The sequence below is a fragment of the Bacillus rossius genome, chromosome 8 (assembly GCF_032445375.1).
Source record: "Bacillus rossius redtenbacheri isolate Brsri chromosome 8, Brsri_v3, whole genome shotgun sequence".
NCBI classification, from domain to species: domain Eukaryota; kingdom Metazoa; phylum Arthropoda; class Insecta; order Phasmatodea; family Bacillidae; genus Bacillus; species Bacillus rossius.
Genome location: NC_086336.1, coordinates 63,314,134 through 63,386,222, shown reverse-complemented (window position 1 = coordinate 63,386,222; position 72,089 = coordinate 63,314,134). Strand labels below are relative to the sequence as shown.

Sequence of the window (72,089 nt, the reverse complement as noted above, 5' to 3'; positions counted from 1 at the left end):
GTGCTTTGTGTTGTATGTGCTTTGTGTTGTACATGTTTTGTGTTGTACATGTTTTGAGTAGTACATTTTTTGAGTTGTATGAGATTTGTGTTGTATGTGTTATGTGTTATGTGTTATGTGTTATGTGTTTTATGTGTAATGTGTTTTATGTGTAATGTGTTGTATGTGTTTTATGTCGTATGTGTTTTTATGTTGTATGTGTTTTATGTTGTATGTGTTTATGTTGTATGTGTTTTATTTTGTATGTGTTTTATGTTGTATGTGTTTTGTGTGTTGGTGTATTTAATGTTGTGTAATGCATTTTGTGTTGTCTTTTGCGTAGTGTGGTGGGGAGTATTTAGTGAATTTGGTGTGTGGTGCTCTGAATGTTTTGTGGTATGATGTGGTCTGTGGTGTTTGGACTGATGCTTGGTATGCTGTGTGGTTTTTGCTGTGGTGTTGAATATGGTGTGTAATGTGGTGGAGTTTTGGTTTGTGTGTTTTGTGTTATGTGTGTGTGTTTTGTGTTATGTGTGTGTGTTTTGTGTGTTTTTTGTTTAATTGTTCTATGTTTTACTGTGTATTATGTATTATGTGTTGGTGTTTTTAGTGTTGTGTAATGCGTTTTATGTTTATGCTGTTTTGTTATTTTTTTGTTGTTTTTGTGTTTGTGTTTGTTTTATGTGTTTGTGTTTTATGTGTAATTTGTTTTATGTGTTTTGTTTTGTGTTGTATGTGTTTGTGATTTATGTCTTTTGTGTTGTATGTGTTTTGTGTTGTATTTTTATGTGTGTGTTTTTAAATGTGTATTGTGTGTGTGTTTTTTATATTTTGTTCAATGTGTTTTGTGTTGTCTGTTGTGTCGTGTGGTGTGTGTAGTGAATTTGGTGTGTGGTGTGTTGAGTGTTTAAGGTGTGATGTTGTGTGTAGTGTGTGGATTGATGTGTTAAGTGTGTGGTGTTTGTGTTTTGTTTGATGTGGTGTGTGTGTTTTGGTTTGTGTGTTTTGCGTTACATGTGTGTGTTTTGTGTTTGTTTTCTGGTGTGTGTTTTTCATTTTATGTGTTTTATGTGCTGTGTGTTTTTATGTGCTGTGTGTTTTATGTTTTTTATGTGTTATGTGTTTATGTGTTGTGTGTTTAAGTGTTTTTTGTTTAACTGTTCTGTGATTTGTGTTGTATGTGCTTTATGTTTTAGTGTTGTGTAATGCGTTTTGTGTTTTGTGTATTTGGTTTGTTATGTGTTTAGTTTTATGTGTTTGTGATTTATGTGTTTGTTTTATGTTTATATGTTTTATGTGTTAAAATTTTTTATGTGATTTGTGTTGTATATGTTTTGTGTTGTATGTGTATTGTGTTGTAATTGTTTTGTCTTGTAATTGTGTTGTGTTGTATGTGTTTTATGTTGTATGTGTTTTGTGTGTTGGTGGTTTTAGTGTTGTGTAATGTGTTTTGTTTTTTCTGTTGTGTAGTGTGGTGGGGTATATGTAGTGAATTTGGTGTGTGGTGTGGTGTGGTGAGTGTTTTGTGTTGGGATGTGGTTTGTGGACTGATGCTTGGTACGGTGTGTGGTGTTTGCTGTGCTGTTGGATGTGGTGTGTGATGTGGCGTGTGTTTGGTGTTATGTGTTTTGTGTTTCGTGTTGTGTGTTTAGTGGTGTGTGTTTTACATTTTAGTGTTTTGTGTGTTGTGTGTTATATGTGTTGTGTGTTATTTGTGTTGTGTGTTTTAGGTGTTGTTGTGATGTGCGTTTTGTTTGTGTTGTGGTGAATGGAATGTGGTGTGATGTGTGTTGTGTGGTGTGAATTTGTAGTGTGCGGAGTGTGGTGTGATATTGTGTTGTGAGGTGTGTATTTTTTGGTGTGTATTTTGTTTTCGTGTATATTGTTTTTGCATTTTATATGTTTTGTGTTGTGTGTTTTATGTTTTTGGTGTTTTTTGTGTTTCGTGATTTGTTTTATGTATGAGTTTTCTGTTGTGGTTTTGAGTTTTGTGTTGCGTAATTTTTTTGTTGTTTTGTGTGTGTTTTCTGTTCTGTTGTGTGGTTTGTGGTGTGTGTTTTTGTGATGTGTTTTGCATTTTGTGTTTTATGTGTTGTGTGTTTCGATTTGTGTTTTTATGTATTGTGTGTATTATGTATTGTGTGTATTATGTATTGTGTGTATTATGTGTTGTGTGTCTTATGTGTTGTGTGTATTATGTGTTGTGTGTATTATGAGTTGTGTGTATTATGTGCTGTATGTAGTATGTGTTTTATGTTTTTTTTGTTTTATGTTTTATGGGTTTTATGTTTAATGTGTTTTATGTTTAATGTGATTTATGTTTAATGTGTTTGTTTTATATGTGTTTGTTTTATATGTGTTTGTTTTATATGTGTTTGTTTTATATGTGTTTGTTTTATATGTGTTTGTTTTATATGTGTTTGTATTATATGTGTTTGTATTATATGTGTTTGTATTATATGTGTTTATGTGTTTTGTTATTTATGTGTGTTGTATGTGTTTTGTGTTGTGTGGTGTGTTTAGTGTTGTGTTTTTGTGGTGTGTTTTTTTCTGAAGTGTTTTGTATTTTGGATATGTGTTATGTGTTTTAAGTGTTGTTAGTTTTATGTGTTGTGTATTTTATGTGTTTTGTTTTTTATGTGTTGTGTATATAAGTGTTTTTTTTGTTTATTTGTTCTGTGATTTGTGTTGTATGTGCGTTATGTTTTAGTGTTTTTAGTGTTGTGTAATGCGTTTTGTTTTGTGTGTTTTGTTTTTTATGTGTTTATGTTTTGTGTGTTTGTGATTTATGTGTTTGCATTTTATGTTTTATATGTTTTTATGTGTAAAATGTTTAATGTGATTTGTGTTGTATATGTTTTGTGTTGGTGCTTTTAGTGTTATGTTGATTTGCATTTTGTGTTGTCTGTTGTGTAGTTTGTTGGGGTGTTTGTAGTGAATTTGGTGTGTGGTGTGGTGAGTGTTTTGTGGTATGTGGACTGATGTGTGATGTGGTGTGTGGTTTTTGATGTGTTGTGTGTTTTAAGTGTTTTGTGTTTTTTGTGGTTTATGTTTTGGTGTTTTAGTGTTGTGAAATGTGTTTTGTGTTGTCTGTTGTGTAGTGTGGTGGGGTGTATGTAGTGAGTTTTGGTGTGTTGTGTGGTGAATGTTATGTGGTGTGTAGTGTGTGGACTTATGTGTTTTGTGGTGTGTGGTGTGAGGAGTGATGTGTGATGTGGTGTTAGATGTGATGTGTGTATTGTGGTGTGTGTTTTGTGTTTCGTGTTGTGTGTTTTGCATTTTATGTGTTTTGTGTTGTGTGTTGTGTGATTTATAGGTTTGTGTTTAATGTGTTGTGTGATTTATGTGTTTTGTAATTTATGTTTTGTGTGATTTATGTGTTGTGTGTTTTATGTGTTGTGTGTTTGGTGTTTTTTGTGTCAAGTGTTTTGTGTGTGTTGTGTGTTTTGTTTTGTGTTTTTGGTGTTTTGTGGTTTATGTTTTTGTTATGCGTTTTGTGTTTTGTGTGTGTCGTTTTGTGTGTTTGTGTGTATGTTTTGCGGTGAATGGAATGTGGTGTTTGTTGTGTGGAGTGTGATTTGGTGTGTGTTGTGTGGAGTGTGTTGTGTGTAGTGGTGTGTTGATTGGGGTGTGTTGAGTGGGGTGTGTTGAGTTGATTGTGTTGTGTGGAATGTGGTGTTATGTGGTGTGTGTTTTGTGGTGAATGGAATGTGGTGTTTGTTAAGTTGTGGATGGTGTGTTTTGTGTGTGTTTATTGTGTTTTGTGTAGTGTGTTTTTGTGTAGTTTGTATTGTGTTTTGTTTTTTAGGTGTTTTTTTGTTGTAGTGTGTTTTTTGTTGTGAGTTTAATTGTTTGTTGTGTTATTTGTGATATTTGTTTTGTTTCATATTGTTTTTGTTTTGTGTTTTTGTTTAATGCATTTTGTGTGTTGTGGTTTTGTGTTTTGTGTGTTATGTGTGTTTTGTGTTTTTTGTATTTTGTGATGTGTGTTTTGTGTTAAGTGTGTCATGTGTGTTTTTTATGTTGTGTGGTTTGTGTTGTGTGTTGTGTAGTATATGTTGTGAGTAGTGAGTTGTGATGTGTCCTGTGGTGTGCTTTTGGTGTTTTTTGTGTGTGTTCGGTGTTTGTTTATGTTTTATGTTATGTGTTTTTGTGTTGTGTGTGTTATGTTTTTTGTATGTGATGTGTGTTTTGTTGGTTTTTGTTATGCTTTGTGTCATGTGTTTTTTATATGGTTTCTGTTGTGTGTTGTGTAGTATGTGTTGTATGGTGTGGTGTGTGTAGTGAATTTTGGTGTGTGATGTGGTGTGTTTTGTGGTTTGTGCTTGTGTGTTTTGTGTTATATGTTTTTTGTTTTGAGTTGTGTGTGTTATATATTTTGCATTGAAATTTGTTTCTTGTTTAGAGTTGTTGTGTTATGTGTGTTTTTTGTGTTGTGTTGATTGTGTTTTGTGTTTAAGGTGTTGTGTGTTTTGCTGTTTGTTTTGTGGTGTCTGTTTTGTGGTGTCTGTTTTGTGTTGTGTTTTGTGGTGTCTGTTTTGTTATGATTGTGTTTTGTGTTGTGGTGTGTGTGTGTTTTGCATGTTGTGGTGTGTGTATTTTATGTATTGTTTTGTCTGTGTTTGTTTTATATTTTTTGTTTTTTTGTGTATTGTGATATGTGTTTTATGTATTTTGAGTTATGGGTTTTGTGTTTTCTGTGTGTTTTAGGTTATTTGTGTTGTACGTTTTAGTTGTTTGTTTGGTTGTGTGTTGTGTGTTTTAGTTGTTGTTTGTGATGTGTGTTTTGTGTTGTGTTTGGTGTGTGTGTTTGACGCTCCTTTGATGTTCGAAGGCGTTCGTAACAACTGCCAAAACTCATCCCATAATTAATGGGATGTGGAATACCCGTTAAGTTAAGTCTACCTACTGATCTAATACAAAATGTATTTGTGACTGGTATATCCATACGAACATAAAAAAATATTTACTAAGGACTACTGAACTTATTTCAAAGTGCTTAAATTTTTTTACTGGATTTTTTTATTATAACTACGTAACTATCATTTTTGTGCAAATGCATAGAATGGTTTTGATGTAATTACGTTTAACCGTTTAAAATTTATTATATTAATGCCATTAATAAGTTCAACAGTTTACAAAAGAAAAGCTCGAGACTCCATGTGAAAATTCATAGAATAACATTTCCTAGCTTCCTATGAACAGAACCGACCTTACAGTGAATGGCATAAGAATTTAAAATAGTTTTAATTTATTGAAAGCTGCGTTGCGTTATTGCTAGAGACCGGAAGATATAGCGGTTTCCTCTCGCGATAGGCTGAAATTCAAATACATATATGTACTACTTATGCTTAGAGACCTGAAAAATTCGCGGGTTCAATGCCCTGTAGGATGAACTCCACAGTTCTACGTACACTCGGTCAAATGCCACCCACTCATTGGCTGCTGTCGTGTGAGACGTCCCAGCGTAGCAGCCTGTGATTCGATAAAGCTTTGGTTGGGCGTTTCTCATTGGCCCAGAGTCATCCAGGTGAATTGTGAGCCAATAGCAGAGGCCGCACTGAGGTAAAACTATTTGTATATTAGCCTATCGCGAAATGAATTCGCGATTTTTTCCGGTCTCTACTTATGCTGCTTCTGCTGTTGGCTCACAGTTAATCTGGAGGTCACTGATCCAATTACAAACACTAAACAAAAGAAGCAACCAATCACAAGCTACCCTGTTGACGTCTCACAAGTCGGCAGCCAATGAACGGTGGTATTTGCCACCGTGTCTACAGAGGTCTTAAAGAGTCTTTCCCAGAGGACACTGGACCGACGAATCTTTCCGGTCCCCAGCTATTGCACCTTGCGTAGTTCATAAACAGGTACTCTAAAATGAGGTTGTTCAATAGTTTGCATCTTACGTTCTTGCGTAGTTTATAAGCCAGGTCTAAGGCCCGTCGTATATGTGACACGTAAACGGAGATGGACCCTTGCGGATTAACTCGGCAGTGCTGAGCTCTCCCGTTTACGTCTAGAAGCCGATTACTTGGCTGCAGCTCTTCCGTTTACGTTGCTACGTGCGACCAACAGAAGCCTACTACTTGGCTGCGGTGGTAGCCCTGTTTGTTCGTTTTCTAAATGGGTTTTTAAAAAAATTGTTTTCCAGTACAAGGACGCCCAAAGCGAAGGGGGGAGAGAACTCCCGCGCGCCCGTGCAGCAGAGGAGAGACTGCGGCGTGGTTCGGCCGGCTGCCGCCAGGATGCGCGCGTGTCGCTCCGCGGAGCGTGACAGACGGGCGGGCCCAACTGACGTGACGTGACGTGACGTGCGTGGACTAGCGATGAGGAGCGTGCTGCGCAGTAGAGACCTATGTGGCTCCATCCAGGGGCGTAGCCAGGGGGTGTGGGGTTTAGGGGTTCAACCCCCCCCCCCTTAGCACCAAATCTTTAATTAATTTCTTGTTCACCACTCAAACAAATTTCATATTAAAATTAATAAAAAATTTACCATTACAATATTTAAATTTAAGAACCGAAAACTGCTAAAATAGCACTATTTTACACCTTAAAATCCAAATTCTCCCGGGGGAGGACCCCCGGACCCCCCCGCTTTAATACGGAGGGGGGATGCTTCTTAACACCCCCCATACACAAATCCTGGCTACGCCACTGGCTCCATCCATCGAAATAGTCAATCGAAATTGTCACTCGCCAAAAACAAACATTGAAAAACACACACGTCACAGATGGACACAATTTTCACAGTCCTGAAATCAGGGATTGATATCTGAACGCCTATTAGACTGAAACAAGGTATATACCCCGCTACCAGCGGTTTTTGCCAAGATCCCTAGCTGGTAATAGTTGTTTGCTCACCCTTGGTGGATGGTTTTTTTTTTCAAAATTTTGTTTATTTCTTCCTTTGCGTAGTATGAAAAGTGAAAATATTATAAAAGCTTTGGAAAGTAAGGTGTGGAGCATGTTTGGTAGCCCGGGACAGATTGTGTCGGACAATGCCACTTATTTTACTAGTAAAATTTTTTAAGTCATATGCCTCCATTGGGGTATCAAACATATCACTACCAGTCCTTATTACCCGAATCCTAATTTAGTGGAAAGAATGAACAAAAATATCAAGATCGGTCTTACTATTTTTCTACAACGCAATCATCGTTTTAAGTGGGATAGTATCATCCATATTTTAAATTTGGCTTTCAATATGACTGTGTAATTTACGCCGTCAGAAATATTTTTGGGGAGAAACGTACCGCATCCTTTACTTAACTGCTGGGGTTTGCATCTGAAATGTTTGAGTACTCAAAGTCCTCGTCTGCAGGAAAAAATGTGGGGTGAAGCAGCTGATAATTTGCAAAAAAGCTAAAAATAAAATAAGTATATATTATAACAAAGGACGGGTGAATGATGAATTTAAGATAGGAGATGAAGTTTTATTTAAGCAATTTGTACTAAGTAATAAAGCTATGTACAAAACTGCGAAGTTAGAATATGATTATGATGGACCTTTCAAGATCATAAAGTTTTTGGGACCTGTAACCGCTCTGTTGCATGACGTCGAAAGGCCTAATAAGATTTAAAAAAGGGGCCCATTTAAGCCACATAAAGAAATTTGTAAGGCGGGACCTAAATTCCTGATTTATTTTTGAGTACGTCTTGTTGGATCGAAGTGTCCAAGTTAATTTATCGATCCTAACTGTTGGACTACACCATTTCAATTTTTGCTAATATCATGTTTTTGGACTGATGTACTAAAATTTGGATTTTTTTTGTCTTAGCTTTTAAGATTTACCTGCTAATATGCAGTTATTTGTAGTGCTATCTAGTCATATCTTCTATGTGCTTTGTGATGTTAAGGTTTTCTAATCTTTTATATTTTTCTTAATCTTAACGTTTCCTATTTGCATATTTTTTTCCAGGTATCTTTTGAGCTAAGCAAAACATATTTTTAGTTACTAAATTTGTAAACGTAATGTTTGTCTCACTTATCAATTTGGCGTTTATCTTTAGCTAATTTATCTACCAAAGTTTTTTTTTTGGGGTTGTTGTGGCCACCAGGCCACAATTATTATTTATATTTTATTTTGGCTATTCTGATTTTTCTCAATTATTTCAATTTTAAATTACCGTTTTAATCTTTAAAACTAAGTCGCAGTATTTTTAATTGTTTAATTTTTATGAATAATTCTTTTATTTATTATTCATTGTTTTGGTTTGATTCAGTTTCTTTAATACTGTACATCGATATTGGTTCTATGGCCGGCTACTGGGCGCGGTATCGTCGCTTCCCGGTCTGACGTCACCAGCCCCATAGTGCGGGAGTGGGGAGTGAGCTGTGAGCCTCGGGGAGCGATGGACTGCGAGTCGCCGCCGACGCACGTGCGGTGGAATTACGCCGCGGGCAGAGGTGTATAATGCTTCGACACAGCGCCAGGCAGTCCGTGCCTGGGTTGGCATGGATGGGGCCGTACCTCCAGCTGGTACGGAAGGAAGTGCCTCGCAAGAGAATACTTCGATAAGGTAAAGAGGCGACACGCAGTATTGTTCGGATTTGGCGCAAAAACTAAATTTTGGAAGCACTATTACAGTTCACGTGCGTGTGTTAATTAACTGTGTCTGTGCTATCTACAATTACGTTAAGGCTGTTCAAGGGTAAAAAAAAAAGTCTGAAATTTAATATTTACATTGTCCTGTCTGGAAACCATTGATTAAATAGTACATCTGAAATAACACAAAGTAATTAAAAAAATATTTATTACTTTTTTTTAATATTTAATCGTTTTGATATTATTTTTCCAAAACGGCAATACCGTCTATGTTTTAAAGGTGAATTTTTTTTATAATTGAAAAAATCGTCGACTTGTGCCGAACGAAGAAATCAGTTACTCTCGGCCAACCAGTGACAATGCTATTTTTTTTTTCTGTTCTGTAGCTAGTAGCTGCAGAGGCGTGTTATGAAGACCTTGGACTTCACCTAACCCTATGGACATTTCAGGTTCCTTTCCTGATGTTTATCCTTTGTTTTCCTGACTTGTATAGTTCATTCCTTTTCTCTTGGAGGCCAAGCTCCCATTTTAATTTAGCTGTGTTTGTTTCATTTTATTGACATATTTATGATCATCCTTGTTGTTGTTGTTGGAGAATAACATGCCTCTGGACTCATCCTTGGTTAGTTATGCTGTTTATGGAACTGATAAAGATTAAATGTAGGATGGATCTTTTTGTGTTAATCAGTCACTTTATAAAATGTAAACATTGTTTGCTAATTATTCAATAGGGTCACTTCACAGTTTTACTTGATGGAATAATTAACTTTTTTTGTTATCAACCTTGTATTAACATAATGTTTTGATATGACGTTAAAAATACACCCCCCCCCCCCCCTAATTAACTTGCTTAAATAGGCTTGACAGTGTCGTGTATGTTCTTTGGTGAGATTTTGATACTGGTGTTGAAATGTTTGTTCAGTTTCACTGGGGAGACATCCCCGATGACATGCTGCGAGGAAGGCAGGCTGAGGGCAGAACTGCTCTGAAGGCTGGATCCTGGGTGTGAGCTGCAGATCACACTTCAAGGACTCTTCTCTCCAGCTTCAACTAGGGCTGATCTGTCCACGGTTCATGCCTCTCCTAGTCGTATGTCGTACGAGTATTTTTACAATGTGCCAGCCACCATCGATTCTTACAGGAAAGAATTGTTTCCTGGGCTATTTACTAAAATTGTATCCGGTATTGGTTCAACTTTTTCAGTTTAGACTTTGAATTTAATTGTTGTGGTAAAACCTAACCTTCGTGCGCTGTCTTGTTCGAGTAGGCATTTAACTTATAAATTTTTGCCCCTTGGTTTTGTTCATTGTTAGGAATTTTTATGGCTTGTGGGGCACAAGCCCTTGCAGACCGGGGTAATGTCACGGTCTGAAAATTTCATTACTTTTTTTTCTTAAATTTTATTTTACTTTTGTTTCTCGTCAGGTTTACGTGTTGGTGTACGTGCACGTTTCCAGGCTCGGCCGGTTGATTTCGACACGCGGGTATTGGAATATAGGTTGCTGCGACATTAGTTTACAGGCACCGCGGGCTTTTGCGAGGCTGCGTGGTTAGCTAATTCTCGCGGGTTGCTGGCCAGGGCCCGCTGAGAGGTTGCAACACGCCGTTCCAGAAAAACCCGCTGCGCTACGCTTGTCTCTTGTTTGTCGTTCTGTGTGTTCTGCAACGCGAGGCCTTTGTGTACGCGTTTCGAGGACTCTGTCCTGATTAGTGTTGCCATCTGGCGTTCGACTTTGGAAACGTAGACAGAAATAATCGGACAGCGCAGGAGGGGGAGGGAGAGCTCGCTCGCGCCTGCGCGGAGGGAACTGTCGTCTTCGTTTGTTTTTTTTTTGTTCTCCTTGCGGGAGAGAGGAACAGCCTACTTCACTTGTTTTTCATTTTTCCTTGTGGGAGAGGGGGGACAGCGAGTTCCACCTGGCTAAGTTTCCCCGGCGTTCGTGTTTTTTTTTTCCGGAGTGGCCCAGTTTTGTAGTTAAAACCTCCTTCCAGGGAGGGGCCGAGGCTTTTTGCCTGGGGACCTCTCTGGAAGCAGGGTCCGCGTCGGTTTGAAACAACTTTGCTTCGCCTCAAGTCAGAGGGTAAGTGGTTGGCCATGGCTCGTTCGCAACGATCATTTCTTGGACGATCTTCGTCTTAATCTTTTAAGTAATAATGTAGTATTGTTCCACCTCTATTATTTATTATTTGGTTTTTTTTGGAAAAAAATCGACGTCTGGTTATAAGCATGTATGTAGTGGTAACTGGGAAGTGTACTGTTCCTCAGCGGAGCTGCGACGACGGCCATGTTGTTGTAGCGATAATTGTTTGCCGGCTGACTTCACTTTAATGTGTATTTAATGTATTTATTTATTCGTTAATCCCATCCCATTGTTAAATGATTTATTATTAATTTGTTGTTCAAATATTTGTTTGATTATTATTTTTTTTATTATCCTAGTGAATAAAATCTGTGCTTGAATGAACTAATCATGTTTCTTTTCAGTACATAAATTATACCCTACACTTCCTGTATAGGGAGAAGACTTGATCTCGAGTACCATGCTTACCAACAGCTACCACCCCCCAAATGTTATAGGTTATTTATTGTTATGTGTATAGGTGTACGCGGGACGTCTGACGGAGTCACGTCACAATATGATGTACAAATTTATGTAAGCGATTTTCAAAATTACGCAACGTTTGTCTACAAAAATATTTTGCTTGAATTTAACCTATGTTTATATTAAAATTTATGATACTTCATTTGAAATAAAAATTTCAAAATAGGTGAGGTATTGTTATTGATAAAGGTATAGTGGCAAAACATATATTTTTTTGTTGACAAGAGTATGCAATTCCGGCATGCGTACATACCACGAAATCCAGTATTAATATAAAATATGAAACTTTATCGAACATTGTTGTTACAGATAAATTGAGAATTAAAAATAGATCGTTGTAAATTACCATGGAAATTTATTTTTACTGAACGTCATTATTTGGAAATATAATGTGTATGCGCACGTTTTGGACTGCCATTTACTTTTATTTATACATATATTCTTTATATATTATACTTTACATTTTTCTGTGGTGATTTCAAAATTTTATACATTGCATATCACTACAATGTGCTAAACTCGGCTGTTACTTTTTTTTTGCTTCTCTGAGTTCTTTTTCTGTAAGCGACACTGCTGCAGTGTTGTGTGAACGAGATACATTGTTGCAAAATTCCATTCCTGTTACAAGAATTTTTCAAATTACTTTTAAACATTAAAGATTCAATTACTATATTTGCAGTACAGATTATAAACTACTTGGAAGAAACTCTACTTATTTGTATGCATTTTGGTTACAACGGTTTTTTACATTCCTTTTTTTTACATTAAAGCCGTAACGATTATTATACATTTTTTGGTACAACGTTTTAGACTGATTTTGTTTTCTTATATTATTTTGAAAGCTTTGTGCCTGTAAGCCAACACTTTTACTGCTGGTGTGAACATTTTATATTGTTATTTTATATACTATGTGTTTGTATATTTTTAATCTGTATAGTTGGTGAAGTTTTGTTCTTATAGTGTGCATGGTCGTATGTGTACTATGTTCATAATTTTTTTCACCAATTACTCTATTAATTCGTCTATTAGTAGGAAGTAACTAACTATCTGTATTTTGTTTTGGTACCTTCTGGTAGTGTTTATGCATGAAAGTGATTTTATGACAAATAAATTCTACTTCAAATACAAGTTCTAAAACAATTAACATCTTGTATATGTTCGTAAGTTTGTCAGCAGTGAAAATGTATAGTAAACAATGGTCGATCCGGATTAGATAATTTATTTTTAATCAAACCCATTATATTTTCCTTTGACTTAATTGTAATCATAGAAACGTATATCATGAAGTTCCAAGTCATAGTCAAACAATAAATGATACGTTTAACATATTTAACAATTTCCACGATTCGGCGAAACATACCGCGAGTAGTGAAAATAAACATAATTACGCTTTTTTTTCGCAGGCATAAAAATATATTTTAAGGAATTACTGTATAATTCATTAATATTACTATAATATTAAATTATATTTTCCGAGCAAAAGCAGTTTCTCAATTTATTTAATGTTCACAAATTTACTATATATGTACCTATATGTAAATATGCATGTATATATACTACACACATAATAGATCTATCTATAACATATTGATAAACGGTTTTCCATTTGAATTCAAACTAAAATCAACATATACATAACATTAATTGTCTTATTTGTTTTGTTATAAAATATGTAATATTTTCTCTCTTGTTTGTGCCTACTATAGCCCGTCCCACTCTTAGATTGCAGTACACGGCTTATGGCGCGCGCTGTTGCCAAATCTCTAACACATTACGAATTTCAGGAGATGCTTGTCTTTGTAATTTGGATCGAACAAGAAGCATTTTAAGAAATCATATCGTAATTTATAATATTTTATACTATTACACATATAAATTTGTAATAATGCCACTTTTATGTAAATTTCAAATAAAAACTACCTACTGTAGACGAAATTTTCTTATAGTTTTCTTTTCTGTTCTAAAAATCCCATATATATATATAATTATATATATATATCACATTTTCATGGGCCCGATAAATGCCGTATGTTTGGACAAGTCATGTCCAAAATGATAAATAAAATACGGTAATGGAAATTCTCGGTCGAGTAAGTTATGGGAAAAATCCGAACAATTGGTTCGAAATGGGGAAGTTTTTTTGAAAAACAGAAAAATCGCAACAACTCCCATAATATGAATAATATCGAATCCGTTTTAACGTATGATAACTCGGATTACCTAATGCCGAAAAATGTTTTCTAAATAAATTTTTGATACGACCAGCCATAACTGCATAGGTTCGAAAAAAATTTTCACCGGACAAAAAAACGTAACTGCCTTAGTAGACACCTTATCAAATCTGTTTAAATTGTTTGTAATAATATCATTATTATTTTCCAAAACTTTGTCTAAAACAATGTTTGATAAGATGCTTGGTGAGAAGGATAGAAAAATAATTCAAAATTTTGTACCATGAACGCTATTAAATTCCTTCGTATTTATTTCATACATTTTAAATATTATGTTCAAGAATCGATTATAATATTTTTTGTTGACTAAGGAAGCCATGTATTTGAAATTGCTTGTAGGACAGAACCCCACTTATCTAAACACACGACCCTGTTTCCTCTTACGACGGCGGCAGCGCGCGCTCTTGTACTGATAAGACACATCTTTAACAGCTATTTCCACGGAAACTGTAGAAGCAATTGAGATGGAGCTGCTTTTAAAAACTAATTCAGTTCATTGTGAACATTTTTCTCGCTTTCGTCCTCCATCTATCTTTAATAGAAAATTTTCTTTCCGCGGGTCAACTTTTTGATGTGTCAGTTTGTGAGAAAATGCATTTCAATATATAAAAAAAATTATTTAAGTGAAACCTGAACAGTTTTTGTCTTAACATTTGTTCGGTGGCGTCCTAAGGCATTAATTTACTAATAAAAAAAATCTGAATGAAATACACATGTAGGTTTTCTTTTTTTGATGTGAAACATATCGGAATACTTCAAAACAGTTCGCAGCGAATAAGTTATGTTTTTTAATTTTTTCGGACACTTAAAATATTGTTAATTATTCAAAATAAGCATTGCCTGATGCGTATTTTCATTCTATACAATATGAAAAAAAGCTTGGTCCAAAAATTAAAATTTTAAATTTCGTTTGATATTTGGCAACAACGCACGAAGAAACAAGGACAGTGCTAACGGCAATCGGCGTGTGTTAGAGAGAGAGAGAATGCGCCCATTTACTTCCATACTGCAATCTAAGAGTGGGATGCTCTATATGCCAGGATAAGATTTCTTGTGTCATGCTGTTCCTTTTTATTGTTTTTTGTTTCGTAGAACAATAAACCAGGAAACAAATAATACTCAATCCGTGTTTTTTAAGCCCTCTTTTGAGCTATGAATTTCGAGGTTTTTGTACGCTGCACTGAAAAAATGTTTGTAGGTAAAGTATAGGTATCTATGTCAAAATTTCGCCAAGAAAGGGTTTTTTTTTTTTCGTACTGAACTGAAAATCTTGTGAAATATATACAAAAAGAACGTTTTCATAATCAATTGAATCAACGAAACATTTACTTTTCCGTAGACTTGTAGTAAATACAACGCAAAGGTATTTATTGTCGACGCACGTGTTATTAAACTAGCAGTACATAGTGCCATAGCATTGGTTGTTGAAATGGACCCAGTAGCTGATAACCTGTTGCAAGCAGAAGGGTTTTTTCGGAAGTGTTACGGGATATTTCCAGGATACGTCAAACACTGCAGCGCTGGTTTGCTGCCGATGTCACACCTGAATAGATACCTTGTTTGTTATTCATAATACACACAGCATATTCATATTTCGTTGGAGTTATGTGTCGAACGTTTTGTAGAGATAATCAAACCTCAATAGTTATTTTGATTCTGATAAAAATATTTTTGGATTAAAAAAAATCACGTGTAAACTAGCAGGACACGATCAGCATTAAAAATTCACGTTCCCATTGTAAGTATAAAATCAATTGCTAGCTAGAAAGGATCAAAACTCAAGCCAGTAGACACTCCCTCAGATATCCCAAGGAGAAAGCGGGCACCTAGTTCCGTGGTCTGTGTTCTCCAGGGCCATTCATGAAACCAGCAAAAGTTATTTCTAAGCCAAAAAGTAAAACGATGTAATTATAAATGAATAACTTATTTGACTGCTCACCCCACAACGGCGCCACCAGCTTGACGAGGCGATTACAATGCCATCTCGTGTCGGGCAGTCCTACTAGTTTTAAAACTGCATAAGAATTCTACTATGGCTTGGAGACTTCTATAAGAATTATTTATATTCAATGGCAGTACGTAGTATTTTACCATGTCTGCAATTAAAGTGTTACACAGTGACTATGTTATCAGTTAAATGTCACAATTTTAATATCAGTTTCGAAACGTTAATGTATGTAGGCAATAATTGAAATTATTATTTTTCAACCAAAATAATACTCAACAATATACATACGAGCAATGGAGATCATGGGCCTCTCTGGCATACCTATAACATTTGGTGGGGACATCAAATAAATGTATTTAAATACTAGTCTTGGAGCTGCTGTCACTAAGTTCCAGGAACATGAATTATGAATTTTCTGGGACTCTTCTGTGAGCTCATACAAACACATGCTGGGCATGATCACTCTCCAATTTAGTGACAAAATGCAAGTTTTATTTAGCGAAATATAAAAAATTCCACTAGTTTATTTAACAACACTACGGATGTTGACTATTAATATAGTGTGTCTTTTTCCCAATACTATGCTTTGTATGTAGTTTTTTATTTGACACGTAATCAACTACTATATTACATAACTGTAATTACAGGTATTTCATAAATATGAAAAAAATACAACTTTAGGATGAACTTGTAAATATTGGGGGGGGGGGGGTTTCCCCCGACCTACCCCCCCCCCTCCACCCGCCAGCGACGCCCGTGATGGAGATAGTGTACAATTTGACTGTATACTCTGTGGATCTGTCTTAGTGATATTTTAATGGTCTCAGTTGCCAGCTGTCAGGTTTTTATTTTTACAAAAAAATTACTTATAACAATAATTACATGATGACGTTTATTTTATTCCAAATTATTTGTACCAGCATGATATACAAAATAAAATATATAGGTGTTAAGATAATTTTATGGAAATACTCCGGTTAACATTTTAATAGTTATTGCCATAAAATGTACTCGATGTATGATAATATCGTTAGCGGGAGTGGAAGTGTTAAAAAAAAAAAATATAAAAGTTATTAATACACAAAATGTTTTTCTCTACTCAGTGTCATAAACTTTCACCCACTGTAAATAGTTGTTTTATTTTTGTTGGTTGTATAATTGTATAAACGGTTTTGTACTTTTCCCAGAAAAAACAACCATTTAGTCTATATTTATCTTACCAGTTATCCCAAAATAAGCAGGAAACAACTCAGTAGCTCAATTTGCAAGTATGATCACCGTTTTCCACGTGCAGCACACCTATCACTGAGGGGAAATGTTGAGTTGTCTGGTGCATTTATTTTTTATTTAAAATATATTTTCTTACTTAAAAAAATTGTCCATATGCCACTCTATCAGTGTTGTAGTGACAAATACAAAGAACTTTAATATTTTCAAACCGTCGTTGACGTGAGGGATAACTGAAGAAGACTGGTTCAGACTCACAGCGTTCTCCGCGTCTCTCAATCACCAAACATCTGAAGTGGTATTTGTCCGGAAACCCGGATTGCCGTGGAGAGATGTTGGCGTGCTATGTGTAACCAAGTGACTGACACATCAATGATACCTATAATTACTTTATTACATTAAATATATAATGTACTTTCGTGTCAGTTTGTGCGCCGGCCTCTAAAAATAGTTATTGCATAAATCGGGTAACGTTAATAAAACATGATTTAAAAAAAAGTCATTAAAATATTAGCATCACCCTGCTCACCTAGGCTACATGCGACGGCATCTACAGGGGTCTAGTGGGCTGTGAACTACTTGACAGAATAATTTCAGTCTTGCTGGAGATAAGTTTCGAAACAACGCAGCTTCGGCCATCTCGCCGCATTTTAAATGAGTCTTCTTTTGTTTTCAGAACATGAGGCAAATGACAGTAAAACTCTTTTGGTTTTATAAAGATCTTACAACGGATACTGAATCGATTTATAGCCATTGTAGCTTGCAGGTTTCGTAATGTGTTTCATGTGAATAGTGCAATCAAGTTTACTGGTGGGGAAAATCAAGGAAGTATTAATAAAGTAATTTGATGCAAAAATAGTCACATCGTTAGCCGTGTGATTTAAGTCTTGAATAATGTTTATTCTTAAATATAATGAAACAGTTCAATCTTCCAATCCCCCTTGGACAAGGATAGTATTTTTTTAAAATTATTGCAGCAGGTTTTGTCTTGGCATATAAAATACAATAATGCATATTGGAAAATGTTACGGCTCTCATTCTGCAATATAAATGTATATTGATTTACTGTATTATTGGATGTAGACAATAAGTAAATAAAAAATTTATGCCTCTATAAATTACATAAGCTTATGTATTGCACAGGCCGAGCGCATGTGGATGAAGCAACATTATAGAAAATGTAGGTAGTATATGCGAAATGGTAGCTGTATTGTCTGCGGAGCAGGAACACGTGTGACGCCGCGCCCTGCTGGCCTGTGAGCCGGGCAGCGAGGACCGTCCGAGCCCGAGCTGTCACATCCTCCCCCTTCCCCTAGTCCAAGCCAGCGCGACTACCTGCTCCGGCCTTCAAGCAGTTAGGTTTCTCTCCGCTAGGAGTGACACTGTCCATTTTCTTACGCGCGTCGCCTTTCCATTGTTCGGGAGCGGAGCGATACACTCTCCCCCTTTGAAGGCTGTCTCGCCACTGAATGCCCAGCGGCGCGACCCTGAGTCTTATACAGCGCTGTCAGGGTGCTCGGCCATCAGTTTTCATGCTATTGTGAGTGATGTATCAGTTTGAAGTCATTCTGAAGTAGGGACGATTTTTGGACCTCTTGAACAGCCTCTACCAATAGGCTCGCAGACAGGGGCGCAACAACAGGGGGGGGGGGGGGCAAGGGTATTTTGCCCCCCTCTGAAACCTTGAAGTGGGGGCAAACGGGGGCAAAGAAAGTGCTGTGTAATCAATTTTTAGATAATAAAACTGCTTAAATAGCACCATTTTCCGCGTTGAAATACAAATTTTCCCGGACCCCCCCCCCCCCCCCCGCTTCAATAGGGGGGATCGATGATTCTTCATAAAAAGGTATATTCCTCCCCCCCCCCCCTTTTTTGGATATTTAGTTGTTGCGCCCCTGCTCACAGACCCTGGGGAGGCCAGAAGGGCCCCCGCTTACGCTTGCAAAATCGAGACCGTGAAACGGTGGTTGTTGAACGTAAAACATAAAACATTTTCTGGCCATTTTAAAGTTTTCTGGCGATTGCATACGCATATAGGCCAAAATATGGTGTATATACAATGTACAAGAACTGTAGGTCTTACTGTAGGTAATTATAGGTCAATTTCCAGAATATAATTGGGAAGAGGGTTTGTGTATTTATCGTGCGTTTAGTATATATAAATACTCCTGTTTACAGAGTCTTGCAAGCCGTATCCTGTTAAGGGATACTTCGTGACGGCTGTTCACGGCTACCTAAAATGCCAAGTTTACGTTTGTGTCATCTGTACATCTTGTTCAAATAAAAAGTGGATTACACCAAACTGTTTACGTTTGTACGCAAGTAAACCTAACCCATTTCTCCTTTGGCATCTCTTGACGAGCTGCTACAGGAGAGATAACAACCTCATCAATAGATGACTTGTGTCTGTTAAAACTCATGCGCAAAACGCCCCCCCTCCCTTTTCGCGTTGCGAATCCTATAGATTTTCGCTCTTGGTGGTTATAAACAGACATCCAGAAAAAAAATGGTGGATCCCGGAAATGTATTTAAAATAAAACTCTTTAAATCAAAGTTTTCAAGCCAAACATGAGCTTAAATATTTAACGATGATTTCGCTAATTTACTAATGTATCGAAAGTACAAAAATTAATAACAATAAAGATGAGTTTAGCATTATTGAAAACAAAATTATTACTGTTTATATTAGTTATTTATTTTATTGTCTTTAGAGGCTAGGTTAAGGCGTGCCACTTTTTACTACACTTAACCTCATACATATTTACAAGATAAGCTTAGTAAAAACTATAGCCTAGAAAAATAAAAGTTCTTACAAATACAATAAATTAAAAACTAAATTAACAAATGACCATCAAATATAAATAAACAAAAGTTATAAGAACGTAAGATAAACATGATTTACCTAAAGATAAGGTATTAAAGTTTTTTAAAAATTTATTTAATGCTCTATGTAGTTTTACGGTTTTAAAATTTTTTATCACAGAAATATTTAAGTGAAAACTAATCAAAGCGTGGACAATTTTAAAAATTCAAATACTTTTTCTAATAATAATTCAACACACATTCACGCATATCTAGACTTGTATTGCTGATCATTGGAGTTTAGCAAATACATATCTCAGTTATGTAATGTAATCAATAGGATTCTACAATTTGATGACGAAAATTAACTTTACAGGTGCGTCGGTAAAGTGCAAGAGCAGGTTATTTGACAATAACGTGTTTATGTTCACATAGGTAAGTAGTTTCGTTAATGGGCAACTGCGTTGGCTGTATTATTTTTCCTGTTCTCTGCATAGGAATAGAAGTTCGCCGGCAGGTTAACTGGGTCACGCGCCTGAAAGCGCGGCTACTCGCAGTGCGGACGAGTGAGGCGGGGAAGCCCGCTCACAGGGGCATTAGATGGTATCATCCCAGGCCGCGCGACGATAAAAGCAGATGATGTATTCGCGAGTCGCACACCTCGCAGGCACCTCGCGCACACCACAGCAATCACGGCTACTCGCTGGTGACCTCCGGGGGACAATACCAGCCGTAAATGCCACAGGTTTGATCGTCGCAGGGGGTTGGGATGATACGATCTAGTGCCCCTTGCTAGCGGGCTTCCCGCTTCACTCTTCTGCACTGCGAGTAGCCGTACTTCCAGGCGCATGACTCGCCAGAGATCGGCTGGTGTTGCTGCTGCTGCTTGTCGGAACGTCTTTGAAAATGTTGTCGAGGCCGCTTCGTGGGCGACTGCAAACGGCACGTTCTGAAGCTGACGACGAGGAACTCCAGACCGCCGTTTGATTCCCAGGCGGCGCACCTCTATGCAGAGGGGTCAAAGAAAAGTGTCCGGAACTGAACGGGAATTACGTGGGATAGCGGAGTGTATTAGTAGGGGCAGGCATTTTTCGCGAAAAGATCTGAACGCTTGATAGACTGCAACAAGGTACACCCAAATCCGTGGTTTATTCCTTGTGATTGGCGACCGTATGCGAGAGACGTCGTTGCCTTATTTGACCGAGCCGTTCAGGACGCGTTTGCTTTCGCACTGATTCACTGTGATTGGTGTTGTTACTATCTGGGAGAAACTCACCCGATCACTAAACACAGACGATGCTGCAGTTTTTTTTAACTTTCAGCTTGTCTCAAAATCTTTTCGTGAAATCTGCATGACCCTGTGGATTAGTAATAAACTAAAAAACCTTTTTGTCACGAGTTTATTTTTTTTATATGACCAAAACCTTGTTTTAAAAAAAAAAATACCTTTCATTTCCCTTGTATGCTCACGACCTCTCTTCCATGGAAACGCTATTGCGAATCAGTAGGTTGGAAAACATGCGGTCACTGCTGCTACTGGCACTGTTGCTGTTCAGTTCAGTCGTGCCCCCGGCTCAGCTCGTCGGTGCTGAGCATCACTTGCCCGAGGGAGGAGTGGGGGGCAGTGTTGCTCTCGACGTCCCCGGCCGGAGCACTCGACTGCTCGAGCAGTGTGTGTGTGTGTGTGTGAGCAGTCTCGCGGGCGGCTAAGAGCCGCGCGGGTGACGCGGTAATGTAATTACTCCGACCAAGAGCTCGCCAAGTGCCTCCTCCCCCCCCCCCCCCCCCGCGGGGCCGGACCCTCCGGCGCAGCCCTGGTCGTTAGGGCCACTCCCGGCGAGACACCTGCCACCCTTCGATCCGCCTCGAGGGACACTGGCCCGGGTGTCGGACCAACTAGATTTTTTGAAGTGAAAACTTCTATGGGAAGGTTTTGGATAGAGTAAATTCATGTAAGTCGTCATCGACATGGTCACGTGACGTCAGCTGTGAATGTGTGTGTATATATCTATACACACACAGTGGTGTGCGCAAGGGCGTCGCCAGCCGATTGCCTAGGGGGGGGGGGGGGCAAGCTGTGGGAAAAGTATGTATTTTTTGCATTTGGCTACACTTTTTTGAATCTCTAGGTCTCTAGGGGGGGAAACTGCCCCCACCCCCACCCCTTGGCGACACCATTGGTGTGCGCGCAGTCAGTACACACAACACAGGTCGACAAGTAAAGCCCACGACATATACCAATAATACATATTTTATTAATACGCGTCTTCAGTCCCTGTACATCAGTGCTGTGCATATGTGAATCGAATGTGTGTATGCAGTAAAATGTATAAAATATATTAATATTCTCATATATATATATATAGTTTGAATAACGAAGAAAACGGAGTCTTTGTAGCAATATATCCTAAAAATTAAGAACAACACTGTTTTTTTTAATACCTACAATTACTATACAATGCGTATTTGTAGGAGTTATTTTACTAACGTGATAAAACAAATTTGTGTGATGATATTTTTTTCGTGAAAATTGCGAAAAAGTGTCTGATTTTTATCAAAAATTAATTTGGATATCAAAAAATAACAATTGTTTGTTTACAGTTTTAAGTTTTCACTTCTGTCGGCAGTCCTCATGACTGCTTTGAATTTGTTTGTGTCTTTCTGAGATTATACACAGGGCTATGTTAAAACCTTTTTAAGTGTCTTCTGTGTTTCGTGGTTGGCTGGGTTTTATTTCAGGTGCACGTCTGCTGGTAGCACACCCAGGTTTCTCTTGCGGACGACCGCTAATTACAAGGGCATTCCTTATTGCAGACCAATGAGAGCTCAGATAATTTCCCGAAAAAATGCGTGCCCGCAGCCATGCAGGATGAGTCAGAATCCTGATGACAATCTCAGTCTGCAGGTTCATCGAGGAAAAAAAAAATTATAACATATTTTTCGACTTACGGTCTATAAAGTGCCTTCCAGTGCTAGTATATGCCGCGGAATGTGTATTGCTAGTAGGCCTAACAGGTAGTGTATATAATACGGAACAGTAAGCGTCTGAATAATGTTCAGTTGAACAAAGTTCGACCACCATCGCTAAACCTGTCGCTGTCGTAAAATGATTTCATCGAAATAACGGATCCATGCATTTTTCTGACGCGTCAGAAAAATGTACAACCAAAAATTATCTAGACGGTTAGAAATTAATGGTCATCTTAAAGTTTTTTTTTCTAATTATTCGCATCTGCTATTACCATTAAGTTTTTTAAAGAGCCTGAAATTCTTATATGTAAATTGTTACTGCTTTTGATTATGACCTAATACATGTTTGAAGGAAAGACTACTCTATAAGTTTGCGTATTAATTGGGTTATAAAATGAAGTGCAGTATTATTGAAATATAGATGTTGCTCTATGGGTAAAAAAGGGCGGGGGCTGCACATCCGGCTGTTGCGTGGCTCGAATGAGCCAGGTCGTCTTCACGGGGAGAGACTCCACTTATTGGCCAGCTCCAAGGGCATGTTGGAACACTCGTCCAATTACCAGGCTGTGTTTACTGATAGACACGGGCGCCGACCTCAATCAGCGCTGGTCGATACCTGCCGTAGGGGGGGGGGGGGTCGTGACGTGTCACCAGGCCACCAGGAGGCAGCACCTGCGGGGAGGGTCAGCGATGTGGAACACAACACCAGCCCCGAGAGTGATAACCTCCCTTACATCCCTGTCACGCTGTCAACACCTCTCGATATGTTGTGTCAAAGTGGGATTTGGACAACTTGACGATAATTTTGCGCGATAACGTCCTAAGAAAACATTGATGAAAAATTGCATACTTATAATTTTCAAATGTTATTAACAGTTTTTGCAAAATTAATTTAAATAATTTGTTTAAATATAATCACGAACAATTAGTTAAAAAGCCCGCTTTAACCTGTTTGATATTATAGAAGATTTTCTCGCACGGTGGTTGGCCGGTTCTTGCACGCTCGGCTCAGGCGGAACGTGACATTGAGTCATGCTTTTTTCGTGCGTGCAGCCGGCGTTCATCGATTTATAAGACGTTATACGTCAAAAGACAATTTAACATAACATAAAAATTTAACACAAAAAGTTTAGCAGGGTCGTACTTATTTGTCTACATAATGTCCAAATCGATCGAGGCATTCGTCATATCGTAAAACCAGCTTCTCGATGCCTTCTTCGAAGAAATTATCCGCCAATAAGGAAAGATACAGGACCAGCACCTGAACTCTCTCTCTCTTCCTCACGACACCGCTGTGAGGCGGGTGGACTAATATTACGGCGCACTGGCTCCCGCGTCGAGAATTACCATCAAAGATTCGAATAGTGCGGCACAATGCGCCGCGCGATTAGTCCACCCGCCTCACAGCGGCGTGGTGAGGGAGAGGGAGGTACAGGCGCTGGCCCTGTATCTCTATTCACTGGCGGCTGAATTCTTCAAAGAAGGTATCGGGAAGCGTGTTTTACGACATGACAAATTCCGCGATCGTTTTGGAGATTATGTAGGAAAATAAGTAGGACCCTGTTGAACCTTTAGTGGCAACATTTTTTTGTTATGTCAATTCGTCTTTTTTTATAGCCCATCGTATATGACATTTCCAGACCAAGCTGCGTGTTGAAACTTTGTAACATTGTCTGTGTGTGCTTCGTGGTTGGATGGGTTTATTTCAGGCAAATTTTTACTGTCAGTACACCAATCATTTCCACCCTGAATGTCCCGACTAAATAGGGCAATGGATTCTCTTGCAGACGTCCGCTAAGCTAGCGCAGGCATAACTTTTTGCAATATAATGGGGGATCAGGAATAAATACATGCCCCTGCTGATACATCCTCTACTTGGTCGAAGGGAAGTGGAATCATACGAGGGAATAACGAATTTTTATTTTATTTAGCATATCCATATTTGTTTGGCTTTTAAATTGTTTTATTTGCTCTGACCAGACTTGTGTCGTCGGGAGTCGCTTTCTCTCGGCCAATGGCCGTTCATCTCCCGTAACAGGTCGCACCTGACTCGGTCTGGCTCCCGCTCCGTTATTTACTGCCGGCTCTACGCGTGGGTGGGGGGGGGGGATATGAATAAGCTGCGACGCAATAAACAAACAGTTCTCCGCTACCGCGAACTGTCCGCCCCATTCCTTTTCAACGATGAACTTCCAGGGAGAGTTAAAAAAAAAAAATACTTTGGCAAGCAGAAAGGAAAAAAAAACATATTTTTTCCCGATGTAAAGTTTCTGACAACACGGAGAGAACACTAATGTAAAAATAAAAACTAATATCATAAATCGAGAAGGGTTGAAATTAATTTGGGTTGAGTCGGTAAGTCCGGGCCAACTGCAGAGTCTGAGATATTTATTTTAACCATTACAAGAAATATTTATGAATTATGGTTGCTAGCAACTTTTAGGTAATGACTTTTCAAATGGATTAGTATAAAAAATGTCTTCTTCTTTTGTGTCCTCGCACAGACATACATATCTGCATTGTGACTGTGTTGTTCGATAACATTTTTCAAACTTTTCTAAGCAGTTGGAAAGACAACTAATGTAAAACAATATTAATAATCACATCACAATTAACTACGAGTTATTTCACAGAAAACGCTTGACCCTCGCAGCACGACATATTTTCAATTGCCATACTTATATTTATTATTTTCTATGTTGTCGGTATTTTGGTAACTAACAGTTTTATTGCAATGTTTTATAATATAATCGTTATTATATTGCAACTGAATAAACTTTGCAGGTTAGCAAGGGTATTATAGTGAATTTAAATTCATGTAATTTTTTTGTTGCTGTGTATCCCTAAACGAGGTATCATCAAGTTTCCCAAGTCAGTAAAATGTTTGGTTTTGTCCTCGAGTGACCACTATACCAAACATTTTCCTGAGTTGGGAAACTTGATGATACCTCGTTTAGGGATACACAGCAACAAAAAAGTACATGAAATGAAATTCACTATTATATACATATAGGTATATATATAATGGAACAGAAATATTCATGTCAAATTACATACATAGTTTGTATATTTACCTAAAAACAACTTTATCACTAAAAAAATATTATTCGCAGAAATACTTACCCGGGCATGTATGCTTTGTGTTATTCTAGTACCTACCTCCAATAGTTTATTTTTAAACCTTTCCCTGAGTAGCTTCTTAGTATTAACTGCGGCACATAAATAAGAATGATACAAACAAAATAAAGTCAAAATATTGAATATTTGATTATCATTGGTCATGGTTTTGATTTTTTTTAATGCTTGAATGAAAGCTAATTTAAATTATAAAATTACGCGCACGAATTTTCGTAAGAAATGCTTAGTATTATCTCGAGAGAAAAAAGTATTTCATATATGCAAAAAAATAACCATAGTCATGCGTTGTTCAAGAGAGTATTTGAAAAATGTTTCTTGCAAACTGGTTCATAAAAGAATCTTTATAAAAAGTGTAGGATTGTTCTCTTCCGCGCGTGACTCATGCGCTGCGACGCGCTCTTGTGAACCGAGGCGCTGGGAGCGCAGTAACGAGGGAGATATGAAGCGGTTAGGCGACGCGGGGATATGTTCCGGAATTCAATTAACATTCCGGACGCCGCGAGGAGTCTAGCCCTCTTGGGGGGGGGGGGGGGGATAGTGGAGGGGGGGGGGAAGGGCTGAGAGACGGGACCGCACTGTTGTTTAATCTCCGGGGCACATCGTCGCCGCGCGAGGCTAGCTGGAGGACTAGACTGCCATGTGCTAGGCGGGACTCGAACCCGCTACCCCCCGGGGGGCTAAACACCAGACGCGCCGGCCACTAAATCACCTGGACCATACGTAATCTATAACAATTATTTTTTGACGTGACAATGACTAATAAATCGATGAACGCCAGGCTGCACGAACGAAAAAGTGTCCCGTAACGCACTTTGTCCCGTTACGCTGTGTCCCGTTACGCTCATTGTACGCTTGCGCCGCATCTATCTCTCTTCCACTCGAATGGAACAACCATCGATTTGACTATTTCGAGGCACATTAAACTTGAAACACTCCCATTCGTTTCCTACTTTTCCTATCATCGTCCTATCCTTAACATAATAACACAGATTGGAAGAAGTTAAATAGCAAACATGTATAAAAGTTATAGTTAAAATAATCTCTTCGTTGAAGTAATAAACATATTTGAATTAATGAGTGCAAATAAAAGTAAATTTATAAATTAAATTGTATATTTCATTTCACTCCTTTGTATCCATACAAAATAGTGATAATTCAATAAAAATGATTCAATTTTATTCATAAAAATATGCAATCATTTCATCAATGTTGTGTTATGACGTCACGTTAAACTATCGTCCGTAAACCAACTTTACAGACACCCAATTTTTTTTTATCATTTAACTAATATCTTTCGAAGTGAAACATTTTTGCTTAGGGAGCTACAAATTTTCCAGCGTTACGAAAATTCCGGTCACATAGGGGGAATAGTTAGGTACGTGGTGGGGGAACCGATGGATGAGAAAACGGCCGGGGAAAGAGGTAGAAATGGACCAGGCATGCATGCACACTTGCATGTTTGCACACTTGCATACTTGAACACTTAGTATACGTGCGCACTCGCATACTTTACATTCACACACTTAAATACTTGCATACTTGTGCAATAGCATAATTTAGCGCTCGCATTACTTGCAATTTTTTTTGCTATGCGACGTTACCCAAAAGAATTATGTTTTCTGTACCTAATGATTAGGGTCAGGCATTTTTTCGTGGAAATATCTGAACACCTATTAGACTGCAACAAGGTATACCCGCACCTGTGGTTTCTTCCTTGTGACTGGCGGCCGTCTGCGAGAGAAGCCGTTACCTTATTTGGCCGAGCCATTCAAGACGCGTTTGCTTCCGCACTGAATTACTGTGAATTGGCGTTGTTACAATCGATATGTATCTGGGAGAAACTCACACCAGTCACGAAAAACAGACGATGCTACAGTGTTTTTAACTTACAGCTAGTCTCGAAATCTTTTCGCGAAATCTGCATGGCCATATTAATGATATACTAAGCAAGAAGTTTCACTTTTGTTGTGAGGAATACACGCACACGCTTTTTTGTATGGAATCATAAGAGGGAAAAACGAATTTTTTGCATCTCCATATTTGTTTTGCCTTTAAATTATTCAATTTGGGTTGACCAGACTTAAAATTACAATCAGCGCTCGACGAGTTAACATAGCAGGCTTTGCTACTTGAAACATTTTATTTTATCACATTTTGCCAATCTATGCCACCTAGGATTTAAAGGTTTTTTTTTTCAGTTTACTTTGCTTGGTGCGCGAAGAAATATTAAACTGTCGAACACAATTTCCTGCACAGAAAATCATTTTATTCATGCTTAAGGTTTACATTTTCAAAATATATAATTACTTGCATTCTTTAAATGATTACAAAAATATAATTGACAAAAATACATCGAATATTTTCATACACATGTTCATATAGTTTGTTGTTAAATCTTAGGAATATAGTTACATTATAGTCAGAAGCTTCTTATTATTGACTGTCTCCAAGAAGCTGTGTTTAGATGATATTGTGCATATAATCTCAAGGCTATGTTTCACAGTCGAGTGATTTCACGTCGGCCGGAAATACACAAAGTGAAATGAATTTCGTTATGAATGATGAACTGAAATGTTGCCTGAAGCTACGAGATGAAATGATCTTGCTCTCTTATAATTATCAGAAAAATTATAATCGTTAGCAGGGACCGGGAAGATTGGCGTTTTTAATGACCTCTGGGATAGACACGACAGTTCTGTGTGTACTCGGACAAACACCACCTGTTCATTGGCTGCCGAATGGTGAGACGTCTCAACTTGGGAGTCTGTGATTCGGTCATTCTTCAGTTGAGGGGTTCTGATTGGCCAGGAGTATTCCCTATAAACCGTGTGCCAATAGCGAAAGCAGCTCAGAGGTAAAAACATTTGAATTTTATCCCATGATTAAAATAATCTGTGAATTTTCCCGATCCCTTATCATTAGTGAGGACTAGTGTTACAAGCGGAGGCAATGATTTCTCGCGAAAAGAATCACTCTGCATGACCACAGAACTTCATTGCTTCTCCTTGAAGGTTGTATACACATTCCTTATTAACACAGTCAGCCATGATTAAGGACACCTGTATTTCGCGAATACATCTCGTGTCAGGCTATTTCACACATAACTGTAGCTTTTTTTCTTAGAGGTTTGGCGAATTGCGGGCGTGCAGCAGTACGGTAACTACGTCCTCATTGGCCCCGTCAAGTGCGGGAAAACAGCCTTCACCGACCACAGCCAATAATTACAAGAAAAATCTACAGTGTTTTGTAAATACCTTGACATGAAATGTATTCGCGAAATACAGGTTTCCCTAGCCATGATCAAACACTTTGACTGTCACTAGACAGTAATGTTCATCGGGTGTCGACAGCTCAACCAAGTATGAAACTGCAGTTTTTGATGTGTAACATCTCATCTTTCGGTATACGGCATTTGGTAGAAGTAATTACGTGAATGCGACGGAAGACGCGTGGAACGGAAATGTGTGACTACGGTGCTGCCATCTGTGGCGGATAGCAACACTTTACAGTATTAACTAATTATTGAATTTTTAACTACAGGAACAGTATTTTGAATATATTCCTTGTCGAAAATCAGGTCCAAAGCAGAAGTTCAGTTTTTTTTTTTTTCAAGTATTTTTTTCGCTTTTATCGGAGCCGTTTAATTGTATAGTTTAAAATCTCACTATGCAAATAGAATGATTCGATAGTCAACGTAGCTGCTCCAGCAGCGAATTCTAGCGGCGGGTGCGGAAACTACGTGTGATTCGCGCCAAGAAATGTAGTTTTTGAAACACAATTTTCGTATATTTATTACGCTCGGAATTATTTTAAAGACCTCTACGTTAATTTTCGTGTCCGAGTTTCGTATTATAAGTGTATTTGCAAATTGAGAACACATTAATTTGCTCGTTACCGAGGTTAGATGTTACACATCTCTGGCCCGTACTGCAAGACTAGCTTTTTTTTTTGGTAACATTTCAAGTGTAACAGCACATATTTTTATGTTAACAGCAATATATTTTATTTGAGGTCTTTGGTAATGTGTAACCAAACAAATGCGGAGGAAGTAGTTTCTTTTCTTCGCTTTGGAACTACTGATCTTCACTTGATAGCGTATCTTTAACTTCTCCTTGAACTCAGTTGAAGAACTGTTGATGGCGAGTTATTTCAACACAGTCATCACTCGAGACAGAAAGTGGCGAACTGGCTTACGACATGCCTGTAGAACTGTCAAGATTCAGCTTGAACAAAGCATGCCATGCGTGACTACGTGCAGACAGTAGTCCAGTACACACGCACTTTGATTACTGTTGTTAAAGTAAAGATTTACTTTGACGAACTTCGTTTTTCAGTGAACTACTTACAAAAAAATTATTATAGTTTTAAAAACAAAACAAAAAACACTCTGATTAACACTCTTTAACTAGCTAAAGAACAATGTAAACAGATCTTGGAAGACAAATTTAAACCTACTTCTGATTGACGTATCGATTTGAAATTTACAACTATATGTAATCCGGACGACCCTTGTCACCTAGAGTAATGTATGCGACTCGTTTAAACAAACCAAATGAGCCAAAAATCGAAGGGTTTACTAGTAGCCATTGAAGAGTTCCAATATCCACCTCCCGTCTCCATCATTTGATCAGTTCAGTGATGCCAATTAACTGTATTTTCATCCGGCTTGAACGTAATTGCAAAAGTTTAATATCAACACGACAATTATAAGTATGTTAAAATCGGCTTCCAAGATTTGTGCACGTAGTTCTGCTTGTTAGTTTCAAGTGAATCTAATAAAAGCGTGTTAGTGAGAATAAAAATGGTCACTTAGGCCCTTGATGCGCGGCATTCGAATCTCTGGGACGTACCGCGCGTGGCTCGGCGTACGCGGAATCAGAGCAGACGCGACGCGACGCGACGCGACAAGACAGCTCGACGCCGTACGATCGATAAATTAGTGACAATTTTTTTAGTATCGGTATTACGTCTACATAATATATGGAACTGGAATAAAATAATATTTTTCTACGTTATTTCTCCAAAATTTGAATACATATATATATATATATATATATATATATATATATATATATATATGTGTGTGTGTGTGTGTATATATATATATATATATATATATATATATATATATATGTATTCAAATTTTGGAGAAATAACGTAGAAAAATATTATTTTATTCCAGTGTGTGTGTGTGTATATATATATATATATATATATATATAACCCCACATAGACTCTACACCCTTACAACATAAATACTCCATAACATGCAACGGTATTGATACTGATTATCAGTCTTAAAGGCATCTGTAAGAAACAAATAATATTTTTTCCTAAATATTTGCAAGTAAAAACCAATTGGCTGACTTGCTTTATGTGATTTCATTTCAATAACAGACATACAAAGGAATACATGTTACACATACCTACTTACACGTAAATTTCGTAACAAGCAAATCAAGAGTAAAAGTTACAGCATTTCGATAACATGATACATCGCTATCACATCGAGCCGATATATTTTACTCGCAAACGATTTATCGAAATACCATCGCCTATAAATATCGCTGCGCGATTGCATAACCTCAACGATGTGTCAGCGGCACCCGCCATGGCATGTGTTTTTGACAGTTCTATCGGCCAATAAGTCGTTGGAGTTCAGCCGGCCGTGCTCCGTCGCCGCTAGTGATTGGTCGTGTCCAGTCGGGGCTGACCAATAACCAGTCGCACCATTAGAGTCCAAGCGATCACGCAAATATTGTAGTTCTACTGCAGTACCGACAGTCATGTCTGTTCACGACGATTATCTCTGCAAGCAGGCACGCCCGGAATTATTTTTACGGACTTAACGCAGGTTAATTAAATCAGACGTAAATATTAAAGAATCGTTTACAAAATTTCCGATCATATATAATACGTGTATCAAAAATTCTATTTATTCCAATGTTACAACCACTTCCAGCGTGAAATAACCCATATTTTAAATGTTTGGAACATTTATTATTTTATTTTCATGCTTTAATAAGGCTATTTTATTTCGTCGTAATTACATTCCAAATAAATAGAGGCTTATTTAAGTAAAAAACATATTATATTTCAGACTACTTTGATTTGGAATAACTTTTAAATACCGGCATGCGTATTTCGGTCTTTCTTAAAAAAACAACAACAGTTGATGTAGCGACCGTACGTGCTGCTACCTTACGGCAACCGCATCAATCATTTGCTCGACACGGAAAAAATTGACTGTAGCGACTTCATATCGTCCCAAGCCCGCCAATAGAAATGCAAACAACGGTTGTCCGACACTGCTGCTGCCTGTAGTCGCAGAATTGAAAAAACGTACGAACTTTGGTTCACGCGAGCGAAGCTCGTCTAGTTCCAGTACGTGTTAGCGCAACGTTTGTGAATGATCATCCCACGATCGCAATTTTTGGCTGAGATGATTGGATCGCGGATCGGAGAGCAGAATGGTGCAACTGGCCGTTAAGTTGGTCCGACGGATGGTTTTGAGGTCCGCGTGCTGCAGGGTCCACACTGAGGGGACCAGACACCTGGGTGGCTGGCTTCCTTGCAGCCCCTGGAGACAAGACTCGCGTCACTGCTTGCAGAGTTGAGGGTGCACACGTGGTGAGGAAGTGTCCCGAGTGTTTAGCTCCACCGGAGGTTGGCACACTTGCACACTTCACGTCTCGCCGGCACACGGCTTGGCTCGTCCCAACGAGAGGAGAGACCCCGCGGTCTTGTCCGGTGGTGTGTCCGGCGGACATCCTAGGAGCGCGGCGTCCTGTCCGACGACGTGGACGGCAGCGCCACCAGGCTGATGCCGGTGCCCGTGCCGGAGCCCTGGGAGGAGTCCGGCCCGGCTCCGGGTCAGTCCGGGTCGTACCTGGAGCAGACACACCGCGCCGTGTTTCGACCCTCCCTGCTGGCTCGCCGGGTTCCCCTTCCCCGAGGCCCTCTCCGGCTTACCCGCACTTCCCCGGTCTGCCACCGGCTCTCCTGGGATCCTCCTTGTTTCCTAAGGATCTACTAGTATCATCCAGGATCCCCCAGTATCCTCCATGCTCTCAGACTTCCTTAGTCTGCCACAGGATCTCCTAGGATTATCCTTGCTCCCTAAGGCTCTCCCAAGATACTCCAGATTCTCCCAGGCTCACTCTGGCTTCCTCAAACTTACCCATCCCTTCCGCAGGCTCTCCGATGTCCCACCAGGATCTACCAAGCTCCCGAAAGTACTTCCAGGCTTTAATAAACTCTTCCAAGCTTACCTGCGTTTCCTCAGACTCTAGAAAGCTCTCCCAAGCCCCCTCAATACTTGCAAGTACTCACAAGCTCCTCTAATCACTTACCAAGCTCTACTAGGCTCCTCTAAGGCTCTACCAGGCAAAGATAAATACTGCCACTTGCATCCCCAGTACCAGAAATCATCGAACTGGAGGCCATTAACACATTGTGGAGGTTACAGGCCACTTGTCATGTAGTCATTCTTACAGGACGTCATTTAAAACACTGCCTGATATTATTTTTACGTTATCCTATTTTATTGTATTTTATTTTACAATTTCTTTTGTAGATTATTGATATCTTTTTGACGTGATAACGTCTTATAAATCGATGAACGCCGGCTGCAAGCACGAAAAAGGCATGACTCGTCACGATCCGCCTGAGCCGAGCGTGCAAGAACCGGCCAACCACCGTGCGAGAAAATCTTCTATAATATCTAACAGGTTAAGGCGGGCCTTTTTGACTAATTGTTCGTGATTATATGTAAACAAATTGTTTAAATTAAATTAGCAAAAAACTGTAAATAATATTTGAAAATTAAAAAGTATGTAATTTTTCATCAATGTTTCATTATGACGTTATCACGTAAAATTATCGTTCGTGAACCGACTTTACAGACAACCAGGGGCGCAACAAATAAATTTTAAAAAGGGGGGGGGGGGGCAATATCCCTTTTTATAAAGAATCATCGATCCCCCCTATTGAAGCGGGGGTCCCGGGGGGTCCTCCCCCGGGAAAATTTGTATTTCAAGGTGGAAAATGGTGCTATTTAAGCAGTTTTATTATCTAAAAATTGATTACATTGCTAGTGGAAATAACATATCCGACTTGTACAGCAAATTCTTTGAACCCGTTTGCCCCCACTTCAAGGTTTCAGAGAGGGGGGGGGGGGGGGTCAAATACCCTTGCCCCCCCCCCCCTTGTTGTTGCGCCCCTGCAGACAACCTCCCTTTTTGTACTTCGAAATGGGGTTGCCTGAGTACTGGCTTTGAATATATATACTGTATAGAAGTCGCCAGCCCAGGTTAAAATTTCTAATACGGTTTGAGGTAGTTGGTTAATTCACCGCCGCAATCGCCACCATCTCTAGGGCATCGACTTGTGGTGGTCCCTAGCGGACAAGTGTCGAACTCTTCAAACACCCCTTCTCCACCCTCCCACAAACATGCGTTGTCCTCCACCCACCCTCTACCACACCTCTCATCACTACAGTTTTGTGACGCACAAACTCCCGTTGAACGACCACGAGCTGCAGTGAATGATGGATGGGTGTAGGGGGGGGGGGGTTCGGGGAATGACAGCGGGCGACAGTGCTGCGCTCTAACGTGCAAATAACAACCTAAGACGATACAGGACGTTACGGCAGCGCACTGCAGCAGTGAAGTACCCAAGCTGCTCATCGTACGCTTCTGAAAAACGTAGAGTAAATCCTATCAACTCGCGACTTCTATACAGTATATATATTCAAAGGTACTGTTGTTCGGTGGTATGTACCGGCAGTCGATCCACAGCAGCGCCAGCACGGCCGCCGCGGTGACCCCGGTGATACCCAGCTCCACGCCCGCCAGCACCGTCAGCGTGCTGCTCGCCTCGCCCGCCGACAAGATGGCGGCCGCCAGCACGGCCAGCGCCGCGTGCAGCGCGCATGCGCAGCACCACAGCGCCGCGCGCGCACAGCGCATGCGCGGAGACGCCGCCGCCGGCTGGTAGCCGCTGAAGCCGCGCGACGTGTGGATGCTCACGGCTGAAGACACGTGCCGTTTGCGCGCAAGGGAAGAGAACACGGAACAACGTACAAGTTTTGCATGTAGCTATTAAACGGTCTTGTTTTAATAGGCGGGAAGTTAAGGCTTGCCGCCTTGCCGGGGACGCACCACAACGCCGAAATACCACAACGCCGAACGTACAATAACGCCGAAAACCATAACGCCGAATGCCAAATTGACCACAACGCCGACAGCTATAAAACTGCTGTGTACCACAACGCCGAAATACATTAACGCCTAAAAATGTCATTGCAGGACTGCCACAAAGGTTAGGTTAGGTAAGGTTAGGTAAGGCTAGCCTAGGTTAGATTAGGTACACAAATTCATTCAGTTGTTTTTCATTTTGCTCCTGTGCGCCCCCCCCCCCCCCCCCCCCCCACCCGCAGCAACATTTTTCGGCGTTACTGTTTTTCGGCGTTGTGGTACACAGCAGTTTTCTAGCTGTCGGCGTTGCGGTCAATTTGGCATTCGGGCGTTATGGTATTCGGCGTTATTGTACGTTCGGCGTTTTGGTAACGACCCCCTTGCCTTACACTTAACCACATACTTCTTTACTAAGTAGGCACATGCAAGATAACCTAGTTAAAAGCTATAGCTAAGAAAAACGAAAAGTACTCATAAATAGAATAGAATGACAACTAAATTAACAATATCACTAGGTTGTAAAATAACAACAACAAAAAATTATCACACAATGTAATTTCCGAAAGGAATTTCTTGAAACAAGCCGTGAAGTTTGACACGAAGCGTGCTCCCACCCGTACAAAGAGCGATTCTTTTCAGTACTCGCCAGATATGTGTAACTTCTAATCCCGGTACAGAGCAAACTCATGTGTTCTCGTGTTACAAAAAACCACTTTATAATAAGAGTCTCGGACACGAAATGAACGTAGAATAGGTACTTTTAAATAATGCCGAGCGTGATAAATAGGGGACTGTATGAAAATTGTTGTTTTAAGCTAAATTTCTTGACGCGAATCACACGTAGTTTCCGTACGCGCCACTAGAATTCGTTGCTGGAGCATATAGGTCGACTACTGAATCATTCAAGTTTCAGAACGAATGGTTAAACTACGTATATTTATAGGGACTGGAAAAATTCGCGGGTTCAATGACCTGTGGGATGAACTCCATAGTTCTACGTACACTCGGTCAAATGTCACCCACTCATTGGCTGCTGTCTTGTGAAACGTTCCATCGAAGCAGCCTGTGATTCGATAAAGCTTTGGTTGGGTGTTTTTCATTAGTCCAGAGTCATCCAGGTGAGTTGTGTGCCAATAGCAGAGGCAGCACTACGGTATAACGGTTTGTATTTTAGCCTATCGCGAAATGAACTCGCGAATTTTTCCGATCTCTATATATTTAGAAACGGCTCCGATAAAATCGAAAGGCTTGAAAAAGAAATATTGAACCCCCGGATTTGGACTTGATATTCGACAAGGAATTTTATTAAAATACTGCCCATTTTGTTAAAACTCATTAAACAGTTGATAATGGAAAGTTCCCTTTTGGCTTTGTGAAATTTGGTTCGCGCCAGATGGCAGCACTTTGGTCACACATTTCTGTCCCATGTGACTTCCGTTCCATTCACGAAATTCCTCTTACCAAATGCCGAGCACCGAGACCTTAAATGTTACACATAAAAAAAGTTTTTAAATTATCTTAAAATTATTCTGTTGTACCCCTCAAAACATCTAAGAGAGTAAGTTTTACCAAAAAATTTATTTTTGGGTGGACCATGGAACTTTTTTTTGTGTTGCTGTAAGCCCTTCTCTATGGCATTATCAGTGGCGATCTGTTTAACGTACAATAACCATTCCACATATGAAAAGATGGCTGGAAAATAATTTGCCTTTCTGAGATAACCATATGGTGACCTTATCGCAGCTAACGGCATCGTATGCGGTAGGCGATATGGGAGGAAAGTTAATAAACACCGTGTGACAATGATGAATGTGTGCCATATTTCATCACGCGTGGAGGAAAGCGTGATCGATATAGAGAAGTTCAGCTTCTGTAAGCTTAAGTGTTCTAAGTCAAACCATTCATCCAACAGCGGGTTTCAGTAATTTATTTCTAAATTGTGTTGGCACAGCTTCGTATTTTTCTTCTCTCGTCACAGATCAATGCATTATTTTTGATGGTACAATCAGAGCTGTGACTCACTTGAAAAGAAAGAAAAAAGGCGGGACTGTGTTGGGACACACGGCCGTTGGTTCAACGTGAAACGTCTATGACAACGAGTAGCTGTTATTGTGATGGATTTTGAAATGAAAACGAGACATTGACTGCGCACTAAAACATTTAAGACAAAAAAGACACTGAACGTAAACAAAATTCCGCTTTATTTTCAGCGGGGGAATTTTAGTCTGGAGGAATGTAATGTTGCGAGCTTTCGCCTTCTTGAAACCTCTGTCGGAGCAGAGTCGAACAGAAACGCTGATAGAGACAGACCGAGCAAGAGGATTGGTCTCGAACAACGTCTGGAAGCGTTCGTCCTCTGCACGCCGGTGGTCCTGCAAGGCTCGGCTCGGACTGGTGTCGGAGACGTGTGCAGATGTGCGGGCTCCGTGTTGCCTCGACACGTCCCCTGGTGCAGGCTCTGCTAGTGGAGGTGCAGCTCTGCGCCGCTCCAGAGACAGTCTCTCTCTCTCTCTCTCTCTCTCTCTCTCGGCGTCTGTGCGTGGCCCGCGGCCTCCAGTGTCCTCTGGCACGGGCTGAGGCTCGCGTACTGTGGTTCAACTCCTTTTCACAAGCCTACTTTACAATTTTTACATGTAAATATTGTCCAAATCACAATATTTTTTTGGCATATATCGATCTATCTAAATAAACTCTACACACAAACACACGAATCACAGCTCCATCACGTCCGAGTCGTGAGCTGCGCTGAGTAGAAAGGAGCGAGAGCGCCGGTTCTGACCAATCCGCGCGTTGTTCCCCCTTCCCCCGCCAACATCGAGGTCGTATCAGCGAGCTGACCATGTACGTTAAATAATGACCGCACTTGCATCCCTAAGACCAATGACTAAGTACGTTAAATAATGACCCCGCACCTACGTCTCTAAGACTAATAGTTAGGGAATTATTAAGACAAGACGTTGAGGTACAAAATTTATGTTCTGATACCCACATGTTTCAGCGTGATTTTAAAAAAAAAAACGTTTCACGTCAAAATAGAACCGTGGTACGCCAGACCCGAAGCCTTCCTAGCCTCCGGTGCCCGCGTATAACCTCAACTGGCACGAACTTAATCTGCCACTACCTGCTTAACGCATTCTAGCATTGGCTCGCGTCTTCAGTTCTCGCCCTCTACTGTTCCCTAAGCTATCCAAGCCCATCACCTGTCTCCTTGTGGTCGCCTCAGACTTCGCCCCCACCACCACGTTCTACCGTACTTCAGCTCGTTGCTCTATCTAACCGCCATTTTTAGTGTTTCAAAACATTCGATAAATTTATTTTTAAAAGTATAGCCAGCCACGTTTATTTCACACCCCTAAAAAAAATCGGTACACCATACAAAGGTCTTAAACAACTAGTTTTTTTTCTTGTGTCTTTTTTTAACGGAGAATATTGTATTGTTTTCAGAAACACCCTCTTAACCAGAGAGAGTTGACTATTGCCATCTTAGATTCAGTCATCGCAGGTTATCCCTCTGCCCAAATAAAAAAAATATATAAATTCTAACTTTTCTCTCGTCAATTCAACGTTTATTGCCTTCTCTGTTTTCCTTTCACGACATTCTATTGCCTTAAGTCTGTCCGTAAGGACCTCGTAACGGTTTTACAGCTGAGCGCCATTTGACGTCGACTGTGATTGCGCGAAAGGGCGCCCGAGACAACGATGGTAATCGACCAACGACCGCACTAAACTACTGATTGAAGTCGAGCTGGAATGTTTACGCGCCAGCTCGGTGGCCCTAACGTCCAAGTGCCGGCGCCGGGGCAGGAAACTTCAACTCGTTACGGAACGCCGTAGCGCCACGCAATTGTATGCCAGGTTTGAAAGGCCAAATTTGAGCCAGACATTCGAGGTAGCAGTGCCTGAGAGTAATGAACATGCTTTTTAAAAACGGCTTAATTATTGTTGATTTATGCACAGGTAATTAAACGTTATTATTGAAATCAAGAACACCCTTTCTTTCTGAGTATATTATTGTGTTAAACGCCGTGGCTGTGTCATGGACACGGCCGTGTGTTGTACGTGAATACGTGTACGTAACAGGTAATATTTTCTATACAAAATATAAAATACGCTATTTTTGTTTTTAATTTTAACACCATATATATTCACTGCAACAATTTGCACTAATGTTTTATATACGCAATCGAAAGATTTTGACGAGAGCCGACGATTGAAACTCAAACGAACGTCGTAGCTTCTCCGAGTCAAAAGTTTTACTAAATGGAAATCTCGAAACGCAGCAAAATGACCTCAAAATGGCGGCTATTCCCCCTCCACCACGAGCAATGCGTCAGTCCTCACTTAGCGTAACTAATCCTTTGATCCTTTAGCTATCCATTGGTTTAATTAAATTTATGGATGGAGATAATAGATATGTAGCTGTAACACCAAACTGTATCCCCCCGATTTTGTTATCGTTCGGGTTTTTTGAATTGCCTCCCCACTACGGAAGCAAATTTAAAGACGTATTCACGTCAAAAAAATTTATGAATCTAAATCGGACTTGAAGAATTTTACCCTTTGAATGAACAATCGAGAATGTAATCTGGGTTCGGTATATTTTAGGGATCGGCCCAACACTGAACGAACCCCCTGGATCGTCACAGACCTGAGAGCAGGCCTGCACTCGAGGGCGTAGCGCCGCGGTGTCGGTACGCGAACGAGTCGGCGAGATCCGCGCTTGATGGCGGCTAAAGTCGCCTTCATTTGTTTGCTCCTCTCCCCTCGCAAGCCCCCGGGAGTCGCGCAGGGGTCTGCAAACCCCCACTCCTCCCTGGGGGGAGGGGGGAACACTTCTAGCCCCCCCCCCACCCCGGCATGAGTGAAAAAGGAGGGGGGGCACATTTCTCTCCGCAGCCAGCCGCGCCGGAGGGAAAGAGAATTTACGGCGGATTTTCCGAGTTACTGCGCCCATGAAATACTGCAAACTGGAGGGGGTCTTTTTTTTTTTGTTCGTAGCGCGGAATTCTCCCCTCCGACGCAGGAAATCAAACTCACGAGATTGTCAAAGAAGGGATCGCTGTGCGTGAAATGTGTGGCCGCGTTACTTACCAGCTCAGCGGACGACGACGCCACCGATTCGCTCGGTGAACATTAACCCTTGGTGTTCAGCTCGTTACCACTGGAAACTCTTTTATTCGTGTGATTTCACATTGCTGCCAACGAATGTAGTACTTTTGCTACGAGTGGGAAAACAAGTTCGTAAAAGATAACTCTATTAATTACATACTTTTTTTAAATTTATAAGCTACTTTTTACACTAATAATAAAATTACAACCTTTGAAATGTTTGCCCCCAAATTAATCTCTTTTGGTCCACAGTTTACTGTCCCTACTGCTCTTATCTTACCTCGCACCTCTGTCCCAACCCACTGCCTCGCACCACTCACAGGACAGTACCGATGCATCAGTCTCTACACACGAAACACATCGCTCATCATCCGCTTTCGCTCACCAAGAGTTTACTTGCCCTCTTCACTTCACTGCCTCAGAGGCTAACATCACCGATTTTATACCCCCAGCCATCCTTCTGGAATGTTCTGGCACCCCTTCGAAGTGTCGCGTCATCAGGTTCGACCTGACACCCGAAGCTTCCAGAACAATGGCGTTCTAGTTACGCCACTTTACGCAGGCCGGGCTCTGGGAGGCACTGGGGAATGGGTGGGGGGACGGGGTAGCGAGGCACAGCTGCTAACTGTACATATTACGCGTGTGGCAGTAATGGACCGCGCCCCACCCGCCTAGCCGCTGTTTGGTCTCGCCTCTAGTATACCTGTAACTCTATGTAGAAACCAATATTTTAGAAAATAATACCTCATAAACATTACAAGTATATTATCTTAAACTCTGCCGCAATAATTTTGTCAGTAAAAATATTTCCAAGTCACAACATTCAGCTGAAAAAGTAAATACTGGGTATTTCTTTCAATTTTTTTTTAATTTTTTTAATTAATGCTTTACCAACCGTATTTATAATATCACTCCAGTTGTTTAGCCATTTTATTTATATAAATTATTTTCATGCAAATTTAAAGTTAATTTTTTATCACGCCAAGTATGAATAACTTCTACCACGCGTAGATAAGTATAAGCATCCATTTTGTTTAACGTGTTTACCAGAATAGTAAAAGAAATATTAATACTTTGAATCAATACAGAACTTCTGTAAGGATTCATATCACACTGGTCAATGGACCTGGGAAATTATGCACACTGCCGATAGATGGTAGGCCTACTTAATGTTAAATACGATTCTGACAATTATTTTGTAATTTTCTTTTCTTTGCAACAGCCAAACCTATCATGTAACTAACTATAAGTTAGCTCCCTGGACTTAGTATGTGTATATATGTGGTTACCAAGTGATGTTATTTGCCCCGGAATATGTACATAGTTACAGTACCCCTTGCGTATATGTACCAAACAAATGTAAATTATTGTGTTATATACTACCATAAAGAAAACTGTTTCTTGTGCCATTAAAAAATTATTGCCTACAGATCTTACAAACTATGGTTTGGCTAAAAAGTTAATTTTGAATAACAGGTATAACTGATTCAGTTATTGAGTGATAACATGTAACTGAAACCATAAAAACACCTGAGAGGAAATGCAAGTTGCTGAAGTCGTCAAGATGGCGGACCCACGTGTAGCAAGATAAACCCGTATATAGTCACTTTCGTATACATTAGGGCGTATAACAAACGTATTGATGTGTCAAATGAAACTACCCCATATATATATACATATATATATATATATATATATATATATATATATATATATAGAGAGAGAGAGAGAGAGAGAACTAAAAAAATGTCATAGTAAAAAGAATTCTCAATATTTAAAATACGTAAGGAAATTGGCATTACAATGATAATAACACATATTCTCCTTTCAGTACGTCAAAGGGTTCGGTATGACAGCGGCAGAGCGCGCGCTAGTTGGCCTCAAGGGACGTGGTTCGATTCTGGTCAATTGAAAAGATTTTTTAATTTTTTTCAATATATTAATATAACGTAATAATAACATTTGAATATGTTCAACAGGATTAATGTTCGTATGTAGAAATTATTTCCAGACTAATTATCAGTCGTTAAAGCAAGTACAAATAATACAAACACATACGTAGTTTGATAGTACTTTGTGTTTAAAAATGTTTCATGTTAATATTTTAATGATTTTATATAAGTTTAACTTCTAACGAATGCGGAAACGTTATAGTGTTAACTTCTCGGTGAATTTTAACACGATGTGCAGTATTTTAATCGAATTCCCAGTCGAAAAACAGGTCCAAAGCCGGGGTTTAGGTTGTTTTTTTCGTCTTTTTTCGATTTAATCGGAGCCTTTCTGATAGTTCGAAATTTCCGTATGTTTCGTGCTGACATCTGTGCGTGATGGTGGCGAACAACGTTTACGATTCTAGCGTCGCATCCAGAAATTTAATTATTCTAAAAGGGAATAATTTTTTTTATTTATCAGGTTCAGGATTGTTTTAAAGGATTCTACGTAAATATAAGTTTATTTTTGCAAACATGAACGACACGAGAACACACGAATTTGCTCGTTAGCGAGGGTTGGATGTTAACACGTCAACGGCGATTACTGAAAAACTCGCTCACGTTTTTCTTCGTATTTACAGCCAGGGCGCGCGCACAGCCGGTAGGAGAGAGAGAGAGAGAGAGAGAGAGAGAGAGAGAGAGAGAGAGAGAGAGAGAGAAAGAGAGAGACAGTCCCACATTAGGTGGAGCCAGTCACACATCGGCGGTCTATTTCGGAGGAGAATGCTGGGAAACAGAGCCGCGCCGAGTAAACGCTCCGCCGAGACCTCTCCTCTGAACGAAGCTGCATAGCCGCGATGTTGCCGAGTGTAAATATTTGAACAGCGGGAGACCGGAGTGAGCTGCAAGCGAACCTGCTGTCGCCGTTCCGAACTGCAAGCGAGCCTGCGCTGTCGCCGTTCCGAACTGCAAGCGAGCCGTCGATGGGCGCTCTGGCCCTGACGGGCGAAACTGACGCACGTGCCATTGAACGCCGCCTCTTGCAAGAAGTGACAGGCAAGAAACCCTGCCACCTGGCTTGGCCACAAGCGACGTGAAAGCCTGACACTTGATTTGCAAACTGCTCAAGATATCAGAGCGGTGTCTCGTTACGGAAATCATTTAAGAATACGCTGAAGGCTTCTGAGTAGTTTTTTTTTTTGTACTTAATTTTTGAAACAGTATTTTTAGAAGAGTGATAATGGCTAAAATACTTATTTTCAGAATGATGTTTAGGCATAACACACCAGGTAGAGAATCTTGAAAGTACTCGAAAGACTTGTATCACACCTTTATCTTAATTTCTCCGCTATATATATATTTAGGGTCACCGCTCAGATCTCACAGTTGTCCTGTGTACGACGAGAAGACTGCGCGCCGGTCCAGAGGCGACACCACGCTATAAGCACCAGCCAGCTTCGCAATTATCATCTCGAACATGTAACTCTCTTATCCAGAGGATAACCCCCCACCCCCCACCAATAGGCGCCCGCCCGTCAGACAGCCAGGAAAGCCTCGCCGGCGGCGTAGCCGGCCCCAGACAGTCGGCTGTGCACTGAGAGAAAGGTTTGTTTGCCTCAACAAAATATTTGTATATTTGTTTATATGTGGCGAATTAAATATATTTTTTGTTAATTCAAACAAATATTTTGTTGTAGGGGAGATTCTGTTGACCCAACGAAATGATTTTTTTTCAACTCGTGTGTATATTTGGTTAGGTGTAACAAATAATTATTTTTGTCACTTACCGAGTTTGGTTAAACTAACAAAATATATTTTGTTCCACCAAGTAAATATTTGTTTGGCCATGTATAAACAAATTTTTTGTTCGATTCAAACAAACCATATTTCTCTGTGATGGAGGAGGAGGTACAGTGACCGCAGGACCCCGCACACGGACGAGAGAACCTCACCGGCGGCGAGCACGGTGGCGCAGCCGGCCGGCACGCCCAGCCCCAGGTTGACGTCGCCGCGCTCCTCGATGGCCGCCACGGTGCCCATGACGGCGCCCGAGATGCCGCACACCACCTGCAGCACGCGCAGCCGCAGCACCAGCGCGAAGGGGTACACGCGCCCCAGCAGCGCTGCGTCGCCGCAGTCCTCGGGCAGCGTGCAGGTCGTCGCGTGGTCGCTGGCCAGCGGCGTCTCCGAGTCGCGGTGGTGGTTCATCCTGCACACCCTGCAACAGCGACGTCTGGTGGCGGTTCATCCTGCACACCCTGCAACAGCGGCGTCTGGTGGTTCATCCTGCACACCCTGCAACAGCGACGTCTGGTGGCGGTTCATCCTGCACACCCTGCAACAGCGGCGTCTGGTGGTTCATCCTGCACACCCTGCAACAGCGGCGTCTGGTGGTTCATCCTGCACACCCTGCAACAGCGGCGTCTGGTGGCGGTTCATCCTGCACACCCTGCAACAGCGGCGTCTGGTGGTTCATCCTGCACACCCTGCAACAGCGGCGTCTGGTGGTTCATCCTGCACACCCTGCAACAGCGACGTCTGGTGGCGGTTCATCCTGCACACCCTGCAACAGCGGCGTCTGGTGGTTCATCCTGCACACCCTGCAACAGCGACGTCTGGTGGCGGTTCATCTTGCACACCCTGCAACAGCGGCGTCTGGTGGTTCATCCTGCACACCCTGCAACAGCGGCGTCTGGTGGTTCATCCTGCACACCCTGCAACAGCGACGTCTGGTGGCGGTTCATCCTGCACACCCTGCAACAGCGGCGTCTGGTGGTTCATCCTGCACACCCTGCAACAGCGACGTCTGGTGGCGGTTCATCCTGCACACCCTGCAACAGCGGCGTCTGGTGGTTCATCCTGCACACCCTGCAACAGCGACGTCTGGTGGCGGTTCATCCTGCACACCCTGCAACAGCGGCGTCTGGTGGTTCATCCTGCACACCCTGCAACAGCGGCGTCTGGTGGCGGTTCATCCTGCACACCCTGCAACAGCGGCGTCTGGTGGTTCATCCTGCACACCCTGCAACAGCGACGTCTGGTGGCGGTTCATCCTGCACACCCTGCAACAGCGGCGTCTGGTGGCGGTTCATCCTGCACACCCTGCAACAGCGACGTCAGGTGGTTCATCCTGCACACCCTGCAACAGCGACGTCAGGTGGTTCATCCTGCACACCCTGCAACAGCGACGTCAGGTGGTTCATCCTGCACACCCTGCAACAGCGGCGTCTGGTGGTTCATCCTGCACACCCTGCAACAGCGGCGTCTGGTGGTTCATCCTGCACACCCTGCAACAACCTCCAGCCGTGTCTGTCTCTAGCTGGCCTCCACGCGCGAGGGACAGAGAAGTAGTCGCTACCAGGAGGACCTGTGTCGCCCGCCCCCAAACAGAACACAACACACGCCTCACATTCCAACTGACCCAGGTTGAAATCTGGGTTTCCGTTAGTTGCTGAAATCACTCCAGAGAAATGCTTGAACTGGTCCTTATACTTTCCCAGTATCCATATTCCATTTATCCGTGTGTTGTCTTCCCGACGTCGACAAGATGTTAATACAAAACAAAACAAAATGAAAACAAAATAAGTGAGTGAAGTCTGAGTGTTCAGGAGGATTGTGCAAGAAGACTCTAACAGAGACACTGCTGAAGAAGTATCGTTTGGTAGGATTAAAGTCTTACTGAAGAAGCAGTATCTTGAATGTGTTATCCTCAACAACAACAAAAGTGCATAAGAAATGAAGGAGGCGTAGAACCTCTAAAGGTACTTCTAAAGGAAACTTAAAGGCGAAGAATGTTGAAAGGAACATGTGATGAAACAATAAAACCGTAGAGGAGCCACCCAGGGGTTTATGTCGGCTGGGGCTAGCACCGTGAAGTGCGGACAGAGTAAATGCATTTCGCAACTGGGAAGATCTCAAATGAACAGAAGGGAACAGAGGCTCTTAAGGGCGACTTCTGTCGGGACTGAGTCCTCACGTCGGATGTCAAATTGAGGCGGTGAGGTGATGTCGGAATAAAAATTAGACCTCTCTGAGCCTCCCGCCAGAATGTAACCCGAACTGTAGGGCGAGGAGAAAAAATCCCAACAGGAATTTGGATGCTGAACGTTTCTTTTCTTCCCTATAACAGACGAAGCGAAGCGTGCATATCAGTAATGCCGCACACCGCCATAAAAGCATAAAAAATAAAACGCCGAACTTTGTAAAAAAATATCATGTCAATAAAAGTTCCCGTTACAGACCACTGCCTCTAGTCATGAGGAAGATCGGGTTGGATCCCAACTTTGTGTTTGCCACCATCGGGTCGTAAACATGGACAGTTCTTTTCTTTGAGACTTCCTCCGATTCTGCCCCCCTTCCCCTTCGCCATGCACCATAACTTCCTGGATCGGTCCTGTTCGGAAACACACACTCGCTGGCGTGTTTGTCTGGACCGGTCGTCTTCGCCGCCAGCCATTTGAGGCCCGTCTACAACTGCCTTGTACTGAATTGTAGCCGAAGGGACACCTTATTGCCGATTGGACCACGTGACCCTCTGACGTCATGGGTGGTTTGTGCATTGGTCCGAATTACACTGGTCAACGTGAATTCCAGTTTAACTCTGAAATACAATAATTGCTTCATTATCGTAAAATCAATTAAGCGTGAATAACATCCATTTTCTACATTTGATGAGCGAACCTCTGGCTCCGCCACTGGATATACGCCATTATTACAAAACTTATAATGTAATGAATTTTTTTATGTATCTGTAAGTATTGTATTTTTAAAGAAAAATTTGTAAAGATAATTTTAGAAATATATATATATATTTTTTTTGGTATTTCATCAAGAGCATAATCTGAATATATTAAATTTTTAGTTCCAAGGAGACGTGTCTGAAAAACGCAATCAAGGTTTGAACCGTTTTGTCAATTCATTTTTTATGTAATTTAATATTAAATGACATAGGCTCTGTCGGAGCATAGGACATAATTTATTAATAGTAACCGATTGCTACAAATAATTTCTGCTGTAGGATAATGATTGGTGTTGTCATTGAATTATTATTATTATTTTTCTTTCAGAATGACCTGTAATGACCTTTGTCACGAGACCGCATGGTGTGACGTAGTTTCACTTTTTTTTAATCCATCGCCATATTGCCACGCCCAAAACAATGCGTAAATGGCACTAGACCACTTTTGATGGGGTTAGTTTCATTAAAAAAAAATAAAAATTAAAAAAATCATTTAAAACTGTTTTCACAATGAAAAACACTACTCATCAGCCAGTGTTTTGGGTGTTTAAGCAAACATGGCTCAGGTCATTATCTGAAGGAAATAAACTTCAGCTGGTTACAATGTAATCTTTGGTAATAATGTTTTTAATGGACAATATTCTATGGTCTTAGAGAAATTAGCATATAGTACAATTTAAAAAATAAACCCTATGATTAATATTTTGAATGTTAAGAAGGAAGAGCCTATGATGTACATTCTGTATTTCACATGCCCGAACAAGCCCGAATATCTACCTTCGGCCAACTTCGTCAGTTTTTTTTGTTTATTACTTTACAACATTGAGGATGGTTGGTTATGTTAGGTTAGTATAGCTACATTAAAAATACTATCAAATCATTTTAATGCCGCCGTTGGCCGAAGGTAGATATTCGGGCTTGTTCGGGTCTGTGCAATACAGAATGTACATCGTAGGCTCTTCCTTGTTAACAAGCCAGGTAGCATCTGTCTGGTGAACAGCGGGCTGCAGTGTTACTATGGTTACGACGCGCGCTAGAGGTCGCACGATGACGTAGCTGGAAGCCCTGCGTCGCCGCTAGGGCCGTCTCGGCGCCGTGCAACCGCGCCAACCACTCTCGGCACCATGTTCCTCGTTCGTCTAGTTTTCTGCGAATATTACGAAAAAAAATTACGAGAAAAGAAACAACCTAATTTTAACTAGAAATTCAATTAGTGATGGTCACCTTTCGATTTCAACTGGGTTTTCATGATTGTGTATTATAAAAAAAAAACTTTCAAAGATTTTTTTATTGCCTTCTGTGATGACGCGATTTCATACAGAATTTTTTATCTTTAGCAATTTAAAAAAACAACTGACCCAAGTATAATTCGTCAGAGAGGGGAAAAAAATAGATATCCTAAGACAAATTAGCAAAACTAACAGCTTGGCTTTAAAAATGTTGCTTGAAAGAATTTGATTTTCAAAATTTTCCGTGGCGGAGCTCCCAAACGTCTTTTTCTCTTGGGGGAGGGGGGTTCCCACGCCGCGCAGAAAGGCGCCTTCTTGTGAAGCCTGTATCACACGTCGGAAGGTTTCTTACAGGCTCCTCTAGAAGCTTCCAGCAAAACTGCCAGGCAAGCCTCCATGGCAGAAGATATGGGTGTTTCTACGGAAGAAACTATCACACGTAGAATCGTGAGTTGTGCATACCTAACTTGAGCGAATAGTTTTGTTGTGATTGTAAATACTCTTTGTATTGTATAAACATGGATGCATGTTTTTATCATAATGATGTAACTGCTTCTTCAACAGACCATATGTTCACCAAGTTTCAAATCAATTATCAACTTCGATCCATCGCAAAAAAAAAAAAATATTTTCCATTTTTAACACTAGGGGCATACTACCACTTCATTCTGATCGGATAAAAAAAATTTCACCTTCCACGAAAACTTCCACACGACCGATTACAAAAGCCAATGGCGGCTTCAGGATGACTTTTCGGGAGGGGCTATCGCACAAAGAAAGGTTGTAGTTGCAAAAAAAAATGAAAGTGGTCAGATATTGGCCTTGGAATATTATTTAAAAATTACTGGTTTCAAATACAGAACCTTAGTAGCTCCATGCAACTTTTGATGATATAAAAGTTTAACATATGAAATTAAATATTTAAGTAAACATAAATATACACTAATCAATAGAATTGGTCTCGAGAGGGGTATATCGTCCCCACCTCCCCCCTTCTGAGCCGCGCTTGACAAAATCATCCCTCTGCTAATATTTTCCCGCGGAACTGTCCACGCCAGCTGCCGCGGGAGTCCTTCCAAGGGGCCTTCCATCGTGTGGCAGGGGCTCGAGACGGCCCAGGGCGGAGTCCGGGGCTATTCCCCGAGTGCCGACCCCGTCTGCACGACCTCCCGGCCCCATTCCGGGGGCGCCCCAATCTCCCTCAATTCCTCGCGCGCCCTCTTCTCCGGGATTATCTCACGCGCGGGTGGGTCCCAGGTCTGCCAACCCATCGGCGCCGGTGCTTTTCGTTTCTATTCTGTTGTTCGTGCAGCCTTCTTTTGATAATATTCACGTTAAATATGAAAATGAATTTTAAACTTTTATCATCTCGTAACTTAATGTGCTGGTCAATACCTGCTTTAATTCACGATTTCCCATTAGGAAAACTTGCAAAGTGTTTATTGACATATATAATTACGCAATTCCAAATGTATTATAATAATTTCTTAGACATACGCCATTGCCGTTATGAATTGTTTGTCACAGGAAAAATTCAAAAATGAAAAAAAAAATGAAATAAAAATAAACCCACAAAAAACAAGCCTAGATAAGCTGATGTCAAACAGATAAACCCAACGATGAACCGAAACAGGTATTACGGACGACACAACGACGAAAGCACAGACGAACACATTCAAACTTAATTAAAATTTAGGCTTGTTTACTGTGGGTGTATTTATTTATTTTTTTCTCACTTTTCATTTATGTTTTTTTTTTCCACGACAAACAGTGCAAAACTGCAATGGCGTATGTACTATAAATTGTATTGAATCAAAATTCCACATTGCAAGAATCATTTAAAGAAAGTACGCAATTTCAACCGGAATTTGATTGTAAGCATTTATAAAACTGACCGGAGGATAATTTTTCAGGAAATAATATCAAAATTTCTTGAGATAAATCAGCAAAGCCATCGTCGAAATTCGAATGTTCAAATTTTCTGGGGAAGGGTCTCCCATAAAAGTCGTTAGCCCAGGGCACTCAGTCACTGCAAAGTATAGGACCGCTCTCCCTGGAGGCACACTGTTAGAAATGACAGTCAATTTGGGGACTTGTCAATAAAGAATCAACTTGAAGCAAACGTAGTGACAATCTAATATGACTGGATCTTTGTAGAAACTTCGCCTTTGAGTTTAGTATTTCGTTGTAAACAGAGTAAACGCATCGTGGAAGGGAAAAGAAGAAGGTTTTTGACTGTATATTCAACAAGATTTTGAATGTTTTGTTAGTACAATAAGAATATATTTGTTGATTCGTGTTAAAAATGAGCTAACTCAGTTCCGTATAATTTCGGAGATAAAACGTAATTTTACTAAGATCCTTGGATAATTTGTAACCAGCATTCTTCGTAAATTTAATATGAAAATTTTTTTGGCAGCGCACCCTAGAGCTGTGCTCGTTGAGGCGTTTCGCTCGCGGCTCATGTTCAGTTATGAGTCAGGCCTGGCCTCATGCAGACTCCACGCGCGATCCTGTTGCTGCTGCGATACTTCGGCAAGTGTTATCACTACCGCACGAATAGACACGCCAGCATCTCGCAGCGGCAGAGTCATCGAAGTCAGAATGATGCGATGTCTGTCTTGACACTTCCATTCCATCGGACCGCTGAAGTGGACAATTTATACCTCGATGATACATGGAGTTTTTTTTAATGTGCAGGTTAACATGTACTTACATTCTAGTGTACATCATACTTTATTTCTATGAAATAAATGTAATGTAAATTTTATTAAATATTATAAAATATTTTTTTCCATTAACATTATAATTATGGCGTAAAATTATTACCACACAAAAAATATTTTTAAAAATTTGCTTATAGTTAAAAATTAAATTATTTATATCTAAGGAATCCACAAAGTGTGACTGAAAGTTTTAAAATATGATTCCATAGATAAAGACGATTTTTTCCCACAGTTTATTACGGTTGGTTTTAATAGTTCTTAGACGAAGTTTTAATACTTCAAAAAAATCACGCACCATATACAATCAAGCAGCCCATAGAGTAAGTAAAGGAACTAATGGATACATGCGAAAGTAATATTGCTTACACGAACTAAGTGTGACAATGCCAAACAAACTATCGAATTTTTTCTTTAGATAAATTATGCTTATTGTTCACCATTCTTGATGTAATTTTAGTTGTTGTAATTCTTGTTGGTTTGCTGACTTTGGAAAGTGCCAATCTTCTTGTTTGTTATGTTTGTTGCATTTGTTTGCCCCATATCCTTGTTATTTTGTTTCAAATATATACGTTTTTTTTAATTCTAATAGGTAAGTATTATGTTTAGAGATTTTCTTAGGTTTTATTCATGTCGAATTTCCTTTATACGTTCGTTTTGTTGATTTGTGTTTCGTTGGAGAAATTTGTCATACATCTTCATTACGGATAAATGAAATTTTTGTCTTCAATAGTTGATCCCAACGGCGCTGTAGTATCATAATTCAGATATAAATGGACTTATTGTACTGTTCAATATAAGTAAAAAATAAATAAGAATGACAGGACAACGCAAGACTACAAAAACCAACAGAAAAAAAACAAAAAGATACTGACATCGGAAGCACCATACATCCTAGTGGTCAAACAAAAAGGCAAGAAATAAATATTAAAGAAAAACAAAAAACTAATTTTAAATACAGTAAACATGTATTTTTTTTACGAAGAAAGATGAATAACGGCCCAAACATTACGATAAAAAAAATATAAAAACAAAGTAAACAATGCACAATAACCGTAACACAAGGCAAAATAAAACACAAGGATACAACGGAAATAAAAAAACGAAGTAAAACAACACATCGGAATATACCACGCTGAGGCTTATGAAATTATTTTCACTCTTCGACGCACAGCGTTTGATTAGTTATTTCTCTAGCATTGGCGGTTTTTCAGCAAGGATGTACATACATACCAGTGTTTCAAGTGTAACCAGCCATGACTTGAATCTTGAAAAAAAAAAATCTTTCGGTCTTCACGTACGAACGAAACCACAGTTTGTTTTTAAATACAACTTATGTTTAAAAACTGTTTTCTAAAACAAAGCGACGACTGCTGTGTTCACCGCCGGTGACACAGGGTGACGTCACCGTGTCCACTGAGTGCCGACGGGTCGTTACCACAACGCCGAAATACCATAACGTCGAATGTCAAAATTGACCACAACGCCGACAGCTAGAAAACTTCTGTGTACCACAACGCCGAAATAACAACTGAATGAATTTGTGTGTGTTTTTTAAATGTACCTTAACGCCGAAATACCACAATCAGACCTAACCTTACCTAACCTAACCTAACCTAGCGTAATATAACCTAACTTAACCTAGCCTAACCTAGTCTAACCTAACCTAGTCTAACTTAACCTAGTCTAACCTAGTCCAACCTAACCTTTGTGGCAGTCCTGCAATGACATTTTTCGGCGTTGTGGTACACAGCACTTTTCTAGCTGTCGGCGTTGTGGTCAATTTGGCATTTCGGCGTTGTGGTGCGTCCCCAGTGCCGACGACTTGGAGGAGGGGGGAGGCAGTTGGTACCACATGTGGATGGGGAGGAGGAGGGGATGTGGATGGGGTTGGAGGAGGGGTTGTGGGAGGGGAGGGGGCAAAGGCGCGCTGGGGGAAAAAAGAACGAGGGGCCATCGACGTAGCGGAAGCGCGACAAATGACGGTGCATTCCCGCGGGGGTTGTCTGTTGGCGGAGCGGAGTTCGGGGAGGGGGAAGAGAGAGAGAGAGAGAGGAAGGATTCTGCGGCTCCTGTGCTCGTGGAGATGAGAGCTTCCTCGGAACTAGCCGATCTCTCATCGTTCCCTTTCTTCTTCTTTTTTTTTTTAATTGGTAGATGGCGAATACGTGTATGTATTTTATATCGCATAAAAAATATACAAGGAACATGAGGTCTAGACACTAATGTACGGTATGTTCATAAAAGAATGACCCAGTTTCAATGTTATGTTATAAAAGTTGAATTTAAACTATATACAACGTTATTTCAAAGAGATCTACGTTAAATTTGGTGTCCGAGGCCCAAATTTCGGATCATACGTGTATTTGTAACATGAGAACACACGAATTTGCTCATTACCGAGGTTAGAAGTTACACATTACTTGCGAGTACTCAAATACTCGCTCACATTTGTTTATAATTTTTTTTTTTCATTTATATATTGTTTAGTGGTAATTCTTCTAAAATTTAAATATTTGATGTTTTATAATATCTACTATTTTTAATTAAATTATTATTTCTCCTTCTTCGTATTCCACTCAATGAATTCGTTGGTTAATCTACATAAAAATACGACACTAATTTATCACTTTAAGAAGTTTAATATTTATTCGTATGTGGAACCCTCACAATAGTTTTAAAGCCAGGTATTTTTTTTTAGTAAATTATTCCATTCGAGTCTCTTTATCCACCCTGCACAAAAAACTTAACAATTTAACTTTGCCATCTAATAATGCAAAAAAAAAAAAAAATTATGCCACTCAAAAGGTTTACAAGTTTAACCGTGTTAAACGTAAAAATAAAGTTATGGCCTGGAACGGGTTAGTAAATTTATTGTGTGTTCTATTCAGCATTAAAAACAAAAGTTTTTGTAACGGTTGACACACTTTCAGTCCCTTGAATAGTGCAGATAACATATTTAAAATAACGTGAGCTGTTCACAGGAAGGAAACGCCCTGCAATAAAGTATACGTTTGCTGTTTGTGAATGAGGCAATCCATTAGCGGGTCTCGCGCCATGCTGTGTTTTGTTTCCGTGTACGTGTCAAGTACAGTTCCGACAAAAAGCCGGTTGAAGCAACGGCTGTCATAAATTAATTTACCACGAACTGTATCGTACTATTCGTCAGTGTAGTTCAACAGCCGCCCATTTGCGAGTTGTTGTAGAATACGCCCTTAGCACCTGTTATCACGACGGCGCTTGTACTATAGTCTGTTTCAAGCTTAGATTGCAGTTCAGAGCAAATAGCGAACACTATTTCCAGACTGATACTACATGGGTCTTACTTTGTGAATCATCGTTAAACATAAGTTTAAATTGATATATATATATTTTTAATTAGACTATTTCTTTAATTTTCTAAGTGTCTACTGACAGCATTTATTAGTCATTCTGACAGGAAAAAATAATTAAATGCCAAACATAAATTATGATTTCACGGAAGAAACTATATTTTACAGTCACTATTAGTAACAATACACTCCATGAAAGTATGTGCAATGCTAAAAAAGAGCCAGAATTCTTCAATTTAAATTATGTATAATAAAATCGTTAACAAAAATCAAGATGGCGTCTCCTTAGAAATTAAAAAAAATGTAAATTATCATATGATGCTCTTGATTAAATATACCAGGAAAATGTATTTCCACAATTCCCATTCCAAATTTTACCTTACAAAATTACAATTTTTCGATACATTAAACAATGTTTTTCATTACATTACAAAGTTGTGTCTCAAACATTTGCGCTCTATGGCGCGCAACTGTCAACAGATAACACCGAAACAAGGACAGAGCTAATAGCAGTAATCGTGCGTTGGAGAAAGGAATTAAATTCCCATTTAAATGCATACTGCAATCTAAGGATGAAATGCGCTGTAGGTAGCCCACGCTACGAGAAACATGCTGGCAGTATACTTCACTGGATTTTTCTCTATGTTGCTTCTGAAGTAATGCTCATATGTAGGTGGAAAACTTCAATATATTTTTTTCTTCGTAATTTTATATGGCAGAAGAGCAAACTTGTGTCATTTACTGGCAATTCTCAATAAGTTTCATGCTACATTCAAATGTGTAGAGTAAACACATAAAAAAAAGTTTACTGAGTGATCACTACGAAGAATAAAAAATTTTTTTAAGCATACATGTTCTCTGGCTCATTTTAACAAATAGTGGCTGTGTGTAGTATATCAATAAACATAGAAATTTTCAAACGCTTAATATTTTATGAACGCACGCATAGTAAAATATAAAACATCTTATTAAAATGGAAAGTTATGGCAGTTGGTATTCTGTTAAACGTATAAGAATGCACAGTTAATGCCGAGTTGATATGAAGTTGTGATTGACATTGACTGCGAATTAGTTAAACCTGATGCATCGAACGTCATTTTTATTTTATTTTAATCTTTCTAAGACTTGCTGATTCGTAGTATTTTGGACGGTTGTAAACTTCGAGAGTACGCGCTGATGCATACTTTCGCATGTTGCAGTCCGTCGATGATGCGAGGCTATGCCGAAACACGCAATGTTGTATATGACGTGTAACTGTATAACATCTCCCCCTTCTCGCCGCTGCACTGGGTCAGAAAGGTTCCTGTTCGTCTCGTCAGAGTGAGCAGCTAGTGAGATCCGGGAAGCACTGCTCCCAAGGTTCGGAACAGTCCGTTCCGTGGCCCGAATAGTTCCGAAGTTTCCCGAAGTTCGCCGCTCGCTCGTGTAACTTTGGCAGCGCGTAGTATAGGATAAAACAACCGTTAAAAATAGTTTACAGCATTAAAAAAAAATGTCGTTAATACAGCCGAACCGACCATTATCTCGATATCAAAATAAATAATATTTACACCTAATATAATCGCTCGTTAAAATGGTTAACTACCGACATTTTTTTTTCTTTCAGAAATGATTTTTTTCATAATTACATATGTACCTATTAACCATTCAACATGAAACTTCTAATCAAATACAGTACATGTGCTGTGCATGTAGTTTAAAATAACAACCTTGACGTATTCGCGAACATGCAGCGACGTGGCGCGTGCCGCGAGTGTAATCGGTGGCCTCGGGAGCTGGAGAACGGCCAGAACTCTCGGCGGCCAATGTCAGCGCCGCGGCAAATATAGCCGGCGCTAAAAGCGAGCTGCTTGGCGCGTCATTGCGGCGTTCACCAGTCGCTCGCTCCCTGCACTCAGCACGTCTGCTGCTGCTCGTTCGTCACACTCGCCACGACTGCTGGCTGCTCGTTCGTCACACTCGCCACGACTTCTCGCCGCTCGTTCGTCACACTCGCCACCACTGCTCTCTGTTCGTTCGTCACACTCGCCACACCTGCTCTCTGCTCGTTCGTCACACTCGCCCCGACTGCTCGCCGCTCGTTCGTCACACTCGCCACGCCTGCTCTCTGCTCGTTCGTCACACTCGCCACGACTGCTCTCTGCTCGTTCATCACACTCGCCATGACTGCTCGCCGCTAGTTCGTCACATTCGCCACGACTGCTCGCTGCTAGTTCGTCACACTTGCCACGACATCTCGCTACTCGTTCGTCACACTCGCCACGACTGCTCGCCACTCGTTCGTCACACTCGCCACGACTGCTCGCTGCTCGTCGTCACACTCGCCACGACTGCTCGCCGCTCGTTCGTCACACTCGCCACTACTGCTCGCCACTCGTTCGTCACACTTGCCACGACTGCTCGCTGCTCGTTCGTCACACTCGCCACGACTGCTTGCCGCTCGTTTGTCACACTCGCCACGACTGCTCGCCGCTCGTTCGTCACACTCGCCACTACTGCTCGCCACTCGTTCGTCACACTTTCCACGACTGCTCGCTGCTCGTTCGTCACACTCGCCACGACTGTTCGCCATTCGTTCGTCACACTCACCACGACTGCTCGTCACTCGTTTGTCACACTTGCTTCCTTTCTCGTTGCTCAGAGCTGAGGGAAACTTTCTGTGGGCCTCTGTCTCTCAGCCTTGCGCCGTGCTCTGTGCTTTGAAAGTGATTTTGAAAATGGTAGTCAATGAAAATTTATCAGTAATTAATTGGAATTAATTCATATATTTTAAATTCTTACTAGAATTGTTTACATTACAAATAAATTTACGTAGTGGTTGTGGTGAAGATTTTTTTAAATTTATTAACATTTTTCAACAAAATTAATGTCTGACAAAACAATACATACTTTGTATAAATACATACTGTGTTTGTACAGTACATGCTGTATTTGTACCAAACGTAATATGTATGATGCATAATATAATATTATGATTACAATTCTTCATGTTTTGTTTTGTAGGGATTTATTTATTTTATTTTTTTGTTGCCTCGTGCTAGGTGTGAGAAACGTCACATCAGGATTGTTTTCATTCGCAGCCTAATTGCTTGAATTTGTATTTATGTATTGTTAGAGTTATTCTCTCACTGTGAGTAGTTTTTCGAGTTGGTTATGTCGTACATAAGCCTCTGGTCGACTTTTATATATTATTTCACATGACACCAAATACAGGAGTGGTGTTCCGTACTTTTCAACGCAACAGCCGCAGCTCGCAGTAGCGGCCCTGGACTCTGCGAGGCCCTGGGACTTTTACTTTCATGGATGCCTTTCCCCCGGCGAATTTTTAAAAATTGTCTCTTTCAAACCAAACGGTCAAGCGAAACGGGAACTTAAATTTCGACTATGGTTCTGCTAATTTACATGTCTTACGATTAATTATCTTCGGGTTAAGTTTGATAAATTGTCACGATTAAATTCCTGTATAATCGCGTGATTATACGTAGTAATAAAAAAAATTATTATTTTTTTCTAATACAAAATCATGAATTGCAATGTGTATTGACCAGCACTTTAACTTACACGCAATAGGAATTTTGATTTTCTTTTTCTCATTATTGTCCTTAGTCCAAACAAAATTGTGGACAAGCAGGTAAAATAAAAACGAAGAACATCGATGCGTGTGTTCACTCGGCGGCCAGAGAGGACCTGGGCATGTCTTAGGTCCCGGAAACACGCGCCATCCCGGCAGTATAATGCTGTTCGAGTGTTATTTCCGTCAGTATCAACACCACAACTCATTTGCATTCGATTTTCTCCAGCACTGTTGTTTCCATCAGATGTTCACTATGAGCAAAGGCAGCCCACACACCATCAGTCCGACGCCCACTTCGGACTACTCCATTTCGATTGAACTGAGGCCCTCTGCACACACGATCAGCCCAGGTTCTCAGTGGAATCCAAGATGGCGTACATTATGTCATATATCAAAATGACAGGATAAGAAATGGCGGCTGAGGTTAAGGTCGAAGTCAGTACCTCTGACGAGGCTTTTGAGGAAAATTGCCCCTCCGGGAAATTTGCCCTACAGATTTTTTGAGGAAAAAATGGAACATTTTTGGAAAAGTGGGAATATTTTCCTCGAAATAAGGAAATTTCTAGGAATTCTAAGGAAATTTGTTGACTGACAGATCCGACTGAACAGAAGTCTTCCCCACACACGCGATCAGAATTGGTGTTGCTGCTGGTGTTGGATGTGTCGTCCCATAGTAGAACACGGAAGAGACTTTGAAAGTGGCATTCGCGGTTGTACTTTTAGTTGGAAAAGGAAAAAAAAGCCAAAGAGTATAAACAAAGATGTCTGTCACTACACTCAATGATGGACTGATGGACTGACGGTTTGGATTGGCGAGGCGCTGTTCCCAAACAAATCAGTTCGGACTTAGGGCTCTAGAGTCCACAGTCCGATTTGATGGGAAGCTATCATCAGTTCCGACTGACCAGTACACCGTCCTTGTTTACGCGGCAGTTCCGACTGTTAAGTTCCGAACTGTCAGGTCGGACTGATCATGTGTGGGGAGCGTCAGAATTCTCGCAAGTGTGCGAAATTTTACGCCCATTTAATTGCACTTGGTGAACATTTATTGAAATTATTTGTGAAACAACAGATGTTTGAAGTAAAAATTTTACAAATCTAGTCCTTAAATAACAGCAATGTCGCGAAAGTTAAATAAAATTCACATGACGTGTAAGACCCGGCCTTGTGTGAACACTCGACGACGCACTGCATCATTGTTACTGACTGTCGACGTCATTTGTTTGTTTCAGCAGTTACGAAAACTTATAATAAGAGACCGGAAATATTCGCGGGTTCAATGACCTCCAGGATAGACTCCAATATCCTCTACACACTCGGGCAAATGCCAACTGTTCATTGGCTGCTGACTTGTGAGTCGTCTCCACTGGGTGGCCTGTGATTCGACACTTCTATGAGTGAGGGTCTCTAATTGGCCCTCAGTCCTCCAGATTAACAGTGAACCAATGACAGAAGCAGCACTAAGGTATAATTATTTGAATTTTAGCATAACACGAAATGAACCCGCGAATTTTTCAGGTCTCTAAATTATAATCAATGTTCAAAATTTGACGTCAGACAACTTGAAAAGTTTTAAAATTATAACCTATCAAGTCAAAGGTGGAAGTATAAAAATGCAAACCACCAATCAGAACGACGAACTGATGTACAGAAGAAAAGATGGCTCAGTCTGTTCTAAGAGTCGTTTGTTGTCCAGTGACCTTGTAAGGACAGGGAGTTCTTTCATCCGGCGTGTATTTCGCCTCTGTGATCGACAAGCGTAGATAATTTTCTTTGACGTGATAACTTCAAAGATCGATGGGGGAAAAAATTAAAGAAATGGGACGTGTCGGTAAGTTTTTTTTTACTTCATAAAATTTCAAACGCCTGCATTGAGTTAACTTGAGGAATTTCACAAACACTCAAGGTTATCGGTCTTCTTCTTACTGAACTTTTTATATATATATTTGCAGAGTTTCATGTTATAGTTTTATTGGTGACCATCATCAAGAGTAAAAATTGTTTTATTCTTCACACTCGAATTAATGGATATGCCTAGTCTGTACCAATTACAGAAAACCTGTACGACAATAGCGTACGCCATGAAAAGCTTTTGATTGGTTTCATTCATTTTTTAATCTTTAAAACAGTTTACGAAAGTATAAAAAAATATCCTAGATGAAAGGATCCGTCCAACATAGTTATCCTTATTTGTACAAAATAAAAATAATTCTAACAATAATATCGACAGTTGATCATGAAACCTAATTTGAGCCCCTTCTGAAGCGTCTGAATTCAATAATGATGTGCACCAGTTCTATAAATTTAGTGTCTGAAGACGCTACGCACCTCATTCATTAACAAGTGAAACTCAGATATTTTACGTCGCAATAACCGAATCCTAACCAGTTAAGTCCATCTCTTAAATAGATTATCACACACACGAGGAGCCAATATAATGTGTAAGGCTTATATGAAGAGATCGGAAAAATTTGTGGATTTCTTTTCGCGATAGACTAAAATCCAAACTCGTTCACCTCCATGCTGCTTCAGTGATTGGACCACAGATTACCTGAAAGATTAAAAGCCAATGAAAAGCCCTCGGCATAAGAATCAGCGAATCACAATCATTCCAGTTGACAGGTTTTCACGGATTAGTAGCCAATGAGAAGATGTAATCTGCACTAGTACATAGAGTATCGTGGAGTCTATCCTAGAGGTCACTGAACCCCAGAATTTTTCCAGTTCCTACTTATTTGTGTTGTCGGTTATTTAGTCTTATTGCCATTATTATCAATGAGCTTTACGGTTGAATTTATCACGATAGGTTCTCTTGCATTTTATGTTTGTCTCAAATTTTCTCTATAGAATTCACAAAAAAATTACTAACAGATACGGACTGCAATATCGCGGTTTCAGTAATCCTTAGAATAGAGATGTACTTGTGCAAATTTCACATCCTCATCGACTACTAATTCCGTGACACCTGTCAACTGGAATGCTTGTGATTCTCTGTTTCTTTTGTTTAGGGCTTTTTTTCACTGGCTTGAAGAATCTTCCAGGTGAACTGTGGTCCAATCACCGAAGCAGCACGGAGGTGAACTAGTTTGAATTCTAGACCAGCGGTTCCCAAACGATGGGTCGCGACCCACTAGTGGGTCGCGACTCGATCCTGAAACTATCGAATAAACCATCAGAAAAGATAATAAAAATCAAAACAAATCGAATTGTGTGGAAACACATATCTATTGTTAATTAAATAACTGCTTTGCTAGAAAGAGCTTATATTTTGTCAACAATGTTCAAATCAGAACACAAATTGTTTATCAATAATCAATCGGTATCTTAAAAAAAAGCATATATATACATACATATGCAATATTTGATGGTAAATTATATATACATAAGGAAGGGATACGATACAAATAAAGTTTTTTTACTCCAGCATGGACCCATAGACCGGGGATGTATTCCTATAAGGAAAGGTGGGTCGCCAGCTGAAAAAGTTTGGGAACCACTGTTCTAGACTATCGCGAAGTGACTCCGCGAATATATTTATTTCCCCCGGTCTCTATTGTAAGCGGTAAACTGACGTGAGAGTGACTATGGTGATGAAGGCAGCAGCTAGGTGGGAAAGCTAAGGCGTGGAGTGTGGCGGCACTCACCCCATGACGCAGTACCTGGCCTGGCTCCAGGCGACGCACGTGTCCTTAGCACGTCCTACCCCTGACCGACTTCACGACACACTGGCAGCCCGTGCCTCCCCGCTGGTCCGCCACGCATCCCCTCCCCTCCACACGCCATACCTCCCCCTCACTCGCTTCCCCCTCCACAACGGAGCACGGCGCTGGCACAGAGCAGGAGCCTCGACAGAGCGCCAACTGAACAGGCGGAGTATGACAGCCAAAAAAAAAAAAAAAAATTGGTTGTCTGTAAAGTCGGTTTACGGACGATAGTTTAACGAGACAACGTCATAACAAAACATTGATGAAATGATTGCATACTTTTATGAATAAAATTGAATCATTTGAATTATCACTATTTTGTATGGATACAAAGAAGGAGTGAAATGAAAACAACAATTTAATTGATAAATTTACTTTTATTTGCACTCATTAATTCAAATATGTTTATTACTTTAACGAAGAGATTATTTTAACTAGTATAACTTTTATACGTGTTTGCTATTTAACTTCTTCCAATCTGTGTTATTCTGTTAAGGATAGGACGATGATAGGATAAGTAGGAAACGAATGGGAGTGTTTCAAGTTTAACGTGCCTCGAAAAAGTCAAATCGATGGTTGTTCCAATCGAGTGGAAGAGATATAGATGCGGCGCAAGCGTACGATGAGCGTAACGGGACACAACTTAACGGGACAATGTGCGTAACGGGATACTTTTTCGTGCGTGCAGCCGGTGTTCATCGATTTATTAGACGTTGTCACGTCAAAAAATAATTTAACAAACATTCTTAGTTCAGAATTTATGGAGTGGCGTATTATTTATTATTGCAAAAAAAAATTATACTTTGGAATAATTTTGGACGTGTTTGAAATACCTTGGCAGCAATGAAATAAGCATGGCTACCTTGTGCTCGCGTGTTTTTTTTTTTTTTTTTTTTACAATTAAATCTGAAGTTGTGATTTCCAACATTCATACTTTTGCGGCTATGCAGTTTTTGATTTAATTTTCGAAACAAAATATAAATCATTTGAACATAGTTTTTCGGTTGCTCCGTAATGCAAAAAAGATAATCATAAACATTTATGGTGATTATTTCCAGAATCGAAAGACCTCAAAAAATATATATTATTGCCAACATTTTTTTTTTTTAATTTAACGAATTTTATTTTGTTGGGTTGCTTCTACATACCGCACAGTTCACTGACTTCCAAAGAAAATAAGAGCGTTAGTTATAGCATTTAGCTGGTGACTCATTGCTTTGTGGCCAGAGCTGGGTCGAAGCATTCGAGAGGCACATACAACCTGGACCGGCAACAACACAGACCAGAATATACTACACATCAAAGCTCTGTTTGACACGCAATGTCAATTGTTTCGTTTTCTGTCATCGTTGTTAATTAAGGGATTATCTGTTAACTCTATCCCAATAGTTCCGGTGCATCTATCGTTGGGACATAAATTTTCTAGTAAGTAATTTACTAATCGTTATTTCTTGATCTGTACAGGGTGACATGATTGGTCATCATCCTGAACACTTGGTTGGCATTTTACCGCTACTTGGCGTAATATTTTGTAAATATATATGTAAGCGAGCTGTCGCGATAAATTTACACAAAAAGCAAATTTATATTGTGTTTATTATTAATTAATTGTTTTAATATTTTGTTCTTAAATTAATTGTCTAATTTCGTTAAGACAATGCATAAATGCATACATATTAATGTTAGTAAATACACGTCAAACTGTATGAAAGACATACTCTTGTGCAAACTTGCATGAAATATAGACTGTACTCGGAAGCACAACTCCTGGAATTTTTTATCTCTATTAAGGCTGTAATATGGAGAGAATACACTAATAATACTCTCTAAGGGTTACAATAATATTTACAAAATTGAATCTTTGTAACCTTATGTAGCTAAATTGTAATATTCCAATCATGTGTTCTCGGATGATGTTTTTTATTTTTACTTTTAAATTCCGGAAGGGAGGGGTCCGGACCCCAGTAAATCCCCCCTGGCTACGTCCCTGGGTCGGGCAGCCTTCTTTTCACAGACGAGAGAGCCAAAGCCCGAAGTTCCCCGAAGTTCATGGTTTTTTTCCGTATCTTTAATGTAGCTATCCTAACCAAATCAACCGTCCACAATGTTATAAAGTATTTATAATGTAGCTAACCTATCCTAATTGACCATTAGTATCCTTTTATCAACACCGCCATATTTATTTACAATGAACCAAAAAAAAACCGAAGATGCACGATCGGACGTTTGGCTCTCTCGTCTGTGAAAAGAAGGCTGCCCCCCTGGGACCATGGCCGCCAAATTCTGCCAACCACTCAATGACAAAACAGTTTGTAAAGAAACATATCCTAAGTAGTTTCTGGTCGCGGCGTCTCTGTGGAGCCGCGCGCCGCTACCCCCACCCCTCCCACACGGGACTTCCCCCACTCCCGGCGGATTGCGGCTCCCGACCAATCAGCTCTCCGCTCGTCTCGCTGTCCGCCCCGACTAATGGAAAGTACATAAAGTCGTCGCGGCTCCGTTAACGGCTATCGATCCAGGCCTTTTACATCCGCGGCAAGTGTTGGGCGACTTGTAATGAAGACGACGTCTCCCCTCTTCGCTGTGTCTTCGACACCGGAGGAGAGAGAGAGACATTGTGGTGTCCTCGCTAGAATTCTTTCCCTGCAAATTATGAGTGTCGAGGAATGTTACCGAGCCCAGTTTTTTTTTTACTAGAAGAAATTTTTTTTGTATGGCTGAGCTACTTCCAAACTACTCGCGAAAGTTTAACGGACCAAAAAGTTGCGTGGTGACAAGACTCCGGACTCGTATCACTGAAGACTCCTGTTTGAATACCGTCCCAACATTGAGTGTCTATGTTTTTAAATAAATATTCTATATGTGTGTGGTACACATGATCATCCATAGCCCTTTTTCACTTTACTGCATATTAAAAAATTAATCACTGAAGTAATAAATTGTTTCAAACATATAATTCATATAGCTAATTCACTCTTAGAAGGAAATGCCATCATTATTTCCTTATGCATCTCATTGGCTTCCCGTGCTGAGGCGAGTTGTTTGGCTTAGCGGACGTTTGTACTAATAACGCAACCATAAACTGTAATTTGAGACTAAGGTGGTATTGTTAAAAACATATATTGAGTTGCTCAAAAGAATGCCCACTGCACTCATATTCATCTCTGTTTGGCATAACAGAACATGTTGTTCATTTATTTGTCTCAAAGGCAACGAACAACTCCTGCAGAAAAGGCTGACTTCAGCGATCATGAGAGCAAATCAATTTATTTCCGACTGTGTTATGTATATATTTTGGACACTAATTGTTCGTCACTATGTGAGGGTTTCAGAAGACATGTCGTAAGAGGCGTATTTCAGTCACCACAGCATACAAAGACGAAAAATCGTTCAAGTCTACCCCTGCGACGAAACTGGATCATCTCGGACTATACTTACACGTAAAGTGCACTTACTTTCGGGTTCAGTTTAGTGCTGGATTAAAATCAAAGAATGCGTGCGAGTGGCAATCATTTCAAATGGACCCTATAAATAACCTGGTCCCGTGTCAGACGATTCGAAGCTGTGTTAATCGTCCTGAGAACTGGGAGACATTGAACCTGCAAGATGAGCTACTCGCTGGGGTCTGCAGTCACGTGAGACGGCCCGGGGAGGGGGGGGGGGGAGGTGGTTGCGGAGATGGAACTGGCACGTACCACGGTCTGCTGGGAGCTCGTGAATCCCGGCTAACGCGGGAAGGAGTCCCTCATTCGTCAGCATTACGGGAGGGGTCAGGGAGGACCTTGAACCGGGACAGCCTCCGCCGAACTGACCTCGCCAGAACCTCGCCAGCAGCTACAGCGGCAGCTCCTGGGCGCGAATAGCGGGTGACACGGCTCCGGCACTATCCTGGACAGCTGCTGGGAGTAGGATGCTTATCGGCACGAACTCGGACTCGCCGCCCGGACCGAGTGCTTATCGGCCTGAACTCGGACTCGCCGCCCGGAACGAGTGCTTATCGGCCTGAACTCGGACTCGCCGCCCGGACCGAGTGCTTATCGGCCTGAACTCGGACTCGCCGTCCGGACCGAGTGCTTATCGGCCTGAACTCAGACTCGCCGCCCGGACCGAGTGCTTATCGTGCACGAACTCGGACTCGCCGCCCGGACCGAGTGCTTATCGGCCTGAACTCGGACTCGCCGCCCGGACCGAGTGCTTATCGTGCACGAACTCGGACTCGCCGCCCGGACCGAGTGCTTATCGTGCACGAACTCGGACTCGCCGCCCGTACCGAGTGCTTATCGGCCTGAACTCAGACTCGCCGCCCGGACCGAGTGCTTATCGTGCACGAACTCGGACTCGCCGCCCGGACCGAGTGCTTATCGTGCACGAACTCGGACTCGCCGCCCGGACCGAGTGCTTATCGTGCACGAACTCGGACTCGCCGCCCGGACCGAGTGCTTATCGTGCACGAACTCGGACTCGCCGCCCGGACCGAGTGCTTATCGGCCTGAACTCAGACTCGCCGCCCGGACCGAGTGCTTATCGTGCACGAACTCGGACTCGCCGCCCGGACCGAGTGCTTATCGTGCACGAACTCGGACTCGCCGCCCGGACCGAGTGCTTATCGGCCTGAACTCGGACTCGCCGCCCGGACCGAGTGCTTATCGTGCACGAACTCGGACTCGCCGCCCGGACCGAGTGCTTATCGTGCACGAACTCGGACTCGCCGCCCGGACCGAGTGCTTATCGGCACGAACTCAGACTCGCCGTCCGGACCGAGTGCTTATCGGCACGAACTCGGACTCGCCGCCCGGACCGAGTACTTATCGTGCACGAACTCAGACTCGCCGCCCGGACCGAGTGCTTATCGTGCACGAACTCGGACTCGCCGCCCGGACCGAGTGCTTATCGTGCACGAACTCGGACTCGCCGTCCGGACCGAGTGCTTATCGGCCTGAACTCGGACTCGCCGCTCGGACCGAGTGCTTATCGTGCACGAACTCGGACTCGCCGCCCGGACCGAGTGCTTATCGTGCACGAACTCGGACTCGCCGCCCGGACCGAGTGCTTATCGTGCACGAACTCGGACTCGCCGCCCGGACCGAGTGCTTATCGGCCTGAACTCGGACTCGCCGCCCGGACCGAGTGCTTATCGTGCACGGACTCGGACTCGCCGCCCGGACCGAGTGCTTATCGTGCACGAACTCGGACTCGCCGCCCGGACCGAGTACTTATCGTGCACGAACTCAGACTCGCCGTCCGGACCGAGTGCTTATCGGCACGAACTCGGACTCGCCGCCCGGACCGAGTGCTTATCGGCACGAACTCAGACTCGCCGTCCGGACCGAGTGCTTATCGGCACGAACTCGGACTCGCCGCCCGGACCGAGTACTTATCGTGCACGAACTCAGACTCGCCGCCCGGACCGAGTGCTTATCGTGCACGAACTCGGACTCGCCGCCCGGACCGAGTGCTTATCGTGCACGAACTCGGACTCGCCGCCCGGACCGAGTGCTTATCGGCCTGAACTCGGACTCGCCGCCCGGACCGAGTGCTTATCGTGCACGGACTCGGACTCGCCGCCCGGACCGAGTGCTTATCGTGCACGAACTCGGACTCGCCGCCCGGACCGAGTGCTTATCGTGCACGAACTCGGACTCGCCGCCCGGACCGAGTACTTATCGTGCACGAACTCAGACTCGCCGTCCGGACCGAGTGCTTATCGGCACGAACTCGGACTCGCCGCCCGGACCGAGTGCTTATCGTGCACGAACTCGGACTCGCCGCCCGGACCGAGTGCTTATCGCCCTGAACTCGGACTCGCCGCCCGGACCGAGTGTTTATCGGCCTGAACTCGGACTCGCCGCCCGGACCGAGTACTTATCGTGCACGAACTCGGACTCGCCGCCCGGACCGAGTGCTTATCGTGCACGAACTCGGACTCGCCGCCCGGACCGAGTGCTTATCGTGCACGAACTCGGACTCGCCGCCCGGACCGAGTGCTTATCGTGCACGAACTCGGACTCGCCGCCCGGACCGAGTTCTTATCGGCACGAACTCGGACTCGCCGTCCGGACCGAGTGCTTATCGGCCTGAACACGGACTCGCCGCCCGGACTGAGTTCTTATCGGCACGAACTCGGACTCGCCGTCCGGACCGAGTGCTTATCGGCCTGAACTCGGACTCGCCGCCCGGACCGAGTGCTTATCGGCGCCTCACAACGCGCCGTGCCGCGAGCTCCGGACACGGGCGGGGCCAGGTGTCGCGCCGACTGCACTATCAGCTCGTCGCGCTGGCCTACATCGCGGACTGCTGTCGCGGCGTCGGGGTCACGCCACGTGTGTAACTGAAGGAGGGGGCGGGGTCTGACAGTGAATAAGGGTGACGTCACGCACCCCCTGCACGCCAGCGCGGCGTGCCACACCAGTTTCAGAATACGTTTCATAGGACAAAACAACAGGGGAATTTAAATTCGATTCCCGGTTCTTTCGGCACGTTCGGGATTTGATATCGACAGTATATAATTTGTTTTTTATTGCGCGCTAAGGCGATAGATACTCTTCTCAGGGGAGAGGGGAGAGTGCTGCTCCTCAGTCGGACAGCTGTGCGCCTGTGCTTGTCAGCCAATACTCTTTATATAACGACATTTCCTCTTTCAAGTTCGTTACGAAAATAATAAATGTTATTTTAAGTGAATAATTCTGTGATTTTTTTTTCATGCGTTAAATCGATTATTTGTTTAAGTGTTTATCATTAAAGTTAATTGCACAAATTAATAAATATTTTCCACGCGAATAGATTAAATTGTAGATACTTTAAATTAAAATAAAGATATACAGTAGCGCCATTCGCTAGCCGTTATTAAAGATGGGGGGTAGACAAACACAAGCAGCGTTACGAGAATTACGTAGCATCACTGCTGCTTCATTCCTACCTCTCTTTTGCCGTCTCCCCCTCCCGGCCGTTACAACTGGCATGTAGCATGCTGCACTAGGTACCTCTTCCCCCCTTTGCCGTCTTCCCATTCGACCGCTAGCGCATGCGTTAGAAGGGCGTCACCACTGACGCACTCTCCTGATCTGCCGGTTACCCCACTTATTGTACCTAACTATTCCCCTCGATAAGACTGGAATTTTCGTAACGCTCGAAAATTGTAGCCCTCTCATCAATGAAGTTCCACTTCAAAATCTAGATATTGTAAACGCCACGGGCTATAACTGGGGACCGGAAAAATTCGCGGGTTCAATGACCTGCTGGATGAACTCCGTAGTTCTACGTACACTCGGTCAAATGTCACCCACTCATTGGCGGCTGTCTTGTGAGGCGTTCCAGCGAAGCAGCCTGTGATTCGATAAAGTTATGGTTGGGTGTTTATCATTGGCCCAGAGTCATCCAGGTGAGTTGTGAGCCAATAGCAGAGGCAGCACTAAGGTATAACGATTTGTATTTTAGCCTATCGCGATATGAACTCGCGAATTTTTCCGGTCTCTAGCTATAACTGTTAACCTGATCTGCGCCTACACTGTTCAAACTTTTATCTCTATATTTGCGTAGAATTATGGTTACAAATTATCTAAGGATCTTCATAAATTCATCGTTGTATTCGTAAATTGAAGGGTAAAAAATTCCACTTAATTTGAATATGAGCCTACAAGTAATTATAATGTCGTTGCGTAAGTAAAACAGTCGAAAACTGGCCAAGACTCATGCAAAGGGACTGGAAAGATTCGCGAGTTCAAAGATCTCCAGGATAGATTCCACGATCCTTTACACACGTCACCTGTTCATTGGCAGCTGACCTGTGAGACGTCTCATCTGGGCAACTTGTGATTCTGCAATTCTTTATGTTGAGAGTCTCTAATTGGCCAGTATCCTCCAGATTAACAGCGAAACAATAGCAAAAGCAGCGCAAAAATTTGACCATCTAAATTTTAGCTTATCATTAGGGCCATGCAGATTTCGCGAAAAGATTTAGAGACTAGCTGAAAGTTAGAAACACTGCAGCATCGTCTGTGTTTCGTGACTGGTGTGAGTCTCTCCCAGATACATATCGATTGTAACAACACCAATCACTGTGATTCAGTGCTGGAAGCAAACGCTTCTTGAATGGCTCGGCCAAATAAAGGCAACGACTTCTCTCACAGATGGACGCCAATCACAAGGAAGAAATCACAAGGAAGAAACCACAGGTACCCGTGTACCTTGTTGCAGTCTAATAGGTGTGCAGATATTTCCGCGAAAAATGCCTGCCCCCACCTATCATGAAATGAATCTGCGCATTTGGCCGGTCTCTACCCATGATTCACAGCAACAAGTGTCGAGGGCTCGAGTTGTTTGGCGATAACCTCCGCAGCCCCGGACAGCGGCTCGAAGCGTGGACTCCGGCCTGGAAGACTGTGCATCGAAGGGATCTTTGGTTATATTATGTGGTTCATAATTATCCCACACGTTACCGGCATAAAATAAATTTACTCATTCCTCTGTTTCATAAAACATTTTCACAGAGATCTTTAGAATATTTGCTTTCAAAAATTTTAGTTAATATTTCTGAAACATCAAAAACATTTTTTTTTTCAAATCAAAAAAGTATGTCAAAAATTGGCTGAATAATAAAACTAATGAACGATCATTTTACTATTTAAGTAATGTGTTAGATACTGTCTTAACTTATGTACGTGTGCATAGTACTTTTCTGAAACAATATTATACTTTATGTTATTTAAATTAATCTCTCCATTTAAATTTTAACTTTAAATCAACTAATGTAAATTAAAGTTACTGGATGCACATACACACACAAGCTTGCTTCTGTGAGTGCTGAATTTCCTGTTTGCTTCAGTGAATTATTATTAAAGTTGTATTTAAAAAAAAAAGGGAGGCAGGGACAGAATTAAATAAGAGAAAACGTAACGCACGCGCCTGCACGCACGCACGCACGCAAGTCCTCTGTCTCGGGGCGAGCCTGCTATCGATTGGGCGGCGCGGGACTGCGAGGCGGGTTGCCGACTGCCAGGGGCACGAGTCCGCTCTCCGGCTACCCGCCGCGCGCGTGTGTGGGAGTGCATCTCCGGAGGGGAGTTGCAACAACTGCACTTAGGTACGCGTAAGGAAAAAAAACTAACTTTAATTTTTCATTCAAATAATTAATACAAACAATGTAAAAAAAATACTGGAAATAAAATAAACTTTTTGACGTGACAACGTCTAATAAATCGATGAACGCAGGCTGCACGTACGAAAAAAGTGTCCCGTTACACACATTGTCCCGTTACGCTCATTGCACGCTTGCGCCGCATCTATCTCTCTTCCACTCGATTGGAACAACCATCGATTAGACCTTTTCGAGGCACATTAAACTTGAAACACTCCCATTCGTTTCCTACTTTTCCTATCATCGTCCTATCCTTAACAGAATAACACAGATTGGAAGAAGTTAAATAGTAAACATGTATAAAAGTTATAGTTAAAATAATCTCTTCGTTAAAGTAATAAATATATTTGAATTAATGAGTGCAAATAAAAGAAAATTTATCAATTAAATTGTGGATTTCATTTCACTCCATCTTTGTATCCATACAAAATAGTGATAATTCAATAAAAATGATTCAGTTTTATTCATAAAAGTATGCAATCATTTCATCAATGTTTTGTTATGACGTTGTCACGTTAAACTATCGTCCGTAAACCTACTTTACAGACAACCATTTTTTAAAATTGAATTGTATTCATTATTATTATAAAGACGTGTAAAAAATTTAAATAATAATCAAGATGAATTTTTAATTAATAATGAAAATCAAGTTAATATTCTAAAAGTTAATTATAAATTACAAATTTTTATATTTATCAAATAATACTGTAACATCTATAATTTATGATGCTAACAAATTATACATACGGGAACATAAATTCGCAAACACTCCCATGATAAACGGCCAGGAGGCTACTAAACCTTCCGCAGACACTCACTGCCAGCGACGGTGGAAACTTACAAGCAACCTGACATCGTTATACAAGCTGGAACATTACCTCAATTGCATAAATATACTTGGAAAAGGTTTATAAACACCGTTTCTATCACTAGTATATATATTAGTTTTTTTTTTGATCACATGGACCAGTTTTCAATATCAAATAACTAAAGTATATGATTTAAAAGCACGCGTGTAATTTTGATTCAATTGTAGGCGTTTTAAATCCTGTCCGAGAAGCAGAGTGATATATTCTTATTTTTATAAATGTGGAAAAAGGGGGTGGGGGTAGATTTGTAATTCCAAAAACTGGCTTGTGCACAACAATTGGTAATTCTGTAGCAGAGTAACTTTTTCCATAAAAAGTTCCAAAAGGTTTCTCTTATTTTTGGACATTTTTCCCTTGAATATCTAAAAGGGAGTTCCGAAACTGTTTACCAGTTTACAGTTTCAACAGAGTGGTTAGTTTATGATATGTTAGGTTATCGACAACTGTAATTAAAGAAGCAGGTCAAGTTCAATACACGATACTGTATTTGAAAGGAAAGTATGGGAAATGATGTCATGATAACGTCAACATGAGCATGTAGTAAAATACATCTCTATCGTTGCGTGGTGCGCGCGCATCGTGAGATATTCGCGGTCTTCGTTCTGCGGCGCTCGCAGCCGGCCGTGGAGAGAGAACTCAGGGTCTGGCGACGAGGGAAGGAAGACCGCGCATCTAGCCCGCAGATCTCTGAGGCGACGCTCCACAGGGAGGCTGTGTCTCGCGGCACACTGGACCGCACAGTTCTCCCGCTGCCAGGGGTGGTGGGGGGGGGGGGGAGACCTCGGCGGTCCGCACCGCGATGCGCGTCTGCGCCGGATGCTTGGAGCCAGAAGGCCGGCGCCACACTTTTTCAAAAATTTTCCACCTTTAACTTTTTTCCGAACAACGTTTGTTGGTTTCGAATAATCCAAGGATCTTCCGTAATTTCACCGCAATCTTCGTTAATTTACAGGTACCAACATAAATCTACATCTTTCATCTTAGTATATCATTAAAACTTAAAAAAAAAATAATTCACCTGAAAAAAACACTCATATTTCTTCCACGTGTGTTTTTACTCCCAAAATAAAAAATCGGAAATTCGAAATACGGTGTGTTTCTACGAA

At 41.1% G+C, this 72,089-nt stretch overlaps 1 protein-coding gene across 1 annotated transcript; it reads right to left on the bottom strand.

The window, feature by feature from the left end:
• Positions 1-30,807: 30,807 nt before the first annotated feature.
• Positions 30,808-60,985, bottom strand: LOC134535335 (uncharacterized). The gene is made up of 4 exons (XM_063374406.1): positions 60,922-60,985; positions 43,634-43,899; positions 34,226-34,475; positions 30,808-32,333 (listed from the first exon to the last, which is right to left on the bottom strand). Exons 1-4 carry the CDS (start codon positions 60,924-60,926, stop codon positions 32,318-32,320), a joined length of 537 nt encoding a protein of 178 aa, XP_063230476.1. The 5' UTR covers positions 60,927-60,985; the 3' UTR covers positions 30,808-32,317.
• Between the last annotated feature and the right edge of the window lie 11,104 nt (positions 60,986-72,089).

Coding starts and splice junctions, on each gene's coding strand:
- LOC134535335 (XM_063374406.1), bottom strand. Junction 34,476..43,633: donor CGCCACCGTGCTCGCCGCCG/GTGAGGTTCTCT, acceptor ACGTGTCTTCAG/CCGTGAGCATCCACACGTCG.